This window comes from Pipistrellus kuhlii, unplaced genomic scaffold (assembly GCF_014108245.1).
Source record: "Pipistrellus kuhlii isolate mPipKuh1 unplaced genomic scaffold, mPipKuh1.p scaffold_m20_p_8, whole genome shotgun sequence".
In the NCBI taxonomy this organism is placed as follows: domain Eukaryota; kingdom Metazoa; phylum Chordata; class Mammalia; order Chiroptera; family Vespertilionidae; genus Pipistrellus; species Pipistrellus kuhlii.
This window is the reverse complement of record NW_023425584.1, coordinates 39755907-39827995: the sequence shown is the minus strand read 5'-3', so window position 1 is coordinate 39827995 and position 72089 is coordinate 39755907.

The following is a 72089-nucleotide window of genomic DNA, read 5'->3' as shown; positions in this document are numbered from 1 at the left end:
GTGTTAGTGGATTGATTTATTCACCTGAAGTTACCTCTTTGAAATGATACTTCATAAATAATTAATAATAGGAAAACAACCAACTTCTGAGATAGCTCTACTCAGTAATTGTACTGATGGTTTATGATATGCATTTATTTTTAATTTAGTAATATCTAGGCATAAGCATGCTTTATTATTTTTTTTAATTTTCAAATATCTTGGTCATTATAAGGGATCATTTTACTTTTTCCAGAATTTCACAAGTCACTGGTAATACTAAGTTTGACAAGGTTATTTTGTGTGGTGCTTGGTGATTTTTGGATTCCAATAAATTGTTCAGACCAAGATCAAAATGCTGAAGAGTTTAAAACCACTTTGATATTTTTACAAATCAAATAAAAATATGTATTCTTTCCAAATAGCTGTGAGAGAACTAATATCTTTTAGTAATGTCCAAAATGGTTAAAGACCTCCTTTTGAAATACATTGTTGTCAATGGTCCAAAGTGCAGTAGCAAAGTAAATGAACAGTGCTTCTTTCTGCAAACACTGTGAATGAAATGGTCACTTCCAAAATTAACAATATTGAATGGCTTTAAGAACAGTTGTATCATCTTAGTTTTTTTTTTTTAATTACTACCTTTGCAAAGTAATATACCCTTTAAAATTCTCCCTTTGAGTTTGCAAAACACATTCTATGTCTTTAGTCAGCCTGTGGATCCCAGGTTTGATCCCAGTAGGGCAAGTATCTCAGTTGCAGGCTCCTCCTTGACCCCAGTACTGGTTGGGGCTAGTGCAGCAGGCAACCAATCTACCTGTTTCTCTCACATCGATATTCCTCTCTGTCTTTCCCTCCGTCTCCCAGTCTCTCCAAAATCAATGGAAAAATACCCTCGGGTAAAGAATGAAAAATAAAAAATAAAAATCTCTGGTTGTAAGAAAACACTGTTGATAGAAGGAGACTTGACCTGGAGTGGAGAACACATAGTGTAATATACAGATGATGTGATGTAGAATAGGACACCTGAAACCCATGTGATTTTATTAGCCACTGTCAGGCCAACATCAAAATGCTGAATAAACGCAATGAAAATTAAAAAAACAAAACAAAAAAAAACTAGGCTCATACAGGACCAGCTACATAATTTACAGAGCCCAATACAAAATGAAAAATGAGGGTTTCACTTTGTTCAAAAACTATTAAGAATTTCATGATATAACAGCAGAATGTTAAACCAAGCAGAGACCATTATGCACATGAAGTCCTGTGTGGCTGCACAGGTCACACAAGCATGAAGCCCGCTGTGAGCCTATATCTAGATAGGCAAATCTTCAAGGTTCTGAACATTGAGTAACAGAGAAAAAGTTTCTCATGTGTGTACTCAGTGATCTGAATGATTTTGAACCAAATTGACTGATATTGAGATTTCTACTCATAATCTCAGTTTGCATCTCAATAAAAATGTCTATTTGAATTAATTTTTAAAATAAAATGTTTTTTTAAGAATTCCTGAATAAGGAAATTAAAATAATTTATAATTTACTTTTCTGTTTTAGGTCTACATAATTTAATTAAACAAATACACATCCTATTATTAATTTCAGTTATTTATTTCAGTAGAAAGATTGAGATAAAATGTATAATCAAAATTACTCTATTCTAAAATTATGATGCAGTACATGGAATAAATAAGGTCTGAGAGCCAAATCCAGGAGCATTTTTAAACATGTAAAAAAAAAATAGTGTTTTTGCTGATTTTAGAGACTGTGTGAGCAGGGGCAGGAACTCACCGCTGATTCACCTCCTGCTTGAATACCAATAATATTCAAGTGGCTTGCAATTTCACTCCAAACTTATTACAATAAGGAATGTATTTACTCTCACAGGGTTTGTCCTACATAAGAATTTATAATAAAGAAAAGCATTCTTCTAGCACTTTATGACTCTTCCTTTTGAAATCACATGACCGATCCTTTTTACTTTCTATTTCAGATTATCTGGTGAAATCAATTTGAAATAATTCATCAGTTGTCCATTCTGAACAAATGTGTATGTTACAAAGGCAAATATACTTATGTATTTTACAGCTATGCAGTTTTAAGAACTGACTTATTTGTATCTGCTTTTTATTCACTTTTTAAAATTAGACTACTGATGCATATTAGAATTTAATTACATCAATTAGTACTGCCGCATCAGACATATGATGTGCCTTCAATTAAGAAGTACCTAATGGCTATTAGTACAATTCAGTGTCCTAATTAAAGTTCTGAGAACAGCACAAATTTAGCATTATGATTACAAAACATCAAAAAAATCTACTAGTGAAATTAAAGCAGAATATTTTATTTTCTCCTTTCAAGTGGATTTTTAAAAGTTCAATTAGGATTATGTAAGAATCAATGTTAATACTATTGAAGCATTCGCATTAAATATCTCCATGCACATATACATACTGTAGTGCATATATATATATATATATATATGATTCAAGATTTAAGAACGTATCAAACATAACACATCTAACAGGCGTTAAAGGTAATAATCTCATGGTTTTGTTTGTTTGTTTGTTTTTCAAACAAATATTTGATTCCTGTGGTGGCCACTTCGAAGTCCTGTTCAGGGGACACAGATGACGGGCAGCTACCCTGGCTGCCCCTCAGGTTTTATGAGGCTACTCCTGGCCAAGAGCGAGGCTACTAGTGGTGTACACATCGCAGCAACCGTGGGAATCTTCCTGCAGAATACTCTGAACTGGGGACTTCTGTTGGTCCGGACAAAACTTTCTGAAATGTGCTGCAGGCTGGACTTCGTTTCTCCCAGGCCTCCTTTCTAGCCCTCCTTTCACAGGGATCCGACCCCGGTCACTGTCTGAAGACTCCCTATAATTACACCTGCTTCCTCTCTTTAGTGATTAACAGGAAGTTCCTCTCGTAAGTGTTTTGAGCAACCAATAATAACTTCCTGTTGTGGGCTTCTCAGAAAGTCTGACCCAATGAATTATATGATATAAATCACACACATACATGAATTTAAAAACTTTTGGCATTTTTAGAGCATTTATTGTTTAACATTATATGAAAAAGATATCTTAAAAAAACTACGACTGTTTACTTATTTGGATTACTTTGAGTTTTTGTTTTGTTTTGTTTTGTTTTTCCCAAAAGAAATAGCATGCCGTAGAAAATTCCAAATGTCCACAAATAGAGAAACTTTAGCACCATATTCAATTAGGTAATTTTTACATTCCTATTTTTAAGAAATTATATTTAAGGTAAAAATACCTCTCTCCACAATTTACATATCAAAAATGAATGGAAGCTACATTAAGACCCTCAAAAGTCACTGATCTCAATCACTTCAAATGATTTATGTAAAAATACGTAAAATATTTTCGATTAATTTATACATTTTAGCATTATTTTAATCATCATAAAAATCCTATAAGATTATTATTAGTTATTATGGATAAAAAAGGTCAAAGAAAAGTCTGAGTGCCAGATGAAGCACTATTTTATTGAGTTCTAGTATACATGTACACTTATTTGGTGGATATAAGTATATATATATATATATATATATATATATATATATATATATGTTAATGTGTATGTATATGTATACATATATATTATATTTTATTGATTTTTACAGAGAGGAAGGGAGAGGGATAGAGAGTTAGAAACATTGATGAGAGAGAAACATCAATCAGCTGCCTCCTGCACACCCCTACTGGAGATATTCCCACAACCAAGGTACATGCCCTTGACCGGAATCAAGTCTGGGACCCTTTGGTCTGGAGCCAGTGCTATATCCGTGAGCAAAACTGGAAAACTGGTTAGAGCTTATATACGTATATTTTATAAATATGCATATATTTATAAATGGACTCATGCACTAATGGGTCTCTCAGCCTGGCCTGCGCCCTCTGGCAATCAGGGACCCCTTGCAGGATATGGACTGCTGGTTTCCCTGAGGGATGTAGTAGTGGTGAAGCCAGGTGGCCGGGGAGGAGCTCCTCCTGCTCATCCTAGGCCCCACTGAGCCTGCTGCTGCCCTGTAGTGCTGCCAGTGCCCCTTAGCACTGCCATAGAGGCTCTCACTGCCCCAGCTGTGCTCCCCAGCATCTGGCGCCCATTGGTCAGCTGAGCAGCGCCCCTACTGCGGGAGCACACTGACCTCAAGGGGGCAGCTCCTGCGTTGAGCGTCTGTCCCTTGATTATTAGCACATGTCATAGCAACCAGTCAACGGGTCATTCAGTCGTTTAGTCACTTAAGCTTTTATATATATAGATATGACATGAAAATGGACTGTACAATTTTTATGTCTTTGGTAACGAAAATATGTGGAAACTATAATATGGCACCATATTAATTTAAACAGCTCAGCAAATTATACTCCACAGGGCAATGCTAACTTCTACCTAATGCTTTTAAAAGTGAAATAAAAAAATGTTTTATACCATCATGCACATTTATTTACATTTTTTTTCCTGTGCTTGCTTTGGAACTAAAATTGCAAAATTTTGCAGTTTCAAGAGATCATGTAACCCACAAAGCCTACAACATTTTCCATTTTACACTTTACAAGAAAAAGTCTACCAATCTTTCACCTACCTAAACGTTTTAACTTCAGATAATTGAGACAACATATATTATGATTAGCAGGTACTGAAAACTGATATTCAGTGTTAACATGATACAGCTCTTCAAACTAAGAATTGAGAAACCTGGGTCAAGTTTACCTTCTACACATTTGCACATCACTCTTTCACAGACTTTCTGAAGTTGGCTATTGGGTGTGCTATAAAACATTGTGAAGTGAAAGTATTATTCGGAGACGGGCTTGATCAATGCACCATACATTTACCACTCCATGAATCTCACCCAGGGGTCTTGAAGATCACCAATTCCAAAATCATTCTTTTTGTAGGTAAGGCCTTTGGAGGTTAAATTTCGATTTGCTTGCATAGGCCTTTATCCTCAAATTCATCTTCCTACCTACCCCTGCTTGAAATTTTACTGTGCAAAAGTTATTTCTTAGAATGAAAATATTTGCTGCTTCCATAAATGAAAGGAAATAAAAATTATCTATCTATCTATCTATATCTATCTATCTATCTATCTATCTATCATCTATCTATCTATCTATCATCTATCTATCTATCTATAAAAACTTAATATGCAAAGTGTTCCCGAGGGAGTTTGACCAGGAGACCCAGAGTTTGGTTGTTATGACGTGCACTGACCTCTAGGGGGTGGCACAGAATGGAAGGAAAGCAGCAGGCAGCCACTAAGGACCCTACCCGAGCGGAATTTCATGTAACACTGAGTCTCTGGTGTTACATGAAAAAATAAAAAGAAAGAAGATTTCTGTGTGAAAACTAATTGTTTCAAAAAATGTTTGCTTAGAAAAGGGAAAACTGCATATCAGTAAATCATTTACCAGGACATTCCTGCAGCTTCAATTTTCAGAAGCCACATTCTACTCACCCAGGTAAACAGATCCCTTAACAAACAAGAGCTTATCAAGATTCATGTCTAGCACAGCCTGTGTGGCTCAGTGTGTTGTGCATCAACCTATGAACTAGGGTCACGGTTCAATTCCAGGTCAGGGCACATACCAGGGTTGTGGGCTCCATCCCCAGTGTGGGACGTGGGACATGATTCTCTCTCATCACATGCTTCTAACTTCCTCTCCCTCTCCCTTCCTCTCTGAAATCAATCTATCTAGATAGATAGATAGATAGATAGATAGATAGATAGATAGATTGATATATATTGATATCTAGACCCTCAATGTGAGGAGCCATGCACAAGTTCTTTTCTTTCCCATAATTCATGCTGTTTTACACAAACCCATGATCTATGATTGGTATTTTCCTGGAATTATTGATATAATGAGATAGCTCATCTGGGATCTTTCTTTGTATAACACCACAAACAGTGTTGGACCCACTCAGTTATTTTACAGTTAAAGGGATTTCACAACGAAATTCTTCTCATTTTTTTCTGAAAGAATTCATGGGAGGAATTTGCAATTTAAAAAAATCATTGCCTCCCTTTAGAATATGTTTTGGCCATTTAGGATTCTAAGGTATTTCTATCATTACATTAACATTCAAACATTAACATGCTGACATGGCCATCAATGAAAATGTTCCAAATACAATTCAGTAAGAGATATGATTACTTGAACGTCTGTGATTTCTGATTTGGGGCTTCAGTCAGAAAGGCAGCTTCATTTAACTAAAGCCCAGGTCTTCATTTCTGCACCTAAAAACACTATGTTTTATCATTCACTTTTTTCTACCTTTTCTATAATTACTTGGATTTTCATAAAGAAACTGGGGATAAAAGTTAGGAATAGATTCAGAACTGACTGGAAAATGGAAGAAATAACATCCAAATATACACTGTCTGGAATAAAAAAAATAGATTATTTAATAACATGCTATCTACTAAGAAGAACAGAATTCTAAACACAAAATGCAAGAGTGTATTTACATTTGTGTAGCAGAAAATAAATGAAAAATAGCTGCAAAATTATTTTTATTATCCTAATTCCAAAATTGGATTGCATGTTTACATATTCATTCCATTAACATGTCCGGTAAAGTAGGTATTTTAATCAAATATTTAAATGATAGAAATATAATACAGATATCTAATAAGATATCTAATAACTCATTGCAACAAAAAACAAAAATGCAACTGAATACAGGTAATATTTTATATGACCTGGCATTTTACCATGTAAACAGATATCTTTTAGTCCAGGAAATTACAAAACTCACAGTCTTGATGGCACAAAAGGGTACAATAGAATAAATTAAGTTTATGTCTTGTAAGCAAGAATCCGCTGAGGATGTTTCATAATGTCACTTAAGTAAATAAATGAATAAGTAATATTAGAAGTGCTAAATCTATAAAAATTAAAAATAATTAAGGACAAAAAATTTAAGTTGAAAATCATAATGGTCGTTATGTAGATAATTTTTGTAAAGTTTAGAGCAACCTGAATTATTATTCTCTGGTTTATTAATAAGCACATTGAAATTTAACTTTAACCATATTATTTTAAACTGTTATTTGTTTGTAACAATTGAGGGAGATGTAAAACAAAAACAAAATTTAAATGAATAATGGTTGTGCATGATAGCAATATACATTGATCCTTTCTTCTTGTAATTATCTTATTATAGATATACACTATTTAGATTATAGATCCTGAGATACAATGTATATTTATATAAGTTTAATACCATAAGTTAAGGATAGCAAAGGAAAGATATCGTGTAATTAAAAATATAAATAAGCACATCTTTCAGTGTAATTACTCATTACATATATCATCTGTGTAATATGGGTCTTTGCTACCTTGAATGAACAGATTCTAGACTTAATCTTATTTCATCAAATGTCAAATATACTACTACTAGTAGTACTGCTAGGGGCCCAGTGCATGAAGATTCATACATGGGCGGGGGGAGACTCTCAGCCTGACCTGCACCCTCTCCATTCTGGGAGTCCTCAGGGGAGCCCTCTCCAATCCGGGAGTTCTGTCTGTCTTTGCAATCATATGAGCAAATTGTCTAAGACCCCAACCCAGTTTTGTTTGTTGCTCACAGAATAATAGAGGTTTTTTTATTTTATTTTATTTTATTTTATTTTATTTTATTTTATTTTATTTTATTTTATTTTATTTACTTCATTGGTGGAGATTTCCTGGAAGTTTTAGGATATCTTCCCTTTAATTTTTCCTCGACACTCTGGCTTTACGTATGTCTCTCACCTTTGCTTCTCCTCCATCCTCCACCACAACAGTAACTTGCTCCGGGCTCACTTTGCTCTAGTGTCTAGGAGATCTGTCTGCCACCGGAACTACTACTCCCAGAATTCCTGGTTCTCCCTGAGCTATGGGTTTTCCCTTCCTGCTCTGTCTCCATCCCATGGCCTCCTGTTCTGCAAAGTCCTCCAAACCACCAGCTCTCCCTCTCTGCTCTCCATCCGGCTGCTTGGGGAGCCAAGTTTCTCAAGCTGCTCCACTCTCTGCCCAGCTCCTGTGTATGCAAATTAACCTACCATGTTTTTTTCAGGTTAATTTGCATACTCACTCTTGATTGGCTGGTGAGTGTAGTTGAGGTATAGTCAATTTACATGTTTCTCTTTTATTATATAATTCTATATATAATAATATACATTGTACTATTTCTTTAAAATATAATATTTCTTTTCTTGTTTTACTTTTATCATATTTTTATACTCACATTAAATAAGTCAATAAATCTACATTTAATCATCACCCAAATCCAAAAAATACCACTGGTTTTACAATACTTGCTTCCTGTATTCTTTTTCTCTTTTTGCCAATTATTTTACAATCATATCTTAGCATATCATTCCATGTCTATCTAAATTATGATGCATGTCTAGAAAATACAAATATTTGGTAATACATTTTAAAAGGGGGATAGTAACTTCATTTTATTTAGGACCTCCATTAAAACAGTGTTTATTTAAAAAAAAAAAAAAATATATATATATATATATATATATATATATATATATATATATATATATTGATTTCTGAGGGGAAGAGAGAAAAAGAGAGATAGAAACATCAATATTGAGAGACAATCACTGATTGGCTGTCCGCTGCATAAACCCCTTTGGGGAATCAAGCCTGCAATCCAAGCATGATACATGGCTGGGAATTGAACCATGACCTCCTGGTTATAGGTCCATGCTCAATCACTGAGTCACACCAGCTGCGTCAAACTATTTATTTTTAATGTCATACTTAGCATAAATATTTTATTAGATATTAGAGAACATGATTTACAGATTTGATTCCAATTCTCTGGTTTTTGTAACCTTGGCAAATTGTTTAATTTGCCACCTCAGTTTTCTTGTGAAATTGTGGTGATGATTCATATATACTTTTAAGGCTTGTCATATAGATCAAGTGTGATGCTATTAAGCAATACCACATAGTAGGTGTTAATTTTAAATGTAATTTTCCTTAACTTTATTCTAATTTTTTTTCCTTTCTAAAAAACCCACACCTTGTTTCTTCATCCAGTTTTCATACTTAATTATCATATTTGCTATTTTAAAATAAGATCTAGTTTTTCTCAGTCAATTATAAATTTAATCAACAGAATAAGTTAACAATAATAAGTGACAATGATTATTTTTCACTTGAATATCTGCCATTTTCAAATATTTAGTTTGTATTGGGCAAATCTTTTAACTTATATAATTTATTATTACTAGTTCAATTTTGCTGATGAGAACCCTGAGATGGAGAGATGCAGAGTAGCCAGTGTTTGGTAGAACTTTTATTTAAATTCAGTTCTATCTTAATCTTGAGTATGTGCTTTTAGACTATAAAAATCTTGTTCCAGAAATGAAACAGAAGCAGTCTAAGGTCACATTACCTTTATTTTTTAATATCTATTTTTTAATTTTTATTGTTTTCAGAGAGGTAGGGAGAAAGAGAGATAGAAACATTAATGATGAGAGCAATAGATTATCAGCCTCCTGCTCGCCCCCTCCTGGGGATTGAGACCCAAACTTGGGCATTTGCCCTTGACCAGAATCAAATCCCGGACCTTTCAGTCCACAGGCCAACACTCTATCCACTGAGCCAAACCAGCTAGGCTTTTTTTTTTTTTTAATAGTCACATTACTTTTAGAGAGTGACATCACCTATTGATTCATATTGAGCACTTCCAAATACTACAAACTTTAAAGCATTTGTATGATTTTTTTAGAAAGAGGGAAAATAATGCAATGACTTATTAATTATTCAGTGTCCCTGTAGATTGTTATTACTATAAGGGTGGGAGCATATCTATCGTGTTCAACTATCCGTATTTAGTTTTTAATGCTGATCGATAGGGCAGGTTGCAATGTTAAATTGAAGACCGTAGTAAGCATCCTTAAAAAAAATGGCATTAAGTAAAACCTTAAAAGTGATGAGAGACTAAATATATACAGTCAGGTGACACTTAAAGAAAGGGATACAATTCTGAGAAATGTGTGGTCTGGCACTTTTGTTCTGCCAGCATCATGGAGCAAGTGCGTTGACATAAACCCAGAGGGTACAGCCCACCACTGCTAGGCTTTCGTAGAACTGGCAGCACCGAAGGTTTGTTCACACCAGCATCACCACGAACACATGAGGGAGCATGTGTGAGCCCTGACAGCCCGCTTTTTTGGGGGGGATGCCAGTGCCTGGTGTAAGCTCTGGCTGGATGCCATCCTGTCCAGGCGGGCTGTGGAGCCCCCTGCACCCAGCTCAGGACTGAGACCCCAGCCGCCGCCTCCCCGCACTGAGGCGCCTTTACTCCAGAGACCGTGGTTAGTGGGGGTCACTGAACATTTGGGCTACTTGTTCTTTTCTCGTCTCAAGCTTTAATATTTTTTTAAGTTTGTTTGTTTGTTTTGTTTTTTTATTGATTTCAGAGAGGGGAAGGGAAAGGGAGAGATAGAAATATCAATAAGGAGAGAATCATTAATTGGCTGCCTCCTGCACACCCCCTAATGGGGATAGAGCCTGAAACCAGGAATCAAACTGTGACCTCCTGGATCATGAGTGGATGCTCCACCACTAGGCAGCACCAGCCCGCCTCTTCCCGCGCTTTAAATCCGGCTCTCAGGTTCTAACCTCACCAATGAAGAGCCAGCCAGGCAATGCTAGGCCCACCTCCAACCCCATCTCAATGAAACACGGAGCCCAGGCCCACGTGTGACCGGTTAGGCTCAGCTTTGTTTATCACCTGGCTCTGTGGCTCCTGGTGCGTCCTGAATGCTCCAGGGTCTGTAAGTAATAAACTTTTTTCTTAAACGTTTTCTAATGGTTATCGTTGAAGGGCGTCTGGCAATGTTAAGAGCCAGTTGTAACACTGCTTTACAAAGGGCAGACTCTATGGGAAGCTCATCAGGCTCTGGATGGAGCCCCACATCCCAGGAGCTTATAACAAATGGCATGGCTGTGGGTAGACTGAGGAAGAGCATGCAGTAACCCTTGTTCTATGATGTCTGGATGGCTATTACCTCACTCACTAGATATAGGAATTTTTCAGCTCCATTATGGTCTTATGGGACCACCGTCATGTATGGGGTCCAGCATTGACAGAAACATGATTCTGTGGCAAGAGAATCCAGCCAGAGGGAGCAGCTGATGCAAAGGCCTAAACCAGCTATGCGCCCGGGTGATGTAAACAAGGCATCCGGGAAGGATGGGGACGAGTGGGCATTTTAAGCATTGCACTGCCCTTGACTTTGCCTGCGAATGAGATGCAGAGCCAGATAGTTTCTAAGGAGAGAAATGGCATGCTCTGACTTGTATAGTTCAACGATCACTATGGATATTGTGTTCATAACTATTTGTAAGAAGTCAATTTTAGAAGATGGATTGCAATTAGGTATCAAAGTTATTTAGGAGGTAGAGAAATAGTAGTGATTCAGGCTCTATTGGAGATGGTGAGAAGTAAATTGGGTTCAAGCTTGCAGGTCCAAGAAACAGGGGGGAAAAAATTGAATTTTCATCAAATGGGATAGAGAAGCATGACCAGGTATGGCAGGGGCAGGGAGATGGACAATAGCAATTTATTAGGAGGCATCTTTATTATGGCTTTTCTGTATGATTTCTCAAGTAGTGGAAGCTCAACCAAGAAAATGGAAATTGAGAATTTTCATAAAAGGATAATTAGTATAGATGTTTTGTGTGTGTGGTTGATATATTTACCCCATTCCTTTTATGCATTTTTAATAAATAAAATTTAACCATCTAATTTTTTTAATTTTATTGAATTTATTAGGGTGATGTGGTTAATGAAATTATGTAGGTTTTAGGTATACAACTCTGTAATACATAAACTATATATTATATTGTGTGTTCATTATCTCAGGTAAGTCTCCTTCCATCACTATTTATCTCTCTTATGCCCTTTACCCTCTTCTTCCTCTCCCTCCTTCCCCTCTGATAATAACTACACTGTTATTGGTTCTATGGTTGGTGTTTTTTGCTTAATCCCTTCAGCTTTTTCACCCAGACAACAAACCCACTCTCCTCTGACAGCTATCAGTCTGTTTTCTGAGTCCATTTCTATTTTGTTTGTTAGCTTATTTTTTTTTTCATCGAATTCAACATATGAGTGAAATCATATGGTACTTTTTATTCTCTGACTGGCTTATTTTACTTAGCATAATGCTCTCTAGGTCCATCATTGTTGTCACAAAGGCTAAGATTTCCTTCGTTTCCTATGGCTGGGTAATAATCCATTGCATAAAAGTACCACTGCATTTTTATCCACTCATCTACTGATGGGCACTTAGGCTACTTCCAAATCTTGACTATCTACCTAGTGAAAGAGTAACATGCTAATTGATCATACCTTCATGACACCCACCGACCAATCAGGAGTGAGTATGCAAATTAACCCAACAAAGATGTTGAGTTAATTTGCATACACAGGTGCCAAGCTGCTGGGGGTATTCTGCACCACCCCAACTGCTCAGGGCCTCTGGGCAGAATGGGAAGGCAGAAAGGCAGCTCCAGGCCAGAGCGGAAAGGGTGGCTCTGGCCAGAGAGAAGGTGGTGCTGGCAGCCAGGGGAAGGAAGGCCCATTCTGGCACAAATTTTTGTGCATCAGGCCTCTAGTTGTAAATATAATTGCAATGAACATAGTGGTGCATATATGTTTTACAATTAGTATTTCAGGTTTTTTTCTTCTATATTCCCAAAAGTGGAATTGCTGGGTCATAATTCCATTTTTAATACTTTGCATTCAGGTAATTGTTAGACAAAGTAGCTTTACAAAAAGCCAATCAGGAGATAGGTAGGCAACCTCAAATTTAGAAACAATATGAAGCTGCTACCACCTTTAGGCGGAGGGACAAGGCCAGCTGGCTGAATTCCTAGAGCTGAGGAGAGCAGTTGCGGTGGGAACTGGAACTACAGTAGACTATGTAAAAGAAGTTAGAGTAATGGAAGAAACACAACTCTTTCAGGGATGACACTGAGACAGGGAGGGATTGAGAGAATACTTTGATCCCCCTTTCTCCTGTTTTTCATCTTTCTACATGCGTCTCTTGTGGCTTGATTCCAATGGAAGCCAGCTTTTAGGATGCCCTGAAATACACAACCTCTAATAGTCAGGTCCTCTGTGTTATGAATTTAGCAGAAGAGTGTGAGGAACAGATTTGAGGGGAAATAGGCCCATTATAATCACAATATTCAAGAGGAAGTGTAAAAAATGCAATTGAAGTTATGAGTGTGGAATTCAGGATAGGGATATAGCATGGAAATATAAATTTGAGAGTCATTAGCATTTAGATTGCATATAAAGCCATGAGATTGAATGAAATCACTGAGGAAGCAAGTGTAAAGAAAAATGAGAGGGGAATAAAATCAAGTATCAAGACCCGAGAATTCCAACATTAAGAGTTCTAGGGAAAGAGGCAGTAACAATAAAATGAGAGAGAGAGACGAGTAGAGAAATAATAGGAAAACCGGAAAGGCAAATGAAAGAGAAGGTAGTGACATGCTATATCAGATGCTGCTAATAGATTGAGTCATGTGAGAAAAAGAAAGAACTATTAAGAGTGGAGGAGAAGCTTAATTAAATGTTGAGGCAAAACTCTGTATGCAGGAGATTTAAGAGACAATGAAATAAGCAAATGAGAGATAGTGAGCCTACATGATTCTTTTATTCTTTTGAAAAAAAATGTGTAACAAAAAAAAAAAAAAAAAAAAAAAAAAGAAGGAGATGAAATATCCCTGGTGGTATCTGGCAAGGAAAAGTTGATATGTAAAGGTTTGTAACTGCATATTTGATTTTTATAAGATGAGAGAAATAATAGCATATTTGTGTGATTATGAAATGACCCAGTAAAAAGGAAAAAAAAATAATTATGTAAAAAAGAAGGAAAGGGTCTGTGTGTAGCCAGAGAGAGTCAAGGAACAAGCAGACGGTAAGACCAGGAACATTCCTTTTCTGCAAATGTTTCTCAACTGAGGGTGATTTTTGCAAAAATTGGCAATGTTTGGAGACTTGTTCAATTGTCACAACTGGTGATGGCAATCAGGGAGATACTGATTTCAAATAGGGATGCTGATACTATTTAGTACATATCCTACGAGGCATAGGATAGCTCCCATCCCCCACCACTATTCACCCAACAAAACATTATTTGGCTCAATATGTGAGTAGAAAGAAGGTTGGAAAACACTGTTTTATCATATTATGCTCTATCGTAAGATAAATAATATGTAAGTTCAGATGCTGGTATTAAGTAGATAGAGCAATAGAACTCTTAGCTGTTCTCCTCCTGATTATTTTAATTCATTCAGTGACATAAAAATCAAGATCATTAGCTGGCAATGAGATCAGAGAGAAATGTGTGAAAGATTTGAAATGAGAAAATAACCTATAAATTCATCTTACATAAGAGAAAGAGAATAATGGCTTATGGAAAAAATAATGTGGTGGGTTGTTTTTGTTTGTTTGTTTGTTTTTGTATTTTGTGGGTGTTTTTTTTTGTGTGTGTGTGTTTTGTGTGTGCAGTATTAAAGTCACACTTAATTTTCAAGGTCATAGTTTTAAGAGATCAATATCAGAATGATTTAGTTTGTGTGTTTTTCTCCAACTGCATTCAGACGCATTAAAGCAATTCCAGGATTAGTAGAGATACATATGAAAACAAGGTTGAAGTTTTGCCAAGTGAGTCATGGCTAGTGGATAAAAATGTATCTGATGATCAAAGATGGAACAAAATATCTGAAGCACTGAATGTGTAAAATAATGAAACATTCATTAAACTGCAAATAATGTTTTTGTAGAACAATAACAACTATGAATTCAATTTGTATTTAGAATATGATCAGAAAGTAATATGTTGAACATGGACTTAATGTCGCATTCTCATTTTAGAATAATCAGAATTGTACTAACATGAAGAAAAGGTTGAAGAAAACTAGTTTATAAAATAATACATTGGTATGTGTGAATTTATGAAAGCCTTTACTGTAACCGTGACAACAGGAATATAAATGTGGATAGGAATTAAAGAGAAATTGATTGGGTGGAATGAACTGGGTTTTGAGCTTCATTATATCATGTGTTTAATAAGGTATACATAAATTCTTATCAATATATAATTATGTAATTTTCAACATAGAAGAAAAATTAGTAGAAATTAAATATTCAATCTTAAACACATCAATAGACCATCTATAGTAATAATAGATAAATATTTAAATTGACCATACCTCCACGACACCCACAGCCAATCAGTAGTGAGTATGCAATTTAATCCAACAAAGATGGCAAGCCTGTAAACAGCGCTCATGCCTACAGGCACCAATTGGCTGGGGGAGGGCATTCCCGCTTCTCCCTCCCCTGGCCTCTCATGCGCAGGAGCTGAGTGGCCAGGGGTGGGGTGGGATGCCTACCTGCCCTCCATGTAGCCAGGGCAATGCGGCAGGAATCCCCGGGACCCTGCTCACTTTGATCCTATGGCCAGTGTGTGTACATGCTGGCACCGAGTGGCCAGGGTCCTGAGAATGCCACTGGAGTGTCCAGTCCTGTCAGGCAGGCCTAGCGATGGCTGAAGTTCACAGTCCTTTTGGTTTGTACAGCCCCTGGACCAGAAGTGGAAACCAAGAGCACGGGGAGCACCAGGATTGCTGGGAATCATATGGCAGTTGCGTTGTGAGTTCTTCTAAATACTAGAGCAAAGTGAGCCTGAAGCAAATTACTGTTGTAGTGGGGGATGGAGGGAAAGCAAAGGTGAGAGACATAAGTAAAGTCAGAGAGCCCAGGAAAAATTAAAAGAAAGATAATCTGCAACTTCCAGGAAATCTCCTCCGATGGAACAAAGAAAAAGAAAAAGACCTCTATTATTCTGTGAGCACCAAACCAAACAGTTCGCTCATATGATTGCAAAGACAGACAGAAACGCCAGGATTGGAGAGGGCACCCCTTAGGGCTCCCAGATTGGAGAGGGTGCAGGTCGGGCTGAGGGACCCACCCCCTGTGCATAAATCTCCATGCATGGGCCCCTAGTGTAAAATAATTCTGTACAGACGGTATAGATTCAAAAGTAAGAAAAAGGATGGTGCTCTTGGTTAATTCTCTTCCCTGCTGGTGACTGGTATGGTGAGAAGCTCCCTGAAAACAAAGAAGGCAGGTGTTCCAGTATAGTCTTTTTGTAAACATATTAACTCAGGGATCCTGAAAAATAAATTAAATAGCCTTTGATAGCAGAAGAGTACTTTTTCTTTAAAATGTTTTCAGCAGTCTTTGAAGGGTAGTCTAGAATTACTTGTGATAAACCAGGAAACTATAATATTAGGGTCCTGATTCCATGGAAAATCATGTTACCTATGCCACTATCAAAATATCAAAGGAGGCGTTTTGTGATTAAGAAAGTATTTTCTGTGTAAGTAAGGCAATTGAACATTTTACTTAGAAACTAAGTCCAGAAAGTTGGGGAAGGGCACATTTAGTGACAAAGGACCTGGACTTCTACAGCAGGGCCTGGGCCTTTCCCTACTTCACCAAGGTCTCATTATTGTAACTGTACAATTACAGATAAAGCTTCATATTGAACAAGTTCTCTTACTTGTGAGTCTGATTCCCAAACTGGTACTTTGAGTTCAGATTGGTCCTGTAGGCAGGATTGTCTTTCAGACCACCAAATCATAACAGGTAAAAAGTTTTATTTTTCTATGTGGGAGGAGGTAATAGAAAAATACAATGAGCCTTGGATTCCAGGATGGTTGGCTACCCAATGCTGTTATGAAGTGGTAAAAGCTCAGAGGGATATTAAGGGTGATGAGTCTTACCATTAAACTTTGGAGGAAATAGTCTGAAATCTGGGAGCACAGGGACAGATGGAAGTTGGGAAATCCTATGTCTCTTCCTAGCATGCCTGTCAATGCCCAACCTTTAATAACTGAGGGGATAGTAGTGAGGGAAAGTATACAAAATTGAATTTTTTCCCCCTGGATGACCTTCTCATGCCTCCATGGGTTCTTGGAGAAATCTCATGTCCTCTTAGAAGTGACTCAAATCATTGATTAGTTAAAAAAAACTATTCATGCAAGTGTAGACCAAGGTCAGGTGCTGACTAAATATTAAGGGTATTTTATTAAAGGATTGCACTTTCACTAACAGAAGTTTAGTGTATAATTATTATGGAATTGAAGGGATGGTTCAGGTTAATGAATAATCATTAAATGGCTAGAAACTTTTGAAAAGACACTTCCTGTTTTGATGACCCATTAGTACAGGGATTAAGGCAGGGTTTGCCAGACCTATGATGAAGGAGTAACTGCTACAACCCCTCTCCACATCACCAATGGTATACTCATTTTCAGGTAATAGGATTGTTACAAATGCAAGTGAGCCTAGACAGGCTTTCACCTGCATTTGTAACATTCCTCTTCTATGATCCAGAGATAACACCTTGGATCATGCCATTGATGTAAGTAATACAGTGAATGAGGTCTAGATGACACTCTCCTATCTTAGGAACATTATGTTTCCTTGGAAGAACTGCCCCAAAAGAAAAAAAAAAAATCAAAAGTCAGTGACATATGTATAAGCTTAGTTACTACATATGGGATTATATTGGGAGAGTGGGGATGGGGAACTTCCCTACTTTAAACACAATGAGGAAAAAATTAAAAATAATAGGAGGAAATAAAAGCCAGCTCACCTGGTTAATTTTGCTTTTGAAGACTCTTCATTAAGGAATAAAAGTTCATTACCAACTTTTGGATAGGAGGAGGGGATTACTAGGCCCATGTCTATCCCTTAGAATCTACTTGAACAGGTGAATGGATTTACCCCCTTAATTAAAATAATAGAATCTGAAAAATGCTGACTAAGGCTCTGAGATCTGTTTATTCAACCCCCATTGGGGATCCCCGACCATATGTAATCATTTAGATAAAGTTGCCTGGGTGGTATATAAGCTATGTTGGGATTGTTAGGATGAAGAGCTGAACCTACAGCAACCCTTACAGAAGTTGGGATGGTGCTCACAAATGTTCTGATGTATTTGGAGAGGAAGTGAGGGAGGAAACCCTGATGAGGAAGATGTGATGAATTGGTAGATGTGGATTGATGTGGTTGTGCTTCATTTACGTGAATAGAGAATTAGCACTGATACTATACAAGAAGTGGACATTGTGATTCTCACCCTTTTTACAGAACGTAGCAACTAAGTCCACTCTCCATCAAGTTTAATTAGCCATGATAAATGGGATCCTTTGGAATTGCCCAACATTCCTCTCAGTAGTAAACATTAGGCAATGCAGAATTCCATGAGTCAATAAATTACTACTGTCCTAATTAAGGAAATAGGCTTTTCTTCCATTTACACCCTTGTATGAGTTCTGTCTGGTCAATGAGTAAGGCAGGCAGTTTCTACAGGTTAACAGGAGACTATCCAGGTGGTTTATTAGAATGCTTCATCTGCACCAGCTATGATGAAGACTGTACAGGAAATACAGCAGGCCAAGAGAGAGTCATATGTCATCAGGCTATAAAATTCATGAGGCCCAGTGAAAAATGAAGATATAAGGCCCCATGTAAAAAGAATTGTTAAGAATTTGAAGAATGATACAATTGAGTACTAACCCAATCTTAGGACCCTCCTGAGCAAAGGGTGCTATCAGACTCCATAGAAATTGCATCACTGTCAAACTGACTTCTTTCCTCTCTCAGTTTTGTATTCCAATTAGGCATCATTTGAAATCGTGGGTAATGGAAACAAATATATGCTCACTTTCTCATCTCAGATTTGCTTTAATTTAGCAACACACACTGCTGTAATCTAGTAAGGCAGGATTAAAAGCCGAGAACAAAATGGTCACAGACTACATGGATGCTATCATGATAATCCTCTTCCTAGAGGAGGAAGTGGGAGAGGAGTGAAGGGCCTTCGTCACCGCTACTACAAGTAGATGCTGCCTAGTAAACCCAGCTCAAATTCAAGGCAGAGCCCAATGTGCAAAATTCTTGGGAATTACAATGAAGCTATGAGAAACATTCCTTTAACTCTGAGAAGTTATTTCTCTCTACTAGAACCTGCCTTTAACCAACAAACTCAGAGACTGGTGGGGCTGCTCCTCACGGAAACTTGTTTACCCCCACATACTGGAAATAATCATGAACATGAGAGCAGCACTGAATTAGTTCCATAGGGCTGCTATAAGAATTACCATAAATCAGGGAACTTGATCCCACAGAAATTTGAATCTGAAATAAAGAAATGGGCAGGGCTCTGCTCCTCTGAAAGCTTTGCCTCTTCCTGTCTTCTGGTTTGTCCGACCAGACCTTGGTGCCTCTTGGCTTATAGATAACCACTCCCTTCTCTTCTCCCATTTTCACATCATACTCCTCTATGTGTCCTCTCCTCTTTTCATATGGACACAATCAGTTATTGGATTTAGTACCCAGCCTAATCTAGTATGTCCTCATTTTAACTACATCTGCAAAGACCCTATTTCTAAGTAAGTTCATTTGCTGAGTTTCTATAAAGGCATGATTTTAAGGATACCCTAACCTACAACAGTACCGAGTTGAAACAAGTGTTAGAAGTTGTATATGGTAGGTGATATCTTTGGGCACTTATGATTCAATCCAATTGGTCAGATCATACTAAAACTAGAACCCTTTGGGGAAAATTAAATCAGGCCACTAGTTCAAACCACTCAGGATCTTTACTTAGATTATGCCTCTGGCACCTGTTTAATATAATCCTTTGAATGACACATGCAAAAGTCCTGGGTGAATCAACAAACAAGATATGCAATTCATGTGACCCAGAACAAGCAAAACTGCAGGGCCTCTTGTTAAATTAAATCCTGTGTGCTGAAATTAATATGAGAAGTAACTCACAAAATCCACTGGGAACTTTTCTAGGACCCTAAGGCAGTAATGAGGGAGCCAGGGGCAATGCAATTATGTCACTTTATACCTTTCCCACCTTGAAAACATTGTCTTTTGTTTTAACTCTCAGGGTGATCCCAAGTCCAGATTTAAATCCATGTAAATCATAGGAAGTTCTTATCAGTGCCCAGACATGATACCCATGATATTGAATTTGATGCTACATATTCTGCAAAGTAATTTATGGTCGCTTGTCTTCCCATGTAACCAAATAAAGGGGAATGAATTCCATTTACCAAGCAAAGGAGACACTCCTGAGGGCTTGGTCTGTCAAGTCATAAAACATTTGTTTGTATGTCCCAGGAAGACTCATGTTATTGTCCGTGTGTGTAAATATTATGTGGGCTGAGTAACAAAGTCTCACATTTGGGAGGAAGTGTTTGGAAATAGGGCAAAATCATAGCAGATGGGAGAGAAGTTTATAAGAAGATTAATATTACCAGGGATAGAAGCCATCACATTTCCACACAAACAGATCAAAGCAAGGGTATAATATTTGTCTATCTTTTGCCTTTTTCACTCAGATAAATGGCTGATGTTGGTAGAAATCTCATGACCTGCTTTCTGCAGAAGAGGAAAATTGGATTCCTACTGATTTGAATGTTCTACCTGTATAATTTAGATAAAATAAATGACAAAGTTCCCCCTGCTGACTCAGTTTATGGGCAGTTGACTATAGTTATTATTCAATTTCTAGGCTTTGTTTACCATTCCAGGATTTTTTTCCCCAGAAAAAAATATGCTACCAGTAAATTGTATGGAACAGAGGATGCTCTGCTACAGTTTCTGTGTCCCACGTTGGCCATAAATCAAGGTGATCTATTTCTAAGACTGCTCCCTTGGAACGATGGAAAGCAGATAGTGGTGGCCTGCTTGGCATGGCACAGCTTGATGTCATCTGTTCCTTTAATCATATCATATGAATGTGGATGAAATTAATTTAAAGTATTAAAAAAAATGGAACCCAGAAACCTTAGGGAATGTGGCTTTGGGTTTGATTAATTGGTCTAAAATTACAAGCAATTCCTCTTCACAGGTACACAGAAGACATTTATGGGAAGCCTTGTGGCACAACCATATTATATTTGTTTGTAGAATATACCTGATTGGGAGTCTCATGAAGCACAATATTTTTTGGTGCACACAAACTATATGCATTTAATTAATGCATAATACCAACACCATATGTAGCTTATTAATCAGAATCGGTCTCCCTGTGCCAGGTATTTTGCAGAAATGATAAGAGTTGGTCAGAGAGGTATTGAATCTACTTGAAACATTATTCTAGGAGCCCCTTCATTATGATGCAAAACACTGGGGAAAGAGAGACACTAGAGGGAGCTCATTTTCAGAAGACAAGCTGCTGCTAGAAATCACAGTGGGTGGGAGTCAAACAGGAACTGAATGTAGGAAATGAATAACGGCTCTTTCATACTCATTCACAATGCTGAGAGGAAGCGTGCACCTCTGCCCAGGATGAATATTCTGTTGGATATTCCAATCACCATGAAATATTATGTTTTTAAATTTTAGTCTCGGGAATTCAGAGAGCCAAGCTAAAGAAGTGAAATCCTGGGTAAACCATTTTTCACTAAACATGGAGGCCTTTACCATTGTTCTCTGACAGCCCAGGCCAGAGAAGATGGCTCATCTTCCATGTTATGGACTTGGTTGGTTTGGATAACGAATAATTCCCGAACATCCCTATGGTGTGGATGGGGAATAGTAGGCTTTATTACATGTTACCTCACGAAAACCAAAAGTCTGTATAAACCTGGAATATATCTAGCATGTGGTTATGACCATCAATTACATAAAAGACAGGGATTGCTGAACATAGACATTTTTTTTTTTAGACATAATACAATATTTTATTTCTGCTTCCAGCAAGCTTTTGCTGTCATTTACGTTTATTTATTTATTTATTTATTTAAATTTTGTTATTGATTATGGTCTCACATAATTGTCCTTATTCCCCCATTCCCATCCCAAACCCCTCCCTAGATATGCCCCTCCCAACCCCCATTGTCCATGGCCACTGGCTAGGCCAATATGTATGCACACAAGTCCTTTGTTTGATCTCTTCCCCTTACCCCATCCTCCCTTACTTTCCCTCTGAGGTTTAAGAGTCTGATCGCTGGTTCTCTTTCTCTGGGTCTGTTTATGTTGTTCATTATTTCCTCTAGATGTGTGAGATCATGTGATCCAAGAAATACCCTTGTAAGAACCTAAACTGCAACAAGCCATAATGGTTATGCTTTTAATCACCACTCTAGTCACTGGAAATATATGATTTATAAGAAGAAGGTGTTTTTTCAGGGCAAGCATATCCTTTTCACGTATGTGTGTCAAACATCACCATAATGTTTTGTAACAACTGTGTAAGGGTTTATAATTTCATTGAGGGAGTTAAATACATACTAGCTTTATGTAGAAGATTATCCCTGGATATGAAAATGTTATAGAAGCTTATAGGAAGACCCTTAATTTCCATGAAATTAATAGAATCTAATTTTTCAGAAAAAAAAAAGATATGAGAAAAAGTACTCAATATTGTCATAGACACACAAAAAATGATACAGACAATTGAGGTTGATGGAGAGGTAACTTAGTTGCTAAATGTACATCAAAGCACAAATAAAGGGAATTGTTCATAAATAAGGTATTCTGTAGAAGGAATTTATACTGGATGGTTCAAACCAAAGTCAGAGTATGCTGCTTACATGAAGTATTGAAGAAAATGTTGCAAGACAAATAAGGAAAATATACCAGAAATATCTGGCGTTGAGATGTTGACCCAGGTCAGAGGGTGGATTAGGAAGTAAAAGCTCTAACAACTAGTCTATGATTTACTTCTGTTACTAAGAAAAGACACTCCCAGTACAAATAGTAGGCATGTGACCCAGTGTGAGTGTTTAAGCAGTCTAAGAACAGAACTCCAGCAAGAAATCTGATTTTTCATTTTTTGCTAGCAATAGAGTGATTATATACGAAATTCTTTTTATCAGAATAAACCTCCTTGCTTAGGGTTGCTCATGGTTAACACAGCAGGGAATTGTGTGTCTATAGGACATGATTCCTTAGGAAAATGTCACATATGCTGTGGAACTATATGGGAAAAAGAATAGGGATATTTTATGTCTGGAAAGGTCCCTCTATGTAAGTGAATTATACAAGTCTCCCTAGAAATTTCATCTCTCTACTTGGGCAAAAGGGTATCTCATGGAAGAACCAAGGCCCTGTGGAATCAGACTAAGATAGGTGTCTGAACCACTACATTGCTGGAGACCTGATTTAAAAATATATATATTTTATTGTTGAGAGTCAACATTTTTTAAATTACTAGTAAAGATTGATATTTTGTAAGGATTCAGATTCATGTGAGTCTAACTTCACAATTCAATAATTTGGCTATTATCTCAAGGAATCATGTTAATGGGAAGGGATGAGTCCCCAAACTTCAAAAGGTTTCAACATGTAGAAAGGAGAGTAGATGAGAAATCCAGTCCCCATATGAGGAGAACTAGAAAATAAAAGTGATGTAAAATTAAAAGAGGGACTGAATTGTATGAAATGAGCTATAGCAAATCAGGTAAAAAAAAATAATTAATTAGTTAATTAATTAATACTATCAGTAATTGTGAGTGAATGAAGGATCCAGAGAGAGTTCTATGTGGCTAGAGGAATGAACACTATGTCATAAGAGAGAATAAATATTTAAGATTCTTTGGAGAAGCCTACCAGTTCAAGAGATAAGTGTGGTGGCAAAGAATAATAATGAGAAAGAATTATATGGCATGAAACTTATTTATTAATAAATAAGTTTATTAACTTTATTAACTTTGTAAAGAACAAGATAGTATATATTTTAGGTTAGTAGGCCATAACATCTATGTCTATGTTGTAACTACTCAACTCTGCATTTGTAGTGCTTAAGCAGCCATAGTTATCATGTGATCAAATGATTGGGACTGTATTCCAACAATTTTTAATTAACAAAACCAGGTGGCAACCAGGATTTGGCCCTTTGTCTATGGATTGCTACCCTGGCTTAATAAGCCTGTCTCTGGTTATGACAAATATTTTTGCTTTAGTTTTAAATGTTCCCATATGCTCAAGGAAGAGAAATACAATGTAAAAATGTAAAAGAAGAAAATATAAGTAATGGAATAAAATCGGCCATATAAAGAGATGTGTTTATGGACATGGGAGACAAGATTTTCTTGCATCATCTCTTTTTGTGAGATGGAAAGGAAAAGGCTAAGAACTGATGCAAAATAAATTTGGCAAATATAAAAAAGGAAACTCATAGTCTATGAAATAGAAGACAAAATCCTTCTGCTAAAAATTGGAGAATCGAGTGTAGTCTAGATTATTTGAAAAGTTGGCGAATATTTAGAATATTAAATGTGCAATAAAGAAAACAATTTATCAGAAAGTCAAATAATTTAAAGCAATGATAGGGAAAAGTGATACAGACTCAGAGTTTGTGTCATTCACAAATATCATCTAATCAAAAAAGTAAACTATGTATCTTTGTGGTTAAAAGTTTCCATTTGAATTTCATTGCTCAAACTCAATGTTATCTCTAAGAAGCTCTAAGAAGTTTCTAGATGCTTATTTCTTAGAACTTCAGGAATATATACAAATGAAACATGAAATAAATAGATGGAAAAAGAGTATGTTACCAGAGACTTTTATTTTTAAGTTATAATAAATACTATTAAAATAAAATGTGTACATTTAGTTTTAATATGACAACGTACACCAATTTTAACTGAAGACTAAATCCATAATTATATGAAAAATAAAGATTTTTAAAATTGTTTTATAAGGCTAAGCAGATGTAGATTATTTAGCCCCAAATTAATTGGGAAAACTTCATAGTGTCTTATAATTAATTTGCTTTTAAATATGCCTGAACCTTGAGGCAAACATCTGTGGGTATTTGTCTCCACATGTTCCAGCATGATGAGGTGATTTGAATTCAGCAAAAATTTTAATAGCCTAAGTTGAAACAGAAATTATCCTAAGGGAATCTGGTGGAAATGCATTCAAGAACAGAAGAACCATATCCATTTTCCTCATGAATATCGGCTATGCTTTTATGTAGTAAGTGATCATTCATAGTCAAATACTTTATGAAGACAAATGATTTATAAAATGGATGACCTAAAGATGCCCAAGAGCGCATGAAAACAGAAATGCCTTTGTCCTGAAGAAGAATGTATTCTTGCATCTATAATTTGAATATAAAATTGGAATGTAAAAATTGTGGCTGAAAATACTCTAAAAATCACAGGAAACTACATTCAGACTTGTGCTATGGCATCTATTCAAAACATCTGAAGCCATTTGTCTTTCTGAATTGCACCCAATGTAAAGCTTTTCACGCAGAACTAAACAGAAGTGAGCATCAGTAACACTTCCAGCCTGTGTACATTTTGTTCTAAAGGAGCAGCTGTTACTTGATGAAAAGTCGATGGAAGATGCCCAGCATTTGTGTTTTTTGGTTGTTGTTTTTTTAAGTTATCACCCAAATAAGAACTGTTGGGAACCAGATGTTAAAATTGAGAGTGGTCTGTTTATTTTAGTTGAAAGTGTTATAAAAATGTTAATAAGGTGTTTTTATGTCTATGGCATGGTGATGTTTGACTCTCTAACGTGCTTTTCATTATATTAAACTGTTGTGTCTATAGGCTGGTATATTGGCATTAGATCACTGAAGAGTAAATAAAAAGAGAAAGAATTTTCACTTGCCCTCAAAATACTGAAACAAAATGGAGATAGATTACATGATTTTGTAGATAACTTACAAAGAAAGCTTTGAAACACCAATACACTTTCTACTTGAGAAATAGCCTCCTAGTAACTAACTTAGTAATTATCATCTCAATCATAACATTACCACCTAAAAGGATACTACTCCTAGACATCTGAACAAGGCCATGATTTCTCATTACCTGAACATATTACAACCCCTGTGTTGCTCATCTTTGTCTATTTTAACAGTTTTTAATTGCCCACTCAATGTTTAATGAGTACATTCTTTTAATTACATAGGTAATACATTTCATATAGAAAATTAAAACATTTAAAGACTCATTTGAATATTACCCAAATCTAGTTTCTTCTTCAGACATAATCATGGTTTCCAGTTTTGTGTTTCTTTTCCCCAAAACACACAAAGGATTTTTAAATGCATTACTTGCTTAATTAATTAATTAATTAATTATATATGACTCTATACATGGATAGATTAAATGACATTACTACATAAGATTTTGTACATCAATATGAAATTTGATTAAAATATTTTCCTTTTATGAGGCAACTTTGAGATAATTTTGAGAAGGGCATCCATATGAGATGTTGAAGTTTACAGGAGTGATAAATATTGGAAAATGATAAATTAAGAACAAATCAATAGGACCTGCTTGATTCTAACTAAAGATTTCAGAACATAACTGGGCATGTCTCAATTAGTTATAAAAAGATGGAACAGCATTATAGGGACAGGGCATGAATCTAAGCCCATTATATAAATTGAATCAGATCATAGGAGGAAGTTGCTCTGTGATAAATGTACTGAAAGGGATTCCTATTTGGCAGGTATTATTAAAACAAAACAAAAAAGAGGAAGCGAGAGAGACAATAACTGCCATAGCAGGTAAGCAATTTTCTCTAGAGGAATGGGGTTTTTAGACAGATTATAAAGATAGAAATGGCAATGAGAGAAAATCAGAATTGGAAAGTAAATTAAGGAATGCTGGTGCTGCATGTTGAGACCTGGTTATGAGAATGGTTGAGCAGATGCTCCTGAGAGGGCAGGGCAGGGCAAGGCTAACTCCTGACTCCATTTTGTACTGTGGGGCAGGGTGGAGCAGGGCGGAGCTATCCTTCATCGTGTGTAACTGAACCTTAGTCCTCACTCAACCAATCAGGGTCAGCCAAAGCAGTGACATCACCACCCCTATAAAACCCCTTGACCTGTTGAAGTTCGGCCTCTCTTCCGCCATGCTGTTGGCTTGAGTGGGACAGAGCCCATGCCAGCATGGAATTCAGGCTTTCTGCAATTGCATCGGACTTGGCTCCCTGGTGGTCCTTGGGGATCACGAAGTCTGGGCATAACACTCCCTGATCAGTGCTCTAACTATGACCAGCGTCAAATGAACAGATTCAGAAAACATGGAATTTATAATGAGGAATAGAGACATTAAAATCTCTTCTAGATGTAAGACACATTCATGTGTATATAATATATACATATTGCATAGAATATATTTTTGTAATATATAGTAAAGTATACTTCAATAAATACAGTATATGTATATGCACATAGGTACATACACACATATAGGTTAATAAAGAACATAAGGATGGTAATGTTATTGGTGGGGTGCTACCCATGTCTCCACCTGTTGCTGGTGGAAATGGGCTTCTTGGAGTTCCATGAGAAAAATAATTTCCTGAAGTCCCCATGGAAAGATGAGTATCATGGAAAGATTTATTTCTATAGAATTAAACCCCTGAGTTTCCAAGGTCGCATCTTCTTCCATCCTGCTATGGGAAAAGGCCCATTTGTTTTTTGTGTTCAACAGGGCTAACTAAGATCAAAGTCGTTGCCCAGAATTTTCTCTCCCTATGGCACAGTCTAGTCCAGCATCTGGCTAGGTTACCGTGTGTTCCCAGTTGCAGTCCACAGAGTGTAGGGTCCACATGGCCATGGGAAGGCTAGCCCAGGGATGAGTGCAAGGATGCTGAAGGGAAGTGGAGTAACAAGAGAGAGGAAATTCATTTATCTCCAGAGATTTAAAACTAGGAGCCCCACCCTCTCTAGCCAATTATCTTATCTGAGGTTAGACTGACAAGCAAGCGCCTTCCCCACCTGTGAAGAAAAGGGAACCCTTATGCACTGTTAATGGGAATGCAGACTGTGAAAACCAGTATAGAGTTTCCTTAAGCACTGAAAATGGAACTGCCTTTTACCCAGAGATCCCACTTCTGGCTATATATCCTAAGAATCCCAAAACACCAATCAGAAAGAATGTATGCACTCCCACTCATGATCTTAGAAACAAAAGTCTAATAAAATGTTGTCAGTTTCAAAAAAAGAATATATACACCCCTATGTTTCTAGCAGTGATATTTATAATAGCCAAGATCTGCATACAGACCAAATGCCCATCAGTAGATGAGTAGATGAAAAACCTGTGGTACATTTACACCATGGAATACTATGTGGCTGTAAAAAGAAGGAACTCTTACCCTTTGAGAGAGCATGGATGGACCTGGAGATTATTAAGCTAAACAAAATAAGCCAGTCAGAGAAAGAAAAACATCACATGATCTCAGTTATATGTGGAATCTAAAGAAAAAAAATAGGTCCAGGTACATGGATAAATGAAATAGATTGATAGCTTTCAGAGGTGAGGAAGGCAGAAAGAGATCAAGCAAAGTCATTGTATGCATATATCCATAGTCCATGGACACAGAAAATAGTGGGGTAAAGGCCTGGTGTAGAACAGGGGCAGGGGAGAGGGAGGCAAAAGTGGGGAAAATGGCAGGCATCTGTAATAGTCAATTCTATCTAATAAAAGAGTAATATGCAAATTGACCATCACTCCAACACACAAGATGGCTGACCCCATGTGGTCAAAGATGGCTGACCTCATGCAGACACAAAATGGCCAGCAGGGGAGGGCAGTTGGGAGGGACCAGTCCTTCAAGGGAGGGCAGTTGTGGGCAATCAGGCCAGCAGGGGAGGGCACTTGGGAGGGACCAGTCCTGCAAGGGAGGACAGTTGGGGGCAATCAAGCCTGCAGGGGAGGAGAGTTGGGGGCAACCGGGCCTATAGGGCAGGGCAGTTTGGGGGGACCCAGGCATGCAGGGGAGGGCAGTTAGGGGGTGATCAGGATGGCAGGGGAGCATTTAGGCATCAATCAGGCTGGCAGGGGAGTGATTAGGGGGGTGATCAGGCTGGCAGGCAGAATCAGTTACCCGCTACTTGAACAATAACACAATTCTATTTTCTATGTCTTTAAGGTATTTTGAGCCTGAGTATCACCTTGAATATGTAAATGGCTCATTTTGAAGTACTGTAAATCAATAAGAATAATTTCATCAAATGCCAATTGTGATATCACTTCTAGACCTTAAGAAAGCAGGAAATGTATATCAGAAAAAGCAGAGGTGACATACATGACAAATTAAGAGTAATGATTTAGAATTCTGAACAATAATTACCTTTTTACCAGATGAGTACTAATTCTGTTGCATTAAAATTGGTCAATAATATAATTTTTTGATGAACAAATTATTCCTGGATATTAAATTTTTAAAACACATCTTATTTTTAGATATTGCAGTTTAAACTTTAAAGAACATAAATGTATTTTTAAAAATAATTTTTATTTATTTTTTAAAAAGAGAGGAACAGAGAGAGAGAGAGAGAGAAACATCAATGATGAGAGAGAATCATAAATCCGCAGCTTCTTGTATGCCTCCTATTGGGGATCAAGCCCACAATCTGGGCATGTGCCCTGACCTGAAATTGAAACAGCAACCTTTTAGGGCATGGACAATGCCCAACCAACCGAGCCACACTGGCCAGGGCCAAAAAAGTAATTTTAATTGATTTGTCATAGTTAGTACTTTTTTTTTTTTTAATCTTTAAGTTTAAAAATATGATTATTCTATTTTATATTAACAAGATTAATTATAATAATGTAGGATTTTTTAAATGGATTGGTGATTTGTCTTTCTGCTGAGAAAAAAGAAAAGATGTTCATAACCTTAAATTATGTTAGCTTTAGAAGCAATAAAAATTGTGGGATTTCCTTAATGGCTTCCTTGCCTTGAATTCTGAAATATTTATGAATCTGAAACATATTACACTTTATGTTGAACAATGACTATTAATAGTGTCTGATAAAAAAAGACATCAACTTATTATGGACCATCATTTCAGAGTTGGGTTTATAAAAATATAAATATCAATATTTATAATACAACCTACTAATGCCTTTCAATTTTTAATTCAATTAAATATGTTTTATTGATTTTGTGCTACATGCCTCAAATTGGGCATGATAAAGTTATACAAACTACTGAAAAAATGCTTAAGCAGTGTTTATGACCACAGCCTAAAAGACTGCTACTAAGGAACAGTGAGGATATGATTCAGATAAGTTTTAACTTTGTAAATACATATGATATAGACAACATATATATATTGATATATATGGAATAACCTATAAAAACATTGAAATATTTCTCTACTAGGATAATGCATATCAAGTAGAAAAATCAGAAACAAAAATATGGAGAGATATTTTGAAGTATGCATTGGTAAAAGTTAATGATACATTTAGTAGATATATAAGAAGGCTGAAATACAAATATGATTCTGATTTGCAAGCATTCAGTATTTAAAAGTTTTCAATAAAAGTATATATATTTCAGTTGTCATATAAGATATAAGAAATTACAACACAGACGCACACTGAGACTATCAATACAGTCCATTTAATTGTTTTATGGTAAGACCACGTGAATTCTATTCTTAGCAAATTTCTAATAACCAGTACAGTATTGTTAACTATAGTCATCAAACTGTGCATAAGATGTCTAGACTTATTCATCCTACCTAACTGCTTCATACCCTTTGATCAATATCTCCCAATTCCTTCCACCTCCCCATTTAGAAAAACCGTTCTACTCTATATTCACCTTTTTTATTAGATTCCATTTATAAGTGAGATGATGCAGTGCTTTTCTATGTCTGATTTATTTCATTTGGCATAATAACCAGGGCCTGCTGAGGCTTGCACTGCCAGCAATGGCAGCAGCAGAGGTGTGATGGGGGAGTTGCCTTCCCTTGATCACTGGGTCACCTCCCTCCCCTGAAAACTCCTGTACTGTGAGAGGGGGCAGGCCGGGTTGAGGGACCCCCCTCCAGTGTATTCATTTTCATTCACCGGGCCTCTAGTATAATATAATATTATCTGTAAATAGAGACAATTTTGCTTCTTTACTTCTGATTTTAAATGTCTTTTATTTCTTTTTATTGCCTGATTGCATTGGCCAGTATTATGCAAAATAAAAGTGAGACCCAGTACTTTTGTCTTGTAGAATAAAAGATAAAAATGACATTGTTACCTCAATAGATGCAGAAAAATCATTTGGAAAAGTCCAACACCTATATGTGGCAAAAATCTCTCAACAAAATAACTATAGTTGAAAAAATTTCCAACATAATAAAGGCCATTTACTAATATCGATAGAAAAAGCTTACCGCCAACTTATAATCAGTGATGAAAGCCTTTCCTCTAAAATCTGTAACTAGAATTTATTAACTGTAGAATAATTAAACCATAGGTTAGATCTATAGAAAAATATAAAACAAAGACAAGACAGTGCTTTAGGATAAATGTGGAGAAATGTTTGTAGTAAAGAAATGTGATATTGGAAAGAAAATGTTTCATAGTAATTAATAACCCTTGCTTCATATAAACTTTTTTTTTTTTTACTGTGTATTCATTTCTTGTAATAATTAAGGCAACAGCAGTGCTGGAAGTAACTAATCCTCAAAATCTTAAAGCAAAAGCAATTATTTTATTTTATAATGTGAGTGCTGGCTGTGGTTTCCTGCAGGGTGACTTAAGGACTCATTCTCCTTTCATACACGGCCTTGATATCCTTAACACACAGCTCTGTTGATTACTGTGGGCATTGTTTTTATTCTATCCAATCAGAAGAGCAGAAAAATGTATGAATAATTATGAATTTGAGGTTTATATGAATAAGGCCTGGAAAGAGGCCACATCGCTCTTACTCACATTTCATAGTGTCTAACCTAGATTTTTATGCCAAAATGTAAGAGTCTAGCAGGTATAGTCCACACTTTTAATGTAGGAAAAGAGATAGGATTTTATGTTCAGCTTACCAAGTTATAATCAAGTTCCTAACAGTGATCTTACATGAATCTCCAGCTTGTCATTAGTAGTATACTCTATTGGTTGGCTGCCAGCATTCATTTTCTTCCTTTTTCTTTCTGATGCAAAACATATTCAGTGTTTTCAAGACTGCTCACGGTTGGCTGTCTCATCCCCAGATTCAGGTTTGATGCGATTAACCTAAGTGTAGCCCGATTCTCCTTGCCAGTGATTAAAACAAAAATAGGCACATGACTCAATTCTGTGTAAAGCCAAATGAGGGGAAATCTCCTTATAGACTCCTCAGAGAGATGGGAGAAAGCTTCTGGATATTACCATAGCTGGAAATGATGCCTCCCAACTTCTGCAGGTATTTTTGTTACAGTATTGAGGATGAAGATTTAAAGGACAACAGCAGAGAATAGTTAGAAGCAATCAGAAAACGGGTGACATCATTTCTTGGGTGAAAACACAAAGCCTTCAGCCTCTGTTACTTCTTGATGTACCATCATGCTAGCTAATGAATACATTTTATTCCTGAGAATTTGAAATAGTATTTGACAGGCAAGAATGTACTCCTCTCAACTACTCTGAGGAGAGTAGTTGATGGGCAACCTCTGGGTGTCCTACTTCAGAGCTTCTATGTTGTGAATGCAGATGACGTGCCCCACCTAGGATGCCCCCTGCCAATGGCTGAGCAAGGTAGGTTTACCAGGGCTTACCCAACAAAGGACACTTCTAAATGGCAATGTTTGTTCTGGGGCAATTTCAGTCTGACTAGGACTTTCTCACATCTGGGATGCTGTCTGAGGTTCCTCCTTCTTCCCAAGTATCCTTCCGGGTGTCTCTCTCCTTTCACAGGTGCCAGACTTGCATCATGATCTGAAGACACCTTTAGCTTCTGCTTGCTCCAGACGTGTTTCTTCCATTCCCCCTCTTGCATGTGGAATTTCATATTGGCATCTGATTCTCAAAAGACGAAAACTGAGATAATGTTCCTTATCCTCAGTAACACAGATGTTGAAGACAACAGCATTTACTCATAGTTCTTGATAACTGAATTATCAGTGAAATTTAAAAGATATTTTGAAACCCCAAAGAATATATATGCAGTTTCAGGATCATGAGTACTTGAACTCTCACTACTTGCATGTTCAAATAGACATAAACTTAGTGAATGTATTCAGATATTAAAAAGTGAAGAATTGTAATAAATCATAAAATTTAACAGGGGAAATACTTCCATTATGTATCATGTTAAATTGCTAAAAAACTTATAACTTAATATATTTTCTTTAGCTTGTTGAAGCGATTTATAGCTGGAACATAAGAATGCTTGATGAAACTCAACTGAGTCAATTCAACCATGAAAAATGAAATTACTAGTGGTTATTTCTCCAATTTTATAAAAAGAATAAACTACTATAAAATAAAGTTTTAGAAGGAGCTCTGTATCTGCTTAATTCATTCATATTATGTTCATTGCACTTTAAAATTAAATGGCTTCTTTAAAAATAATGCAAAATTAGATATCCAGGGATACTTTCCAGTGGATTACTTGAAAACTGCTTATGAAAGCATCACCACAAGCCACAAATTGAGCCTGTTTTCAGAAACTTGCTCTAGATGAGATGCTCAATGTGCACATTTGCTGAAATGCAGTTTTATGAAGAGGCACTTATTCCCAAGAACTCAAGGAGTAGCCATTTTTGGAAGTAAAGACCATATCATAAGTTTGTGTATTTTTTAATCAAGTGGGATTTATTTTAGAAAAACTACTTAGAACAATCTTCTTTAAAAAGGCCTTCATTCTGAAATCAAAGACAAAGCTATATAGATACATTTGATATTTATATATAACTACTTGGCTTAGTAGGTCATAATTAAGTTAATCAAATTTACTAAAAAGCAAAAAAAAAAAAAAAAAAAAAAAAAGGCAAAACATCCAACATTTACACCCTTGGTTTAGCATTCATTCATATTTCTTGATTCAATTAAATACTACTATGATGGTTATCAATTTGTTTCATTAGTAATTTTTTTATGTACATCATCATTCATTCTACATTTACTGATTGGCATTACATGGAAAAAATAGCTCTACCTTCTATTTAAATATTTAAATAAAGAAAAAAGGCAAGACACTTCCATTTATATAATAAATAATTATATAATTAAGTGACATACATAACAAACCTAAATATGTAATTATTCCAAAACAGTTATTCAAAACACATAAAGTGTAAATCATTTAATTAAAACCAAAAATTATTATATATAAAAATACAGTATGAGATTTTAACATTTCTGTCTCAATAATCAAAAAAGTGAACTTTGCTAAAGACAAGAAGTTTTGAAAAACACTACTGAACAATTTACCAATTGATATTTATGGAGTAATTAAAGAAATAATAGCAGAATATGCATTTATTTCAAAAGTACAGAGAACATTTGTCATGATGGGTCACATTTTGGTCTCTAAAATGAATCAATTAATTTTTATGAATCTTTGATGAGCAAAGTATTTTCGTTTTCCATATATATATATATATATATATATATATATCAGTAATAAATGTTATTTGGAAAATACTTAGTTTTGAAAATGGCCTTGTATATTTGTAAATCATCTAAGGTTTAAGTGAGAATCACGAATGAAATCATGAACATACACCACATTAAAAATTCATGGGTGCTTTGAAATAAGTTAGATGGCAATATTTGCTTATATTAATATATCAGTCTGCTTTGCCTGCCATAAAATATACAACAGATTGGATGGCTTAAGTTATAAAAAATACATTTTCTTATAGTTCTGAAGGTAAGAAATCTCACCTGAATCAGTTGCTCGCGAGGACTCTCCCTGGCTTGCAGTGGCTGTGTCCTCACGTGACTTCCTCTGGCCAGGTGTGCAGAGAGGGTCCATCTTCCTCTTATGAGTACACCAGCCTTGTTAGATTAGGGCCTCATCTTTATAACTCATGCAACCTGAAGGCTTTCTTAAAGGCCCTATCTTCAAATACAATCACATCGGGGATTAGGACATCAATATATCATCTTTGGTGGGACACAAGTGCATAACAATTAGAAAAAAGACAAAAGAATCAAATCAATGACCTCTGCAATTGAAGCCAAAGTAAACAGGGGGATGCTATAATAAAATAAGTTTTTAAAAATCAATAAGAAATTAATACAAGACAAATATAGAATATCAATGAAATAAAACCTAGATTATTAAAAAATGAAAAAATCTAACCATATCAGTAATAAATGATAAAAGATAGAAATTACTAACACTAGCCGAGACCGGTTTGGCTCAATGGATAGAGCGTCGGCTTGGGGACTGAAGGGACCCAGGTTCGATTCCGGTCAAGGGCATGTACCTTGGTTGCGGGCATATCCCCAGTTGGGGGTGTGCAGGATGCAGCTGATTGATGACTCTCTCTCATCGATGTTTCTAGCTTTCTATCTCTCTCCCTTCCTCTCTGTACAAAATCAATAAAATATATTTAAAAAAAAATTACTAACACTAGTAATAAAATAATATTACTAATTACATTGTAGACTGTATAAAATAATTTTAAGCATATATATATATTTTTTAAAGTTTATGCATGCAAATACGTTTTTGATTACCGTATTTTTCGGACCATAAGACGCTCCGGACCATAAGATGCACCAGTTTTTAGAGAAGGGAAATGAAGAAAAAAAGATTCTGAAACAAATAGTGTCCTAAAATATTTTATGTGCATTAAAACCCAACATCACAGTCATAAACACATGTAATCAACCCTGTAAAGTAAACAGCAGCATTTAGAACCATTTTAGAGCCGGGCAAGCACACAGAGACCACACAGAGCCGAGCAAGTAAAAAAACTTTTTTTTAAAAGTATATGTGTAGGCTATATTTGGACCATAAGACGCAGGGACTTTTCCCCCCCACTTCTGGGGGGGGGAAAGTGCGTCTTATGGTCCAAAAAATACAGTAAGTATACTGCTCAGTGTAGTCAAAGCTAGTGAAGCAACATCTTTTGCACAGAATTGCATTCACAACACTGATCTCTCCCTTAAGAGACCTCTTAGTTTTCTATTGATGTTGCAACAAGTTACTTACAAATTTAACATCTTAAAACAACACGGATCCATTACCGTGCAGTTCTCTAGGCCAGAAATCTGACACTGGTCTCACTAGGCTAAAACCAAAGCATTGAGAAGATGTGTTCTTACAGAGGCTCTCAGAGAGACTCTGCTTCCTTGCCATTCTCAGTTCCTAGTGGCCACCTGCATTCCCTATTCATGACCCCTTCCTTCATCTTCAAAGCTAACAAAGGCTGGGTGAGTCCCTTTCATATTTATCCTGCCTCTTCTATTCTCCCATTTTTCTCATGCTCACTGCATGCAAAAAAGGTTCACAGATTTTGAAGATCATGTGATTAATTTGGGCCTACCCTGATAATCCAGTATAATAACCTATAGCACATGTGTCAAACACAAGGCCCGTGGGCCAAATCCGTCCCGACAGGCCTTGCAATGTGGCCCGCACCGCGCTGTCATCACTGCACTCTGCTGCGTTTCCATCACAATGACAGTTTATGACTGTTCAGTAAACCATTCGGCCCGCGATTTAGGCTGGATTTTAGATTTTGGCCCCTTCTCTGATTGAGTTCGACACCCCTAACCTATAGTATTAAACACATACACAAAAAATACATTTTCAAGAATACATTAAAAATCTATACTTCACTTTATAATATTTTGGATTCTAGAAGTATTGTAGGATAAACACATATATTTTAAATAATGCAATTAATATTTGAAGTATAATTTTTATCATCCCGTTTGCTTTCATTTTCTAGAGATTAAAAATTTTATCTTATATATTATTTTTAAAAAAAGCTCCTAGAATCTTCAACTATAAAAAGGATATGTGCATGAAAATGTGTAAATCAGCTTAATCTTTGGAAATTTTATTAACCAAGCTCGAGAAAAATTACAGAAAGGGCAATAATGCATTTTACTTACTTTCTCACATTTTCCTAATGAGCCTTGGAAGTTTATAGAATTATTTTAATTAGGGTTATAAACTTTTACCTGGGCAGGTGATAGGCTAATTACCTAATTTATATGCAAACCAAGCAATTTTCTCTAGGCTTTTTACCACTTTATCTTTCCACTTCATTTTCTCTTATTTTAATTAATTAATACTTGTTTTGTTTTTGTCTTATTTAAATAAATGACTAAAAATTAGCCTCAGCACAAACTCTATGTTGATGGTCAAACAGGTAATATTTTATTCCCAGTATGTTTTGCGTGAAAGTACCTTTGCTATTTTCTGTATATATATATATATATATATATATATATATATATATATATATATATATAACACATTATACCTTTGAAAAGAACACTATCAACTAGCATAAAGTATTTCAATATTTTAGTGTTACTATAATAAAGTAATAATAAAAATATAATGATGTACATACTTAATGATTATATCAGTGGAAAGATTGATAACAAATTCTGTTTTTCTCATTGTTTTCCTTTAGTGATGAAAAAAAACCCTAAATGTATCTATTTTAATTTATTCTGAGATTAGCTCCATACCTGTAATAAAAATATTGCATAACATTTTTAATGAATTGGCAAAAAAGCACTTGCACTTGGATTTCAAAGCTATGTAGTTTTAGGGTTGCCGTCATAGTATTTTCTGTGCAATTATTATTTGTTGAAAAATTCAGAACAAAGAATGGGCTTTGAATTAAATATACATATAGGTAAACAGATTTAAATTTTTCACTCCATTTCAACCAACCATTTAGGAAAAGTAATAGGTATAACACTTTTGCTTGAATTATTTAGATACTTTTCTCCTATAAGAGTTAACTTTCTAGTTCTCTCCTTTGATGAAAAATAATTACAAACACACATAGATACCCTCTCACACACAATAAAATCATTGCTCTATCTTCAATAAGATGTTTTTATTAGTATTTTGAATAGAATTTAGAAGGGTTTTTTTGTTTTGTTTTGTTTTGCTTTTTAACCAAGGCTAAATCAAACCACAGATGATAATGTAAGGGAGCAATATAATATAAAAATTATCATATTCCTTGATAGAATGAAAAATGTGATTCACTTCAAACATCTCAAATGAAGTCAAATTGTACCACAAAGAGATTAGCTAATTATACTAGAAAACAAAAGCTATACAAATGCTATGTAAAGCATTGCCCTTTTCCTCTGCTAGAGGTCATTTATTCATAGACATCCTGTGTGCTTCCTGAGGGGCGAGATTGACCTGGAACCCTATGGACAGCTCTTCACTGTTAAGCTTGCCAACTATTTGTCAAAAATGATTAGTGAGAAATAAGAAAAGAAAAACGTCCCTGTTGATCATAGAGAGCAAATAAAAGAGACTGAAATTGTCAACAGGAATCACATTCGTTCAGTAAGAATACTCTGCATTTGGTAACTTTTCACTGACCAACCTTTATTTTTACGTACTTTAGTGATAACTCATTTAATTTGACAGGTTTGAGTTATTAAAAAAACAAAAACAAAAAAACAACAACTCTGCTATCTCAAATGTGTGAATACACTGCAATCATTTTTACTATAAATAATAATTTTATTTGAGTTATCCAGGTGAGATGTATAGATAATTAAATGTGGTTTAATCTTAACTATGCTTTTAGAAATTTATTTGAAGTGTCTTTCGATTCATTATAATCCCAAACAGATTTTATGTAAAAAAATTAAATTAGAACATTTATTACAACTAGATCTTGGCATATATTCTGAATATATTACAATATAAAAGCTAAAGAAAACTGTAAATTTTTCTAAACCGGTTCATAAAAACCTTACATTTCTTATTAAAAAATCAATATTAATGTTGGAGTAATATTTTATCTATTGTATTCATAAGATTAATGGAATTCTTTAGCTATTCTTTTGAATCTTTTCTTAATGAGGTGAGAAAGATAATACAGATTTTCAATAGTGGAAAATGTAATGTTTGAATAAATGTGCTTAGTTTTAGATTTATATTGAACTACAATAGATCCATATGTTGCATAAGGTAAAATGTCCTAAATAATTGATATTGATATTGGATTATCAGATTTAATAATATTTTATATTAAACATTGAAAATATATTACCACATTTATTTAAAACCCAGAAAGAAATTAACTCAAGTCCCAAGAGAAATTTAAGTTTCAGTACTCCTTATGCTAATTATCTTAGATATTCAAATACTGAAGTTTAATCTCCATTTTATTTAAAATGCATCACAAATCCCTATTACAAAAGGATGGACTTTTATTTTTGAAAGTCATCTTTGCCTTTTACTCCTGCTGACTGGTAGATATACTAACCAGCCCTACCACTCAAACACTTTTTAAAAGTTGGCAAAACATTAAAAAAAAAAAAAAAAAAAAAAAAAAAAAAAAAAAAAGCATGTTGCTTTAATGCTTCAATGAACAGACAAGGATAAAAAACCCACATAGAAATTAAGCATTGACCTTGAGAGCATGCACTAGTCCTGATAAGGATGAGGTCAGACTCCTCCTTCTTCTGAAGGGCAGGGGAACAGAGACAAAGCTCAAGGGCCAACCAAGCTCGAAGGGAAGGGGAACAGGGAAATCCCATTAAGTAAAGGACTGCATAGAACTACATCCTTCACATGAGGTGAACTGGGAGTAAGCATGTGCTTTTCCTAAAATGTGGTAAACAAAATGGCCTACGGTTGGACTGTGAATCTAATTGGATAGAAGTGTATATCATACTCAGGGATATAGCCCGTCACTCTGTCTCAATGCACAGGACTCCGCTGACCATAGTTTCCACTGTTTGATGTCCCATAGTAGGGCCTCTTGCCCTCCTACAGAGAGAACACAGATAATATTCAGAAAAGTGTCTGTCCCTGCTATGGATATCACAGGATGTCTCATTCTGATCTGTTCATGGGGCGCTGGCAGTATTAGTCCATCAGTGTAAATCAGGAGCGTTCCAGGTTCTAGATTTAGAAGTCCTTACGATGGAAATAAATGGCTCCTCAGCTTCTAAGACAGAGGGCCATTGCCCCACAGTTAGTGCTCTGTCAGTACGGAACTACTCAAGAGACTGGGGTCATGGTACAGCCTCATTCCCAGTGCTGAGTCCTAGCATCATTATTTGTTGAATCTGCACAATTCACTAACACCTCACAATCTTTACAAGCTGACTGCCATACCTTCCTTCTTTGTGAAAAACAATTCATTCTAGTCTGCTTACTCTAGTGAATAAAACTGCCTCTGAAGTACGTGCGCTCTAAGGTGTGCCATTTTTTAATATTTTATACTGTGTTTTTACTGTACCTGTGATTACATATGTTTAGACACAAAAATGTCACTGTGTTACAGTATTCAGTACCTTAGCCTTCCATACAGATTTGTAGCTTAGGGACAAAGGACTTACCATACAGCTTAGGTGTGTGGCTATACTAACTAGGTTTGGGTGAGTATACTTTATGATGATGTTTGCATGATGAAATTGCCTAGCAGTGCATTTCTTAGACTGTCTCCCCCTTGTTAAGTGGCATATGACTGTATATATAATATGTACTTTCAGAAATGTCTGCTGGCCTTTTGCAATAAAAAGGTTAAAACCATTTATTTTTATCTTTAGTGAATAGATTTCAAGTTAACTTTTATCTGGTCCTGTAAAAAGATTGACACACAATATGGAAATAAAAAAAAATATTTACAAAAAAGTGTCCATACAGATAGATTTTAGACAGATGATCTAATTATTGTAAAATAGTAGCCACCAAACTGTTTACTTAACAATCTCTATTATTTGCCATTTAATCTGCATCTATTCTAATCTCTATTTGTAATGATTTTCAGTTTAATAGGTTATTTCAGTTTATAAATCTATTGTTAGTAACCTGCTGCCAGCTAAATCATTAAAATTATTTATGTGTTCTGAAAGGATTAGTTTTTTCAAGCTGCTTTCCATCAAAAATTGATGAGGGTTAATGAAGACTTAATAAGTTATTCTGTAATAAAAATCAATGTAGGAATGCTGATATATAAGCTCTATAGTTAAAAAATACTATGTCTTATTCTCAGATTTTTAATAGTTCTAAGCACTCTGTTTATAGTAGAATATTTAAACAATTTGTCCAATATTTGAAAAATATTTTCTTACTATACTATAGATGACACATAGCTCACATAATAGATACAGAATTCCTTAAATAAATTTACAACCTAATTCTTTTTTATAATAGGAAAGTTTTATGAAGTGATTTTCAAATATTATGAATTTAAATGTTTTTATTTCTATTGGTTCCAAACATACTGAAAATATTGCCTGAACGCTTGGTACTGGATCGTGAGTTAAAGAATATTTAACGTTGTTGGAAAACGCTGTATTCAAGATGTTCGGGGAAGAGTTCAATTTATGCTAAAAATTATAAAGAAAGGGAAATGAGAGCTATAGGGTGGGATTAAATAACAACCATGCTAAAGGGGTTCAAATGATTTGACATTGACTTTGGAAGATGGGCACACAGATGATGTATCATAAACTTGCACACTTGAAATCTACATAATCGTATTAACCCTGACACCCCAATGAATTTAATTTAAAACAATAACAGATAATAAATCTGCAAGTTGTAGATTGATTTGTAAAATTTATGAATATTTTTCCTACAGTGTATCATTGTTTAAATCATTTAGTTATTATTTTGAAATATTTTTTCATGCAAAGTACTTTCATTTTTTTTCTTTTCAAATTGAATTTGGCAAGCAGATCACAAAACAAATGCAAAAAAGTATATGTTAATTTTTACATTTTGTTGAAAGACTTTATCTTTTGAGTATATTTCAAATTGTATAATAAAAAAGAAATAAAATGACTAAATATACATAAAGGTGTTACAGATTGTATTCCACGTTTTCTTTCTTTCAATATACTTTGCAGACATAGCCATTCCAAATTACTATTTCACAAACTAAGATGATTCTCAGTAGGGTAGCTTTACCTCATGTTGTTTTCATCAAAGGGAGCTTAGTTTATATTTTCCCATCTGAATATTGCCATTACATTACTAATTTACACATTGGGAAAAGGGTCAAGAGTATTCCAAATTTTGATGACATGATATTAACCTGAAAAGGGAATGTTAATAACTGATGAAATATATCCACAGTAGTTCACCATCAACATAGTTTAAATTCATGTATTTTGATTTAAAAAAATCTACCCAATATTGTTGAATTATCCTACAAATTGAGTTTTTGTATATTAATATTCATTATTGGAGACAGTAAAATATAGGTTATATTACATCATATATGTAAAGTGAAATTTATGGAAAGAGTATATATTAAAATAATGTTACCTGGGTGAAGTGATATTCAATATAGAAGAAAAATTTATTGAAAAATCATATATAATAAAAGGTTAATATGCAAATAGATTGAACGGTGGTACAATTAGTTGCTATGATGCACACTGACAGCTGCTCAATGCAGGAGCTGCCCCCTGGTGGTCAGTGAACTCCCACAGGAGGAGCACCCCTCAGCCAGAAGCCAGGCTCATGGCTGGTGAGCACAGTGGTGGTGGTGGAGGGAGCCTCTCTTGCCTCCTCAGCAGCGCTAAGGACGTCCGACTGATGGCTTAGAGAGGGAACAAGCCTGGGCTGAGGGACCCTTCCCCCACCTGGTGCATGAATTTTGTGCACCAGGCCTCTAGTAATTAAATAAAATAATGTATGATAATGCTTTTCTATGATAACTAAAATAGAAATTAAGGAAATGGTTTTGAAAGTCATCATCATTCAAACTATACACATAGTGTTATACTAAAAATACTATTTTTTATTAATATTTCTGAAAATGAATAGTTTTGTCTAATCCTTTCTAAGGTTTTTGTCTGAATATAATGTATTGCTGTCTTATTCTAAAATATGAGTATGTTTTTAGTCATTGATAAAATACCTAACTACCTATCTTATTCTAAGTTTTGTAATTCTGTACAGTAAGTTTTTTTTTTAATTTTATAATTTATTAAAAATGCAAATAGAATCTGGATATAGTTATTTTTTTTTACTGTTCAGTGCATTAGGACTTAATAAGTGGTACACATCTATACTAATAAAAGGATAATATGCTAATTAGACGGGTAGACCTTCTGGAACTCCCTCCCAACAAAGTTATGGTGGCGAGGCTGGGGCAGTTAAGGAAGATCAGGCCAGGAGGGGAGTGCATTTGGGGTGATCATGCTGATTGGGGGGCATTTGGGGACAAGCAGGCTGGCAGGGGAGGCAGTTGGAGGCAAGCGTGCTGGCAGGGGACAGTTGGAGTTGAGCAGGCAGGCAGGCAGAGTGATTAGGGATGATCAGGCAGGCAGGCAGGTAAGCAGTTAGGAGCCAGTGGTCCTGGATTGCAAGAAGGATGTCCAATTGGTGGTTTAGGCCTGATTCCTTGAGGAGTCCCAGATTGGAAATGGTGCAGGCTGGGCTGAGGGACACCCCCCTCCCCATGCACAAATTTTGTGCACTGGGCCACTAGTGTCTAAAATAAAAAAGATTCAAAAATATGTAATATATTGAGTTCATCACCTTAATCTCATAGAGATATTTATGAATATCATTTTTATACCTCATAAAATATATTTTCAAAGATAAAATGTAAGGTCTTTGGGAGGTTATGAAAATAATATTTTCCAACAAAAATATTATATATTTTTAGATTTCTTCAGTTATAAAAATCAAGATGTAATCACATGACATTGAGTGAAAAATAAAAAGTTCTATTTCATATATAAATGAATTAACATTCAAGCAAGTTGTTTTTGTTGGTGTATTAATATAGTAAAATATGCTGCTTTATTTTGGGTATCTTTGATAAGATGGAGTTAACATTTTGAGAGTGACAGAAGAACAATTAGAAACCAGTTCATAGAAGAGTTATGAATAAAGAAAATAAATAGAGCAGAGATCAAAATTGGATAGATGCACAATTAAAATGGTACGTGCAAACCAGAGAGGGAACTGCAGAAAACACTATGGCAGATCATCCATTTCTTTGATTGGTGAGAGTAATTACTAGTGTGTTTTGACAACTGAAATGAAAAATCAGACCCAGGTGGAGATGCACACCAGAAACACTACCTACCCGAATTATTTTACTCAGTTGTAGGAAATATATGAGGAAGTAAATAGTTATTCCTTAAAATTCCTTTTTTTCCTAAAATGGAAAGGAACACCATTGCAATTTTTTTTTTCATTTTCTTCCTCACTTGTTCTTTTGTTTTCTCATAGAAACCATTTTTCTTTTCAAAATAAGTGTTCACCATACTGTCCATTTGGAGTCACAGATGCAATGTCTTATGCAAGTATAATATATATTCCCGCATCGAACAGCACAGGCCACTGATCTCCAGGTGTGCTACCAGAGCGTGGTGGTTTTGTGTTTTTTTGTTTTTGTTTTTGTGTAGCTCTACAAATACATCATGACAACTGGAAACTTCACTCTGGGAAACTGCTACAAAACTAATATCTATCACTTTTAGCAAGTAAATAGAAAAGTATAATATTAACAAACAAAAGAGCTGAATATCAGATTAAATGGAGGATGGAAGTAGAGCTTACTCTGTCTAAAATTTTGAAAGGAAGGCAAGCTGGAAGCACAACTATATTATCATTTACAAAAATGTCTCTGCAGTCTGCAGAGCAAGCAGTTATGTTACCATTTCATTCCCAAGCAACTGAGAAACACTTGTTTTCCAACCATCCCTTGAATGGGTCTGGCCAGCTGAGCTGGTGGCCAAATTGTTTATTTCTCCCCATGAAGAGTTTTCCCTTATCATCCCCTTTAATTTCTCTACATGCTGGGCACACTTTCAAATATGAACTCACATTTGACCTTTGGTCAAATCTTTACCAAACAAATCTGTTTTTAAGATTCCCAGATATAATTCCCTTCTATCTTCCACCTTTTCTCTAAACATTCCCTCAAATACTTGCTTAAATTGGATTCTGGATTCTTCCATATAATCCTTGATACAATTTTCTGTTCCTTCAACATTCTGGCTTTTTATTTTTTTCCGAAAACACTTTTCCTCCAGATTTTGTCTATTTCTCCTCTCAATATTTACTTCTAACATAAATATTTTCATCTGCTTTTATATAAGGTTGGTCTCTTCACCTGTGATTTTTAAAATCTTTATCTTGGTAACGTACTTCCTTTTCTAAAAATGAATGTTTAATTAAAAATGCCTATTTTGTCCCTAGCCAGTTTGGCTCAGTGGATAGTGTTGGTCTTCGAACTGAAGAGTCCCGGGTTCGGTTCTAGTCAAAGGCAAGTACCTCTGTTGCAGGCTTGATTCCCCCACCCTGGTTGCCCCTATGCCGGATGCAACCAATCAATGGATGTGTCTTTCTCACATCGACTTTTCTTCTCTCCATCTCCCTTTTACCCTCTCTAAAAATGGAAAGCCCTAGCCAGCAGGAGGCTTGGGTTTTCCCAGCAATGAAGGGAGCCAAGCTTCCCACACACTCTGGAAAGCCCTGGCCTCCGCTGAAGACTACAAAGTTTCAATTATAGAAGATAAATACATTCTAGATACTTGCTTCGAGCCAACCCTGGCCTCTGGTCGAAGAGGCACTGAAACAAAAAATAAAGAAAAAGAAAAAAAGGAGAAGCTAGGACCTTAGGTCTCCAGGGTGATCAGGCCAGGATGGGATGGCAGGGGCTGTTGGGGTAAGCAGACCAGCAGGGGGGCCAGTTTGGGGTGAGCAGGACACCAGTGGGGGTCAGTTGGAGATGATCAGGACAGTGGGGGGAAGCAGTTTGAAGTGATCAGGCCAGCATGGGGGCAGTTAAAAGTGAGTAGGCTGGCACGGGGGGCAATTAGGGGTGGTCTGGCTGGTGATTGGACAGTTGGTGGTGAGCAGGCTGGCAGGCAGAGTGGTTAGGGGCAGTCAGGCAGACAGGTAGGCAGTTGAGCAGCTGAAGCCCACAGTCCCGGGTTGTGAGATGTCCGACTGCTGGTTTAGGCCTGATTCCTATAAACCAGGGGTCCCAGATTGGAGAAGTTGCAGGCCGGGCTGAGGAACACCCCCCAACCCATGCACGAATTTTGTTCACCAGTCCACTAGTTTGTATGTATAATATAATATGTGTGTATATTCACTATATATCCTATACATTGCTCTCCATCAATATCCTAATTATATGTACTCAAGCATTCTTATATTAGTCTATGAAATGTTTAAATTAACGGCATTTTCATTAATTTTTATAAAACTTAAGCTACATATATGATTTTTGATCAGATTAAATATTTATATTTTTTTCATTTTTATAGCTATGAATGTTAAGAATTTGATATTTCCAGTCAAACATGGATCTTTTTACTCTTGGAGACTAATCCTAAATTATTTGTGAGTCTTAAGAGTGTGCAGTAAGTGATGAATCTAATATTATTTTGCTCTATATATAATTTGAGCTCAAATATATTAATTAAGCAAGTTTATTTCCACATTTAACTTGAATTGTGAGATATTCAGGTACCTATTTATATCAGTGACTAAGTGAACTATATTATTTAATCGGAGCTATACAAAAAGACATCGTGAAACATTGCAATGATAAATATTTAGGGTATGAAAACAGTTTACAGTTGTCTTTTTCAGTTTCCATGATGGAGACAGCTAATGACATTGTACACACACTGAGGTTTATATATAGGTAGATATATGTTCAGATTCTGATTCCTTACATTCTACCATATGAACAAGATTTTTAATAGAAAGTGATCTTAAATATGCCTCCTTACTTCCAAAGCATTTTATAATTGAACTAACTTATTCTTGGTTAAAACCTCCTAGCATTTTGATACAACTCTAGGGTTAAGATTTGAAAGTATTTCCACATTTTACTGCAGAAAAATTTACCTTTTGAAAAGATTTAGAACACCCTTTTCAAATCCACTAAGGACAGGTGTTCATGCCTTACAGGTTGAAAAATTTAATTCTCTAAGTTAATTAGCATTTTAATTTTCTGCCTAAAATAAAAGGCTGTTCATATTTTTAGGTATAGTGTTTGACATGCCCATCCTAAATTATATATTCTAAATAACTATGTTCAGTATGATAATTCAGACAAAGGGATTACTATTCTCTTTTATTAGCTTCACCCTATTTTACTGAAACTTTCCCTCCTTTTGGCTTCCTTCATGGGTGCAGTGTATGCTAAAAGTAAATTTTTGTTTGAGGTGTTTAAAATATTTGATAATTATCCTTAAGTTTGTAATGCTTTTCTGCTATTATCATGATTTAACAAGTGCTATATAATCTATCTCTTAGTTATCTGAAGTATGTGCTATCTCTAATCTAAAACATTTCATGTCTTAAAAGTCGAATTACAAAAGAACAGTCAAACCATGCAAAGATGTAATATTTAGAATAGCAGTTATAAAATAAGATAATTCAGCTTATAAAATAACTACTTGAAATATTATGTTTCAAGTAAATATCTAAATCTAATTTTCAACTTTCTTATGCTTTGGAAATTTTATAAGCACTTAAGTTAATAGATAAAGAGAATGGAATCAGAATATTCAAAATTTGGGAAAATTTATTATAAATTTTGAATAATTTGCAAGAGAAAAAAACAGTGAGTTGTTTCATTTTATATCACTTTCCCAAGCCCAATATTTTGCCAATTGAAAAAGTAAGGAAAATAAAAAGAAACAACATGTTTATTTATGCAGATAGCACTGAATGAAAGCAAAAGATGTAAAAAACAATCAGAAAGGACATATGTTCCCCCAATTCCATTGCAGCACAATTCACCATAGCTAAGGTTTGGAAATAGCCTAAGAGCACATCAGCAGATGAGTGGATTAAAAAACTGTGGTACATCCACTCAATGGAATACTACGCTGAGGGAAATAACCATGGATGGAACTGGAAAGTGTTATGCTAAGTGAAATAAGCCAGTTGGAGAAAGATGAATATCACATGATGTCACTCATAAGTGGGATATAATGATCAACATAAACTAATGAACAAAAATAGATCCAGAGACAAAGAAATACTGAACAGACCATCCAACCTCAGAGAGAAAGTGTGGGGCAGGGTGGGGTAAGAGATCAACCAAAGGACTTGTATGCATGCATATTAATTAGCATAACCAATGGACACAGACACTGGGGCCATGAGGGCTTATCCTGGGGGTCGGGAGTGGCAGGCAGGGGAGGTCAATTGGGAAAAAAGGATACATATGTATGTAACATTTTAAACAATCATAATAAAAAAATTAAATAAATAAACTCTCCAACCGGAGAAAAAACAAACAAACCATAGTTAGATGTATTGTTAATTCAAAACTATAAAAATATTTAATTATTTCAGCTAAGGAAGGCTTTTCATTTTTCTCCTCATATAACTTGCCTTCCACAACTCTCCAAGAGCTCTGAAACTGAAAGTCTGACTCAGTGATCTATACTTTTAATGTTCTCATCCCAAGTGCATTCGAAGCCTCCATAATACCTCCAAGGCTGCAGTGCAGAGAGACCAATGAACTTGAGGGTTCTCATCCCGATTGTATTATAGAATTAGGCCAAGCACCGAGATAAGCAAAGCACATCCACTCTCCGTCAGAGAGAACTGAATATTTAAATATTTCAGTTTGTATAACAGCATGTCGCTAGGTATGGTATTTTGAAAAACATTTAAAAAATATCTTCGAAGTATCAAATTTGAGGTCAAATGACGTATGTGACTCAGTTTGGAATGGGTCAAATCAAATAATATATAAAACAGTACATCGTAATTTACTAAGCATTTTGAAATAGAAACAGATACTTCTAATTCAATTTTATATTAGATAGCAGTTATTTACTTCCCTTTCTCAGAAAAAACAACAACATTTCTTTAGAAAGCAATCCACTATATACAAGAATCACTCATAATATTAGCAGTAATGGCTCCTAAGAATATACCAGTAAGAATAAAACTAATTGAATTTGCACCATTCTCAAAAGCTAAGTATAATCCCATTATTATTACTTTTATAAGCATACTCCAGTTATAAATATAGCAGCATTCAGAAAAAGAGTATTAAAACATTAAAGTGACAATATATTGAACAAAATTCTTAAGACAAAACAATTTTTCGCATACTATATTTGCCCTTTAGTAAAAAAAAAATGTTTTCTAATTAATATTTCATTTACCTTTGGGACAAGTACATAATGCAGTCATCAATTTGCTTAGATTCTGGAATACCATTCATTTATGTACATATTTTCTCTATTCAAATTTACTATTTATATAACTTCTCAATTTGCATATATTAAATCATCATGCATAATTTACCATATTTTGAATGTTTATTAATGAAAGTCCTATTCTATCAATAAGATTTTTAGATCCTCTTAAATTTTAAACACTCAAATACTTAAAAACTGAAAACTCGGCAATTGAGTTTTAAAATATTATTTTATGAAATAAGTATTCAATTATAAATGTTAGCTGTGTTCTATCACTATGACTATTGGGATGGATGATGATTAGTTATTAAAGCTCTTTTGTTAATCCACATTCTTTTTAAAATAATAAGTGGGATATTCTGTTCAGTTTAGTAAAATTCTTCTACCCTTTGAAATCTGTTAGTAGTTTCCATCCACTGACCCTTCTCTGTATTGTTTGCCTTACATCCCCAGCTGCCTTTGTATAATATAGAGTTGAGTATGAGCTGTTACTCTTAGGATTATCTTGACACTTATCACAATAGCCCTGAATAGAGTGTTCCTTACTGTTTTAATGAGTGTCAGAATAAGGTTCCTTTAACCGAACCTACAAAGTATTAGTTAACTAATTTTTAAATTTCTTTATTGATTATGGTATCACATATTTGTCCTCGTCCCCAAACTCCCCCCCATGTATGCTCCCACCACCTGTTGTCTATGACCACTGGTTAGGCTTATATGTATGCATACAAGTCCTTTGGTTGATCTCTCCCCCTTACCCCCGCCCTCCCCTACCTTCCCTCTAAGGTTTGACAGTCTAATAGATGCTTCCCTATCTCCAGGTCTGTTCTTGTTCATCAGTTTATGTTGTTCATTATTTCCCCTAGATGGGTGAGATCATGTGATACAAGAAATACACTTATAAGAACCTAAAATGAGATAAGTCATAATGGTTATGGTAAGAGGCAAATGAATCAGTCTGTAGTGAGTTTCTTCCTGGGCCAACAGTTCTTTTGAGTCCCAATTTGGTTAACTATTAAACTACTCCAATATGACCTTCAGAGTTTTTCTCAAGTATAATTCACTCTCATATTGTGAAGATATGTTTACTTTGTGTATACATGGTAAAGCAAAATATTTTAGTTCTTAGGAGAAATTTTTTCTGCACCATGTTACATGGCTCTAAGCCTTCTCTCTAAATCTCTCATTGAACCCTATTTGGATTAATAAATAAATTGAGTATGGAGTATTTATTCCACTCTGTGTGAACTAATGGAGGTAAATATTGGATGCTAAAACAAACCTGGACATTCAGACTTCATGAAAAAAAGTTTTTTTACTACAAATCTTTCTCAAATCTGACTCATATCAATTGAGAGTATTCCAAGTAATTATTAAACTAATTTATTTGAACAAATATAGAAAGTATTATCTTCATGTATTTACCTATTTGATTACATTCCTAGAAGTTTGGAGATTGAATTACTTCTTTTGATTGAACTTGAGTTTATGGTTTAGCAAAAAATAACAGTTGTTCAGTACTCTGAATATTTCTGCCATGAAAAAGACATATTCTGAATTATTTAGCACATATTTTCTTTACAAGCAACATTTGCTGGTGTTAATGGAGTAATATTACAATCTATTTTTCATTTTGCAAAATTTGGCAAATAATGAAATTTGTATTGGTTCAGATAATCTACATTATTGGGGAGAAACTCTCCCTTCTCTTCTGATCTTTCTCATATGCTTTTCACTTGGTGTTGCCAGACATCAGCATTTCATTTAATCATTGCTTCCACATCCAGGACACATTATATGGAAGCAGGAAGGCTGGCTAGCACATTGATGCTTTTTCACAGAAACCTTTACAGAGTGTCCACCTATACCTCAATTATAGAAAATGGTTTTCGTTTCCAAAACATCAAGGATGAAGGCTAGAAAATAAAGAAAAAGAATTGTCATGATTATGTGAGTGCAACTATAATTCTGGGCTTATGCTCATTGACCAAACTGAGGTTCTGTAAATATTAAATTAAGAGAAAATATATATTGGTCAGGCAAAACCCATGTCTGTATACCTCTATGTGTATAATTGATGACATATCTCTAATCATGATAAATTAACTGCAGTATTTAAAAATGTTTTCTATGACTTATCATTATCTTTAAAATGTATTCATTAATGTGTATGTTCACATATCTTCACATACCTGTATAAAAAGTGTAATGACTGCAGAAAAATCTATTTAAAGATTTAGAACACCCTTTTGTAAATCATGCCTTACTGGTTGAAAAGTTTAACTCTATAAGATAAGTTATTTATTTATTTTAGACTATTTTAAATAAAATACAAAAACCAGTATATAGCCGAGTGAAAAAAAATGAGTTGGCAGCAAAAAATTTGTCTTCTATATTAAATTTCAGAAGACAGTGAAACATGTCATAATTAAAGGTTATATAAAGTAGTTGCTAATAAATGAGTTAATGAAATAATTGCATATTAATATTGATGTGCTGTTTTTTCCCCATTGACCCCCTCTACCCTATACCTGTTACCCTCGTCCCTTGCTAGGCCTTCACCACATGGGTTGTGCATATATGCCTACAAGTTCTGTGGTTACTCTCTCGCCACTCACTGACCCACCTTTTTTTCCCTCAGAAATTCATCAGTCTGCTTTTGTCTCTGGATTTATTTTGTTCATACATTTATTTTGCTCATTAGATCCCACATATGAGTAAGATCATGTAATATCTGACTGGTTTATTTTGCTTAGCACAATACTCTCCAGGTCCAGGTGACTGATAAAACTGCCATAATTTTCTTCTTCCTTTTTGAACCTAATTAGCCATTCCTCAGGGCATGTTTATTTTACTCCTCACTTTCAACTCAAGGACTATAACATGTAGTGACTCACTCTTTCATACTCCACGTACAACCCATGAACACTGGTCTTTAGGACATAGGTTATTGCCTCTATAAACCATGTGCAGGCTACTCTCCAGGCAGGGATCCTTGAAAGCTTTATAAATGTTTATCCTGCTTCTCACCCTGTTTGCTGGGGGCCATTTTCCATCTCGGAGAGTGATCTTACACCATAGATAAAATAACATCACACTTTTGCTCATAACTTAATAACCGTTTCTTTCTCAGAGTAAAGCCTAAAACCCCGTCCCTGCTTATGAATCCCCACATTTTTTAGTCCCTGCTATCCTGGGTCCCACTTCTGCTCTTGCCACTGATCTCATTGCTCTGGTCATTCTCTCCTCAATATCCTCCTGATATTCCTTGAGAACACCAAGCTTCTCCCACCTTAGAATCTCCCCTTGGCCCTTCTGTCTGAAACCAGCAATGCTTGTAGACACCAGCGATGCACCCTCCCTTGTGTCGACTCAGCTGACTCCTTCTCACAGGGAACCTCCCTGCCTACCTGCTCACAAGCATTCTTAGCCTGCCTTCAAATTTCTCTCTAGAACTTAGCCGCATCTTAAAATCTTCTCTTTTCTTTTCCTTTTAAATATTACTTTCTCTCCGAAGAAGAAATGATGAAAGCTTTTTAGTCAGGAGAACTTTTCTTTTTCCCTTTGTTCACTATCTCACCCCAGCATGAAGATACATTTCTGGCAGAGAGTCACTGATTTATAAGCATTTCTTGTCATTGCATAATTTCACCCTTAGTTTGCCTTCTGCAAAGTCATTACTCTGGAGTCGATGACAAAACACGAAAGTCAAATTTCTCTTTTTTTTACTTCTTCATTTTGAGCAAATATTTACTGAGAAGTTCATCTGTACCATGCAGACTGCTAAACTTTTAAGTTCATTAGCGCTATTTCTTTTCTGAGGTAGATATTTACTGTATCATTCAGGGTGTAGCCAGTAAAACAGAAACCAGTATGGGACTTACAAACAATTTGATTTTAATATAGAGAAAAAGTTATGTAGGTGTTTAAGAGATCTGAGAAACAGAAAGTGGAGAGAGTGATAAAACCCAGTCATTAGCACCAAGAGGACACAGGCACTTCTCTAGTGGTGGGAGTTGCAATGGGGGCAAGTGAGGGCCAGAATCACAATGAGCAGTCATTTCAAGGTGGAAAAGCTGCCTAGTGAGAGGTGGAGTCAGGGAGGGAACTTGACCTCTGGCACGATGCCATTAGAATCAGAAAAAGACAAGCACACAAACAAACAAACACACAAACAAAACCTCAGGAGAATTGGCCCACCTCCTCCCTTGTCCCCCCTTCCAACACTGCTTTTGCCATTCTTTGTCTCAACCTACCCAGACACAAGATGTCAAGGAAGCCTAGAAAATTCCATTTTCTTAAAAATGAATTAAAAAAGAAAATGGAACTGCTGATGAATGAATCTGGAGCAAACCAGATTTGACCTTCATATGAACGATGTCATACTATTTACAGATTAGAAAATTTAAATCATAAAAGTGAAGTAATTTGTGAAGATCCTACAGTGTTTTAAAACACAGTTATTGGAGACTGAACTGGAATTGCGAAGTAAGGCTGTCAGACTCCAAATCCTTCAGTTGTTGCCACTAGGGACAATTTTAAGGTTAAAAAAAAAACAAAAAACAAAAAACAAATAAAGATCCCGACCGATGTGGCTCAGTGGTTTAGCATAAACCTAAGAACCAGGAGGTCACAGTTGATTCCTAGTCAGGGCACATGCCCAGGGTGCAGGCTTGATCCCCAGTAGGGGGCATGCAGGAGGCAGCCCACCAATGATTCTCTCTTACCATTGATCTATCTCTCTCTCTTGCTCTCTTTCCCTTCCTTTCTTAAATCTAAAATATACATTAAAAAACAAACAAACAAACAAAAACAACTCTAGATTTCTCTAAATAGACAATATTTTTTTATCACTAAAAACATATATATGTTTGTGGTGTGTGTGTGAAAAATGCATAAACTTCAAATCAAACAGTTATCAAGAAAGAATGGCTGGTTTTTCTTGTAAGGGCGGGTAACATCCACCAAGGCACATTTTCAAGCAGGACAGTGGTCCTATCTAGTAAGGCCCACCATACGGCCCAGGACAGATTGCCTGGCAAACAGTAGGAGCTCAACAAATGTCTTTTAATTATGGCATCAAGGGCATGACAATCCCAAAACTGTTTTTGTGCACCTCAGATTGAACAAGTTTTGTGACAGTTGTGATTGTTCCTATAACTCATGGATAGAATTGAGTTTTCAGTGGTACTAACCCTGGGTTTTCACTTCCATTTGTCCTTGGTAACATTTACTTACTACAGACTCTGTGCTCTTGCTAAATTTGTCTGTTATAGTTTTTAAAAGTTTATTTTCCCTACAGGTCAACCGTGGTTACAGTGCTTTATTCAGCATTATTAGAAAGACTCCTGATGACATTACTTTTACACAAATACTTATTACAAGTATACAGATTCATTAAGTAGATACTTATCTGTTGAATCATAAAAATGATTTCAGAAAATTTTGAAGTTATATGGTCTGCCTTCTATACATATAACCCACACAACTAAGTAATTTATAAAAATCCATAAAATAGGAAATTAACTTAAAGGTCACGGAGCTCTCAGAAGACTAAATGACCTTTGATGCATTAAATCACTGAAGTTTTTTTTTCTTCAGGTTTTGCTTAATATATTATGCATTACTTCTCTCAAGATATTTCTTGTAAAAATTAAAACAAAAAACCCAGAATGAAGCATTATAAGATATATAAAGTTTTAAAGACTTTCATAATTGGATGAATACTTAAAGCACTTCACTGGGAATCAAATTAGAAGATAAAAGGACATTTATCTTAAAATGATAGCACATTTTCTGCTTATTTAAAATAGGTATAGATAGGGAATCTGAGAAAAAAAGAATAATAAAAGTGAAAATCACAGTAGAGAAATTCTTTACCGATCAAATCACAGATAAAAAAGATTTTAAAAATTTTTAATAATGTTCTTATCTTGAGTGTGAAAAGACCATCACCATGTATAAAAGGCCAATTTCATGTCAAGAGCACTCCTGGCTTTGGTCTAAGCTGAAGTTCCGAGTAGGGATTTTGGGGAAGAGATTCTGCTCTGTTAACATGTTGTATTAATCTTTTTTAAATATACCCATCACAAAATTGCAAAGCAAAATGTGTGCTAGGCATTTCTCTCCCTGCCATGTTTCTAGGAACGTATGTCCTTATCTTATAACATCTGGCTGCTCTGTGGTGTCCACTAAGTCCCTGCCGAGATCTGGAATCAGTACCTCAGATGCAATTGCCTCTTCATCACCTTCAAATTAGTTCTGCAAGGTATTCTATTTTTGAGGGATACATTCTTTATAGATTTAGCATATACATATATGCTTACTTTTCTTTTAGTTCAATACCTAGGAATGGAATGACTGGCTCATGTTAGGTGTTACTTTCTAAGAAATATAAGTATACTCCTGTGCCCCCTACTATCTTATGAAAATATTTTAAGCTCAATAAATATATTCCTGTAGAAACTTTAAAAGGACAAAACCCAATGCTATTTATTCACAGCCACATTTGTACTCATTCACTCAAATATTAATTGGATTCACAATTATTGCCTGCATCTCATGTGCCGGGTATTCTTCCACACTTTGGGGATAGAGCAGGACACAAAACAGACAAGTCTTGGCGTTCGTGGAGCAAATAAAAAATTCCCTTTAAGTCAAGTGCTTAAATATGCTGTGAAGAAAAATAAAACCCATTAAGTAGCCCGGGGCTGCACTGGAGGTGGGGGGTGGAGAAAAGAGAGGTTGCTATTTTATATAAGGAAGGCAGAGAAAGCTCTTAGGATAAGGCGGCATATTAACGCAGACGTGAAGGATATAAATGAGTGACTATAAGATGTATCTACAGATAATCAATCTTAGGAAGCAGTAAATGTGTATGCCAAGGGGCAAAAATGTTCCTTATGGATTTAAAAAAACCAAGGAGCTATGTATGGCTAGAATGGGATGAGCAGCATACAAAGTATTAATAGACAAAGTCTGAAGACAGTGGGCCAGGTAATTTAGGAACCTGTAACCCATATTAAAGGGTTGATTTTCCTTTGAGTGAGATTCACAAATTGGAGACTTCAATCAGGGGAACAATTTAACTTATGCATTTAAAATATCACTTTGAGAGCTGCATTTAGCATAGACTATAACATGGAAGCCGGTAAGGAGGCTATTAAAGATATCCAGTCATGGGTAATGCTGTCATAGACCAGTAGTAAAATTGACTTATTGTCATAGGTCAGAACTGGCCAGTTATCTTGATGTATATTGAAGGCTACACTAAGCAAATAATCTAAAATGGGTGCTATGCAGTATGAAAGAATAGAAAGGACAAGCTTGACTCGATGATTTTTTTTATAGAGCAACATGAAGGATGAGGTTTGCATTTATTGAAATAGGAACAATTCTGGGCTATATTAGGATAACTTTAAGGTGCGGGGCTTGTGTGGAAATCTCAGGTTTGATTCGGAATTTGTGGTGTTAGAGATATATTTTGAAACCTATGTGTAGAGGGTTTGCAGTTGTTGATGCTTGGTTATGAGTATACTAGAGCTCTAGAGCACCAGATTCCCTCAGCCTGGCCTGCCAGTCCAGAACCCTTCAGGGGCTGTCTGCCTGTTGGGTTAGGCCTCATCGGGCCTAAGCCAGCAGTCGGTCAGACATCCCTCTCACAGTCTGGGACCCTCCTAGTCCTCGACCCTTTGCTCCTTACTACCCACTACCGCCGCTTCACTCAGCAGCAGTGAGCCTGGAGGGGCACATGGACCACCAGGGGGCAGCTCCTGCATTGAGCATCTGCCACCACTCCACCCACCCATCCAGGGCCACTGAGTGTCATAGCAACCAGTTATCCTGCTGTTCAGTTGATTTGCATATTAGTCTTTTATTATATAGGATGTTAATTAATGTAGAAGTCTGAGGTGGTTAAGAGTATTTTGTGATAGTCACATATAGATATATCATTTTAAAGACATGCAACTGAATGAAACATATAAGTGAACTTATATGGAGCAGAACAAATATGTAAAGATTGAAACTTGCATAAATGAATGTTGAAAGGTGAAGAAACTGATGATAAAATAATAGCAGAGTGGTTTTTAAGAAGGCAATTGCAGCCCTAACCAGTCTGGCTCAGTGGATAGAGTGTCGGCCTGTGGACTCAAGGGTCCGAGGTTCGATTTCAGTCAAGGGCATGTACCTTTGTTGAGGGCACATCTCCAGTGTTGGGGGTGCAGGAGGCAGCTGATTGATATTTCTCTCTCATCAGTGTTTCTAATTCTCTATTCTCTCTTTTTAAAAAAAAAATCAAGAAAATATATATATATTTTAAAAGAAGACAATTGCAGAAAGTGTTTTAAGAAATAATCAAGGATGAATATAAAATGTGGTTTGATAGGTTGATTTAGATAAGACCTGAGAATTTAGTATTGTATTTGCTAAAGTAGAAGCATGTTTCATTGAAATCATGAAGATTAATGCTTTCCTCAAATGTGCTGAAAAAATTGAATGAGAGACAGTGGGTTAATAAGGGTAGTGAAGAAATGAGGCTGCAGCTGGAAAAAAAGATGAGATATTGATAGAATGTTTAAAATAATTTTTTGTTCATTTTAAAATGGCAGATATTATGGCAAGTTTTTACACTGATGGTGATGATTTAGGACAGAGAGAAAATTGATTTTGTAGGAGGAAGAGAGAATAAGTGATAAAGTATGCCCCTGAGAATTAGAAATGAGATGACATTGATGAACAATTCATGCATAGTAACAAGAGAGAAGGTAGATTACATGTATGCAGATTAATAGATATTATGATAAGAAGATGTTGTTTTGTTACCATTGTCACAGTGTTCTCAGTGAATAGGAGAAATTATTAAGTTATGTTGTTGCACATGCTAGGTACTAGCCATTAATTTCTGATAGCATTTTAAAGAAACTATTTCAAAATAATACTAACTGTTCCCTTTCTATTTACAATTAAACAAAAGTAAAATTAAGTAATATAGATCAGTTAATTACCAAATTAATTAAAACACATTCCCAGGATATTTGTGTTAATGATAAAGGCACTTAAGTTGCTTTAAACATAGAATATAACAAATTGGGTCTAGAATAAGACTTTTATACTTTTGATGGGATATCCATATTTCAATCTCTGTTGCTGTCTGAACTATTTTAGAAAAGCTCTTATAATTGTGCATGTATGTCATTTAAATTGTTAAAATAATGCTAAGTTTTAAAAATGATACATTTAAACAAAACAATCCTATATGATGAAAGGCTAATATGCAAATCAACCTAACAGCAGAATGACTGGTCACCATGATGTGCACTGTCCACCAGGGGGCAGACGCTCAATGCAGGAGCTGTCCCCTGGTGGTCAGTGTGCTCCCACAAGGGGAGCACCACTCAACTCATGGCAGGTGAGCACAATGGCTGTGGCGGGAGCCTCTCCTGCCTCTGTGGCAGCGCTAAGGAGCAGCGAACCGAACAGTAAGGAGCAGCAAACAGTGCTAAGTATGTTTGACTGCCAGCTTAGGCCTGCTCCCCACTGGGATCCTGGACTGTAAGAGGGCACAGGCTGGGCTGAGGGATGCCCCTGAGTGCACGAATTTTGTGCACCAGGCCTCTAGTGTGAATAATAAGAGGAGAATCTAGCAGAGGCCTATTTTTCATATGCCCTGGGCCTTCTTGCCTTCACTATCATCAGCTCTCATTAAGAATGACCATAGGAGCCTAGCTAGTGTGGCTTACTTGCGTGAGCATAGTCCTATGCATGAAGAGGTAGCTGGTTCAATTCCATGTCAGGGCACATGCCTGGGTTGCTGTGAGCTCAATCCCCATAGGAGGCGAGCAAGAGGCATGCAATTGATGTTTCTATTTCTATTTCCCTCTCTCTTCCTCCCTCTCTAAAAACAATAAAAAAAATATTTCTTTATAAGAAAAAGAATGGGCATACGAAAAGGCCCTTTCGTTTTTGTTGATTACCTGTTTCCAGTTGGCCTGAATCTCACTAATTTTTCAGGCTTTACTGTTGGTTCATGGATCTGTGGCGATCCATAGTTAGCAATTACTCAAAATAAATATTTTTACATGCTACTTAAAATATTTTAATTTACCTTCATATTTCCCCAAATAGTTTCAAATATAATTGAACTATAAATAATATAACACATCCAAATGTATTGAATGTATTTAAAGCAGTGTTGGAAAGGAAATTTAGAGCACTAAATGCTTAAACTAGAAATGATGAGAACTCTCAAATCAATAGCTTGAGTACCGACCTCAAAAATCTTGAGAGTTCTCTATAAGACCATGGCTTTTGTACAGAGACAGTTGTACTTCTGCCTTTCCATCCTTTTTTCCTGTGTAAAGGTCTGGCTAGAACTTCCAAGATTACTATGTTGAATAGAAGTCCTGATATGGCCTGTGTTGTATGGCAGTGTATTTCTTCTATACCCATTTTGTTAAGAGTTTTTATCATAAAAAATTGCATTTTGTAACATGCTTTTTTCTATTGTAATGATCGTATGATTTTATATTTCATTCTATTAATATGATGTATCACATTTGATTTGTATATCTTGAGTCTTGCATTATTTCTTATAAATGCATGTGAATCTATAATTTCAATTTAAAAAATATGCAGTGGGTCATATTTTACCTGTCATGATTTTCTGACCATTAGTGAATAACTGCTTTTTAGTTCTATCAGAACTTGCCTTTATATGTATATCCAGTAGAGTGGTTGAGAAAAAAAAAATTAAGTGCTTTCTTTGATTCAACAGAGCCAAAAATAGAGAAAGATTAAAGTAATTTTAAAAGAAAATTTAAACGATATATAAAAAATGTATTTAATAGACAATAGAAATAAGCAGGTCAAGATTAGAGACCTAGATAATGAAGTATCATTCACCATTTGTTTAGTATTTATAAGCTACTTATTATTATTTAAAAAGATGTATCTAAACAAAATACAGGTTTTCATCAGAAACACACAAAACAGCAAAATATATTGATAAATTTTAATTAGAAAAATACCTAAAGTAGCATAAAAAGTATAGTTTGCTATATTATATGCTACCAATTTCAAGAAATTAGAATCATAGCTTACGAAAAAGTGCATTTAATAGCAACACAAATAAAAAAAATCTGACTGAGGATCTTGGGATATAAAAGGAAATAAAGCACAATAACTATAAAAATGTATGTGATAAATGTGTACTACTTATAAAAAATATGTGAGTAAATGAGAAGTTGATTTCACCCACCATATATTAAATATGAAATTGATAGAGGTCAACCAGTGGAAAATTCTAATGAAGTATTAATAGGGGGAATACTGGAGACAACACGATTGTGTTTTTGGAGATTGAAAAATAATTATTAAGTGTGAGCTTTTGAAGAAAAGTAGCAAAAGGCATATTTTGAAATAATTGCTATTTATTTTTGAAACCACCTTAGAGATTATTCACAACTTTACAAATTCTATCTGCTTGCTTTCATCTGGGCATTCTTAAAGATTCATGACTAGAAATTGTGTAAATCCAATTAAATTATTATTTCCCAAGTCAAGATGATTTAAATAGACACTTTTAACTTAAAATTTGCATTAGCTATGTATTTTTATGAAGATAGATTAAAATATTTAAATCTTAAAATATTTTTAATTTTAAATATAAGAATGATATTTATCACTTACAAAAACAACACTAATCATAAATTTATTGCCAGTGCTGAAATGACATGAAAATTAAAACATATTAGCCTTTTATTGTAATATCTGGACTGAAGAAGCCCTATAATTTTTCTCATATCCTTCTAAAACATGCTACTACTATATACTGTCTTTTTATCAACTTGTATACATAAAAACAGAAAATTAAGCTGATTTATAGAAAGATTATACAATTTCCCCAGTTATAAAGAGAATCTTGAAACAGAAAAAAAGAATATTTTTCATGTAAATATTTTCTCTAACTATATTTTCTGTAATTTATCTGTTATAGTTAGATGTCAAATATCACAAAGATAAATTCTGAATGTAGTTTTCACCTCTGCTGAAAATTGATTTTACATGTATTTTAGCCATAAATCTTATATATCGTATTACACATATTCATTCAATAATTTTAATACCTACAACATGGATCATACTAACTTTCCACTTCTGTTCTTACTTTTCTTCATGCACCTTATTTCTAACTTCTCACAAACCCCATGATTAATTTGTACTATCCCTAACTTACTGTTTGGCTGATTTAATTGACATGACAAGTGTGTAAATCTAGACTCCAATTCAGTGCTTTTAAAATAGGTATCATATCTCATAATTTCTAAGTGCACAAATTAATGTGTTTAAAGACTATAGGAAAAGTAATACATAGATACAGGATTAAAATAGTTTGTCAGTAAGTCATGACTTAGGAACATTCAATGCTACTGGGTATAAGAATATAACAATTCTGAAATTCAGGAGATGGTTTGGGACAATAATCTATGAAAAAAAGATATATCAACAGCAAAGATCCTAAAAATGAGAAAAATCATATTGTCTTGGCAAACAGTTAGGAAGAAAGCAGAGGATGTAGGCTATATATTTTAGGAAGAACAAATCATAAAGCTTTTGATATCTAGTCAGGCCACATGCTTGGGTTGCGGGCTTGATCCCAAGATGGAGTGTGCAGGAGGCAGCCAATCAATGATTCTCTCCCATCATTGATATTCCTATCTCTCTTCTTCTCCCATCCTCTCTGAAATTAATAAAAAATATATTTTAAAGAAAAAATATATGCACCCCTATTTTCATTGCAGCCTTATTTATAATAGCTAAGAACAGCCCAAGCACCCATCAGTAAATGAGTGGATAAAAAAGCTGTGGTACATTTACACAATGGAATACTACACAGCCATAAAAGAGCAGGACATATTACTTTTTGTGACAGCATGGACTGACCTGGATATTCTTATGCTGAGTAAAATAAACAGCCAGAGAAAGACAAATGCTACATGATCTCACATATATGTGGTGTCTAATGAACAAAATAAGCTGATGAACAAAATTGGAACAGAGACATGAATACATGGGACAGACTGATAGCTGTTGGAGGGCGGGAGAAAGAAGATGAAGGGATTAAGTAAAAGAGAACTCATATATATAAACATGGATGCAGATAACAGTGTGGTGATAGTCAGGGGAAAATGGGGGTGGAGGCTAGGTGGAGGTGGGCAAAGGGGGTGGGGGGAAGGGACAGAAAGAAACTTTGCTTGAGGCAGTGTGCTCTTAATCAGTATGTGAATGGTGTTTTGTTGAGTAGTGCACCAAAAACCTGTATGGTATGTGAACCAGTGTCACCCCAATAAATTCAATTTGATATATGTTAATAAAACTTCCTGAAAGAAGTAGTCACATGTTCTGATTGAATTGCAAAATTCCACTCCTTTCAATTAAACTGTCCAGATCCCTCAAAAAGTTATATTATGAGCTCTGTGATCAAACTTAGAAAAGATGTGTGGTAGCAAGCCATTATTCTGCTGAGATACAGATAAGCAAAGGATACATAAATAATTGAAGAGCTTTGAACAGCTGGGTGTCTGTAGCAATTGCAGTGAGGAAGTCACACTGTGAAGCTTAGACTAAAGCATCTTGTTCATGTAAGCTGACAGGGTAACAGAGAGGATGGGATAAGATAATGCATACATTTTAGTCAGTGCCTGTCTGTGATACATGGTTCCCTGAGCTGGAATTTATGATTTATATTATTTATGTGGATGATTGGTAAGTGCCTTTTGATTCTATTACAAACAATTTAGACAAAGGCATGATAGACAACATCATCACACACACATCACTGTAAACCTTTGACTATTATAAAGTATGAATCTACCAACTATTCTCTTTGTATATCTTCTTTCCTCCACAGAACCAGAAAACAGAAATAGAAATTAAAATCATTTCTCCTTCAGCCATATAATAACATGGAATTTTCACCTGGCAATAGCCTTAAAAAGGCACCATTGAGGGAGAATGCTTTGGATTAGTCATATTCGATTATTTCAGACATTCCTCTTCTTTCACCTCACAAAAAATCATACTGTACATGCATTTTAATGCACCACTTGAAATTGAATTATTTATTCAAAGCTTTGTATTATTCTACTAAATTTGATCACCAAGGATTTTTTTTTATTTCACTCCCAGTATAAGGTGTCATATGAAGAACAATTCTGGGGCACAAAAATATGTATATCTTTGTTTCAGTGAGTGAAGTAGCTTACAAAATACATTTATTTATGGGTTCATGTTGGTCTGTATGCATATTAATGTGAATACATTCTCTAACTCATATACATATACACATTATATATTCTTAATATATATTATTCATATAAATATATACGTGAATATATAGACCCATTATGGTCCTTAGAAAACACTCTCCAGGAATCAAGAATATTCAGAAATAACTAATACTGTATTTTGAAGATTATATGTAACATTAGCCAGCTCCCAAAACAAGTGATGAAACTTTATCAGAATGGAAATAAAAAGCTCTTTTGCCAATTTTCACTAACCAGCTTCCTCAATGTCAATTTCTTCATGACAAAATTTGTGTTTGTTTTTTTCTGTTTCTAATTATGCACAATTCACTTTGAGTGTCTGGAGTCTATCTCAACACTATGTGAGGACATAGTTATAGCATTCCTCTGTTGGCGAACATTTTGCTCATTTACAATTTTGAGCTACACTGTAGAGTGCTGTCATATTATTTTACTAGTTTGTGTGTGTACATGCATTTCTGTTGAATATTTTGATAGATGTTGATAGGAGTCAGCCCTGATGCAGAAGGTCTTTGGTCAGCAAACTACCAGCTGTCACCCCTTTCATGGTCTGTCCAGGTACAAAGCCTCCTTGCCTGTGGTCACACCCAGAATTAGAATTTCTTTATCACAGGAATGCACACATTTACCTTTAATAAGTATTGAAAATTTATTTTCCAAAGTATGTACACCAATGTCATACTTACCATAAGAAAATTGACATTTCTGATTATTCCACATTCTTGTCTATACTTCATATCATCTATTTCCCCCCATTTTAGGTATTCTGCTTTGGTTGTGGTGGTGCAATGTGGTTATAATGCACGTTTACTTTAATAATAATAATAATAATAATAATAATAATAATAATAATACTTAGCACCTCTCATTCCTATCATTCATTTGGTATCCCCTAATATGATCTATTTATATATTTGACCTGATTATCAATTTGGATTGGCCCTCTTTTACGTGTCTGTTTTTTTGTGTTTTGTTTTTCCCCCCTAATTGGTATATAGAAGTTTTTTACATTGTTTAGGTTTTAGTACATTTTCAGAAATATGCATTGTATGGACTCCATTTAATTTCAGTGTTAGCTGTTAAAATGAAAAAAAATATTCATTTAAATATAACCAATTTAATCATATTGCAATAATTCAATCATTTTTATATGTAAGAAATTTCCATTTTTAGGCCATAATGATAGCCTCGTAAGTTTTCTTATCAAATCTTTATAGTTTTACCAAAATCCTTTTATATGAACATACACAACCTATCTGAATCTTTTAGTGTACATTGAAACATAGATTAGTATATCTTTTTTAAGTGAAGATTTAATTGATAAACTCTGTCATTAAAACGTTCATCCTACTCCCTTTCACCATATGTCACAAACCTGGTGACCATATACATGAGATCTCTTTTTGGACTATTTCATTTGTCTATTTCTCTAATAATGTTACAGAATTTCTAATTCCACACTAATGCCATGCTGTCTTAATTATCATAGCTTTATAATAGATCTTGATAGCCGTTATTTTAAAAATCTAGCCTTTTCCTCCTCTTCAGGATCATTTTGTTTATTCATGACTTTTCAAATTTTCATAAATAATTTAGAAATGTATTTGTTTGTCAATTTATATACACACATAACCTACATATATCAGATTAGGGAGAAGTCATATGTTTCTAATATAGAATCATCATAATAAGTGAGATTATTTACTTATTTTAACCTTTACTTGGAATTTATGCTGAAATATATTTCCTGTGGGTTTTTTTTTGTCATTTAAAATGACATTTTTCTTCTTTTTTGCTGGATACCATTTGCAAGAATTGTGTGTAGTAATTTTGCATCTGTGTTTATAACAAAGTTGCAAATGTGATTTTTTTTTTCCTGTTTAATGTTTTGTTTTGGTTTTCAGTATCAAGTTTATTCTGGCCTAATTAAAAGGAGTTGTCACTTCTGGCTTCTATTTAGAAAGTTAAAACCCAGAGACTATCACAATTCCCACATTAAAAATAGAAAAAAGTCAGATAATCTAAGAAATCTTGAACACATAAGACAGCTGAGACTGGAAAGCAACCAACTTTCCTGAAATCTAAGAAAAATAGACACTTTCACAAGAAAATATAAACATAAGATCTGTCTTATTTGGAGCAGAACACCAGAAAACTATAACAGTAAAAAAAAAAAACAAAACATACAAGCAGATAAAAAGGTTTCAGCTAAACACTTTAATGAATTGCTAAAAGCCAACTGTATTTTTATATTTAAGCCTTGAAGCTAAGTTTATGCATAAATACTTAATTTAACTGAAAGAAAGTGTTCTAGTATCGTATGTGTGTTGTGCGTGTGGGTGTATGTGTGTGTATCCTTAAATCACTATCACATTTAAGCCAACGTGATCTGAGAGGAGAGAGTGCAGTTCAGATAAACCTGAACAAACCAGAACTTTTAGAATATATATTGATTTTTTACCTTCCAAATACTTCCCATAAATCATGATCATTGTGTGCCATCCTACGTGCCCTTGATTCTGGCAAACCATAATCTAATCTTTTACCTCAGGCCTCTAGAGAAGCACATTTTTCTTAGCATTTCTTTCCTCTTATTCATTTTACTTACTTCCTCTGTTTTGGTTTTTTATTTACCTAAAATGTTTCCAGCTGTATACTTGATGTTGACATCTCAAGGTTAACAAAATGAAATAATGAATAATAATGCTTTTGTTCTCACTGGGATTCTTGCTCATGAATTTAGTAAACTAAAAAAACAAAACAAAACAAAACAAAACAAAAAAATACCCCCCAAAACACACACACACACACACACACACAAAAAAAAAAAAAAAAAAAAAATAAAAAAAAAACAAAAAACAAACAAACAAACAAAAAAAAAAAACCTCTCAAGCATATCAGCTTGCAAACTTCCAAATGTGATTTCTGAAACTTTGGAGGATAGAAATTCTTATGATTGCAAACATTTTAAATGTATGACTTAAACTTGACATGGACCATCTTTACTTAGTGTTTTCTATTTTTTGTATCCACAAGAATATCCTATATGACCTGTTATTTGTCTTCAAGATAAACAAACTTACAAATGTTTTATAATTTTCATTTCATATGAAATCAAGAATATTATCCTGATAATATTCAGGGAATGATTAGCCCTGTCTCATTTATATTTATTACTCTTTTCTATTTTGATCATTTTTCACACATTCTGATTATTCATCACCATTCCTCACACAATTGATTGGCTATAATGAATACTGTGAGCTCTACTCAACTGAAATAGCTCTTCTTTGTAGGATTCACATTGGAGAATAATAAAAATGTGACTGGTAAATATATTGGATAGGAAAGTGAAAGTAAATGGATTGGAACAGGACAATTGAAGTGGGAAAAAGAAAAATTATGAAGGGCTTATTAAAAAAGATAAATGTGCAAAAATAGCACATGTTAGAAAGAGATTCTCTGATCAATTGTGCCTTTATAGTGTGTTTCTTCATACCAGCTGCTCTTGAAACACGTTCTAAAGACTCTCCAAAATCAAAGAGTCTTTAATGGAATGCACCTTCACTAAAGGGTAGCAACTTGACACACTTCTTTCAGGAGAGTTTGAATTCTGTGATAGAAATATCATGACATTAACCAAAGGTGCTCACTAACTGATCTGAATTAAATAGATACAAACCAAAGGCAAGGTACCCTTAGGAATTTGAACAGAGAATAATAATGGCCTAATTTATTCAGAGAATAAAGTGCAGCTTAAGTTCAGCAAAGCAATTATAATTTCTATCTTGCAGAAATGCTTTATTTAAAACAGTACAGTCAGGTTATTTTTCTCTAATAATAATTGCTTGCTATCCATAATCTAGAATATTCATCTTTCTAACATCTATCTATCCATCTATTCATATATCTATATATCTATATTTTCATTCATAAATGTGAAAGTTATGGAAAGCAGTAAGTCTAGATTACTATTTACTGTAGTTAAAATACTGTGGTGTTTATTCAAAATCAGCTAATTAATTTGATCAAACTCAATTTTTAAAAATCCTCACCAGAAGATACTAAATTCATTTTTAAATGAACCTTTTATATGCAAAATTTTCATTTAAAAACTCATTTTAAATGAAAAACTATATGTTAAAAACATAAAAATATTTAAAAGATAATGACACATATGTAATACCTTAATCAATAAAGAAAAAAAGATGCCAAAGCCGGTTTGGCTCAGTGGTAGATCGTCTGTCTGCGGACTGAAAGGTCCCAGGTTCGATTCTGGTCAAGGGCAAGCACCTTGGTTGTGGGCACATCCCCAGAAAGGAGTGTGCAAGAGGCAGCTGATCGATGGCTCTCTCTCATCGATGTTTCTAACTCTCTATCTCTCTCCCTTCCTCTCTGTAAAAAATCAATAAAATATATTTAAAAAAAAAAGAAAAACAGAAAATAAGATAATGAACATTGTACAGGGTTAAGATTTGGAAGGAAATGTAAAAATACCAGAGAGGAAGATTTTCATTATTTCTCTCTGATTGGTTTTAAATTGGGATAATTTTGAATAGTTCTAAAAATTTATAAAGAACCTTTTACTTATCTAAATTTATTAAAAAAAATAACTGCCTTCATTTTATTCTTATTTTAATTACTATTTCCTGAATAATATGAACAAATAATTCATCTTCATGGTACAATTTCTAAGAATATAATGATTCTAAAATATATGCTTGTAAAATACCACTGTTATTCATATATAAGTATAAACTAGTAGTAAATTACTACTTTATATTTGAAATAAAACAAATTATATTTAAAATGTTTCATTATTATATTTTCAATATTTTATCATTAGAGTATTATCCAATTCTTATTTGACTGTTACTATATACAATAAATATATAATATCTATCTAAAAACATATATATATTTTATATAAAACACACAAATTAAAACCTTATTCTACAATTATGAGAAGTGTAATAATTTTTTTAGTCATTTACTTTTTTAAGGTGATACATCTAAAAATTATTATGAACTATGAGTAGGAATTACTATCTGTGGTAACAGATTTTTACACTGAATGTGTGTGTAACCCCCATTTTAAATGTCTGATCTTTTTAAAGGCTGCTAAGTTTGTAACATTTTAATTAACAGGTCAACAGGGCCTTTCCTTGGGGATAAAAGCTCTGTCTGAGGGAAAACTCACACCAGTTTGAGGATTGCATTATTATTGCTTCCATAGTCTCATTTGTTCTGCTCATATGCATGGAGATGGGCTTGTGATGTTTTTCTGGACCCGGGTTTTGCAATGACTCCATTTTATCCTATTATGGGACACCTGTTTTGTACTTGTTATCACAAAGGGTTGCTAAGCAGAAGCAAACATAGAATAATAACTGGTAGGTGTAATGCACTTCATAAGCTAAATTCTGGCTCTTTTTAACCCTGTCCTGTCATTGTAACTCACTATAATATTTCTAAAACTCTGCTTTTTGCTGTTTTTGTTTTCCTGCAGCTGCATAAGCAGGTGCAGGATTGAAGCAGTATGAGTGATGAAAGAGAGTCTCTCACGCAAATAATAGTATAGCTTACCCCACCTCAACCCTGTAATTGACCTGATCGATCATACTGTTAAGAATATCTCTCTGAATTCACTAAAACCACTGGTTAAATGTTTAGCAAGCAGTGTTTTAGTGGCATAGTGGACCCTAATGGCAGTTTATCTTTTAAAAATACATATTACAAAGGTTTTTTGTTCTTTGAGTGCATCTTTTCCCCTGGCTTTGAAATGAGAAACACCCTATCATTTTGTTCTCTGCTACACATTTGCCGTAGTCTTTAAAGGCTTCACACAGCCCATCTGGCGTGGCTCAGTGGTTGAGCACCGACCTATGAACCAGGAGGTCACGGTTTAATACCCAGTCAGGGTTCATACCTGGGTGGTGGGCTCAGTACCTGGGGGGTGTGCAGAAGGCAGCTGATCAATAATTCTCTCTCATCATGGATGCTTCTATCTCGCATTCCCACCCCCTTCCTCTCTGAAATCAATAAAAATATATTTTTTTAAAAAGTTTCACACAGATCAGAATAAATCATTCAGAGGCATAATATCCACAAGCATGGCAGTTTAAGTAAAATTTCTGATTTGTTTATTTTTTATGTCCAAGTCTGCAAAGGGCATGGCAATGTAATATCACTATGCCTTCTTGAACAAATTGGGCTAACCGGCTTCTAGAGACATTTTTGAATAAAATGTCCCAGAAAGTTATGCTTTAATATCTAATGTTTTTTTTTCTACCTAAGAAAGAATATATCAATAATATATTCTAAAGAATATATCAATATATCAATTATTTGGTTATAACTCATAACAAGAAGTTGAAACAAATAAAAAGGAAATGGCTTTGACTAATGAAACAGAGGAAGCTTTGCAACAACTTCATGAAACAGGTTGCAGAGAAAAGTAAAATAGTTTTTAATAACTGGCAAGCTTTTCTAGGCATAAAACAGTGCATAAGTTTTGAGGAGAAAGCCATTTGTTTAGCAAAGAACAGATTTAAAGAGGCAAGTGATAATAGAATCAGATAATCTATGTCGATGACATTTTGAGCTTATTAAAACTCTCATGTCAGAACAAATTGAAAAGCACTTACTACTGGTTTGTATAATTCAAAATACAGCCATAGCCAGGGCTTCCTTTCAAAGCCCATAATATACAAGTGCACAAGTATATACACTTGACATCTAATTTATCTCAGATACTCTGTAAATCTAGTGTATCAGTTTGCTTACATTTGAAGCACTGGGTTATAAAACAAAATTCAAAATGGTGTGAACATTTCATTGAAGCCATTACTATCTACTGAACATTTGAAATTCTCTTAAAATCAGTTTCTCACTCTTGCAAAACTCAACTTGCCACATTTAAATCTGAGAAAGACCCTTAGTGTGTCTTTGGAGATGAAATAAAGTAAATGCTACCATCTATTTGACATTGTGGTAGTTAAGGTGTTTAGCATTCATACGTTTTCTCATGCCAGAATATATAAAGTGGAAAAAAAAAAAGTGATCTGAAATACTATCACAATATTGAAATAATGTTATGCTTTTCCCATTTGGCTTCAAATCAGATACTATTCCACTATGACAAGCCATCACACCTAAAGCAATCACAGTAGACAGTGTCTTTTATGAAGAAGGCTTGTTATGAGTTTCCAATATTAGATTTTCCTTATATTCAACTTCATAATTATAAGCAATTTGTATTTATTGTTGCTGGTCACTGCAGATGCCCTGTTCTCTTCATCTCTTTCTTTTCTCCTCCACTTCACTATAGTCTCAAATTGAGTTTATTTGAAGTCCTCTGCACTAGTAACAAAAATGTCAAGATGCTTTTAACCAAAGCACAGTGTTCAGCTAACATGCTTTGGTTAATTTAAGAAAGAGAGAGGCACAAGAATTCATTTGAGTTAGTAATTCAAGTGGATATTTATTTTAATGGATTATGAAGCAATATTCTTCTAAATGTTGACTTTATATAAAAAAATCATCATATTCACTAAACGGCAGAATTTATTCATAATCCTTGTGAAACAGTTGACATCACACTAAGATAAATAATGCATAATAAAAGACAGTAACTCTTTATAAGTTTTAAATATTACAGGAAAGACATCCTTATAATGGGGATTTTACTTATTTAAATATTAAGAGATGTGTCATGTGTGTGCCATGGAGATAGAAGAAAAAAGTGAGGAAAGAGTGAGAGTGAGAATAAGAGCTGGAGGGGAGGAGAGGAGGAGGGGAGAGAAGGATGATAGAGGAGAGGTGATTGATAGATGGTAGATATACAGACAGATGTAAAAGTGCTGACCTGAATACTTTGGGATACAGTGAGTTCAGGTTTATACTTTTTTAAACTCTAATGTTAACACTAGTTAGTAAATTTTGTATGTAAACACTGTGATTAGTAAATTTGTTCTCACAGGCTACAGCGTAGTTACCCTGAAACTGGTTTCAGAGTCAAATGAAATTATGTTCCAACTTATTCACAGCTTTAATAATGTGTAAATCAATAATTACCTTTCAGCATAAATTGATTTTAAGAAATTACTTAAAAATAGATTATGTGTTTGTTTAATAGAGTGGAGGAAGGTACCACTTGGTATAATAATACATATAGGACACCAAACACACAAAGCAATCCTACCAACTCTGGGAAGCAGTGAAAATGCCGAGACAAGGAAAGAGATCTCAAACAAAAGAGATGGAGGAGAACAAAAGACTGGATATAGAGTTCAAAACCACCGTTATAAGAATTTCCTAAAAAAAGGCCGATAAATTTAATGAGACCCAACTAGAAATTAAACATAAACTGACTGAAATAAAAAAAATATTATACAGAGATACAACAGCAGACTGGAGGAACACAAGAATCAAGTCAAAGATTTGGAATACAAAAAGCCAAAGGACACTCCTCTGGAGAAGCAAGAAGAAAAGAGAATCCAGAAACTTGAAGATATTGTAAGGAGCCTCTGGGACAACTTAAAGCATACCAACGTCAGAATTATGGGGGTGCCAGTAGAAGAGAG